A 59,955-nucleotide genomic window follows, 5' to 3' on the forward strand; every position below is an offset into this window, starting at 1 on the left:
TATCACACGCTTCATTGTACAGCCATGCCTTATTTCATCAGCACAATCAGCGTAGGAATCTACAACAGATACTTCCTACTGCTGATGTAACATGACGACATGATTCTACCTGGTGCTGTCTGAACAGACACAGACCAGCTGCTAATCGGTATCTCGACATTAATGCAGCTACATGCCATATTCCAGTGGCCCTGCAAAGCCTGGTACAACGTAATGGTCACTTCCTAACCTGGCTAGCTATTCTCGAAACTTCGTAAGCCCTACGAACTTCTTAAGCCCATTCTTAACACATTGGCTACAATCAAAGTTAAGAATTCTTAGGGGTACGAACGTTTCGTGAATAAGGGCTCTGGTTTTCTATACTTCATGACCCAGTAGCTGCTTGTCATTTGTAACCCAGTAGGTTTGAATTTGTTTTAACCTCGTAGTTTTGTGGCCCTTTGGTCATTTTGCAACCCAGTAGTTTTGTACACCTCAGTTCATTTTGTAACCATAATTCTGTATAACTTAGGTTGTTTTGTAACTATAATAGAAATGACCTGAGCGTAAGAAAGCAATCAGGCTACAAAATGGCATCGCACCCAATACTATACGCATGAAAGCAGAAAATGCTGAGATGTTTTCATCCAATTTCGATTAATATTCTTCTGCCAGGAAGCCATTCCACCAAACAATCTTAGCAGTGTAGCTGTCCTATGCCTTAGCTATATTATCAGAGTTACGATTGCCTTAGTTTTAAGATTGTTTTGTTTAACAGGGTCTGGACGAAAGAACCAATAGGAATTCAGTAACAACAATAACCATGTCTGAAAAACATATATCCGGTATATCTTGACTATGGGGCTTCAGTTGACCAGGGCCTAGATTTTCGAAGCTCTCTTAACGCTAAGATAGTCGTAAGTGCCATACATTAACATTAACTTACGACTCGCTTAGCACTAAGGGAGCTTTGAAAATCTATGCCCTGGTTTTATAGCAAATCTTACACTCTTACAAGATATTTATGGTTACTTTATGTACAGTCATGTAACACAATTCAAGAACAGCACCTTATGCTACAAAATATTCAAATGTATTCATAGTAATATTTGAGTATAATGTTACCATGGTTATATATATATTCTAGAACAATCTACGAAGTATTTGTTGAGCACATATATCATATCAGAGATACTGGTCAGCATTCAGGAATGTATTCACTCTGAAAGAGGCCCCCTCTTAATTGAAAACCGACTGGATCAAAGACAGATGTATCTAACAGTCACTCCTGGATTCCACGGTTGCAGAATAAATCATGGAAATTACCTTTTCATGCAGAATACCTGCAGAGTTTGCCATTTTTCTGCCACGAATTTACTTATTTTGAATGATGAATGAAGATTGACTATCAACCCTAAAACGAAAAGAAGGGGTACATGTCAAAATTATGATTGACTACACAGAAATGAATTGAGATATTTGTTATAACGATATTTACAAAATATTCACGAATAAAGATGATTTATGCATAAGGTAATCGTTTCTTAGGCACCTTACAATAATATTATTTGAATCTGGCATCTTATGTTCACAAAATCAATCTTTTTGGAGACTGAAATTTCATTATTTTGTTCTTGGTTTCAAGTTTTTAACTTCAGCACAATATGGCTGAGATATTGCCGATGTGACGTTAAATATTAACTCACTCACTCAAGTTTTTAACTGCAGAATTGTTTGCAAAATTTTGAAAAATGGGATGCAGAATTTACTGTAATTTGCTGCAGATTTTTTACAAATTTCTCGCAGAATCCAGGAGGTACTGGTCTAAGTTTTGTATCAGTGACAGAAACATAGCACACTTTCCATCATGTTCATTGTTGACCCTTGGGTATTGTGTTTAGTATCTACACATCGACACGCTCCACTTGGATGATGATGATGATGGGGATGATGAATGTACAATACTTGTGAAGCGTCATCAATAACTACAGTCACTACATCTTCCTAACACCAACCACTTCATCAGCACCATTAGGAAAAGATGACATTCTGTCTCTCTCAAAAATCATGGTTCACACAAATATATGGCCTCCAATGCAATGTTTCAGGAAAACAGTCTCAATTTTAAGCATGTCCTCACAAACAGTCTCAATTTTGGGCATATCGTGACATTTCTCTGTGGACTGCCAAGCTTCCTTTTCTTGCAACAGACTGTAGGCTTTGTAATCTTCTTTAAAAACATCTGAGATGAAAGGCATTGGATGCTTGGATAAAGTGCCAAGCACCTGTTCATTATTTGATTTGCTCTGGCGCACTCAAGTTGTAGGTGTATTTTGTGTGCGTTACATGTTACTTCCAACAAATGCTCTGTCACTTCCTCTGGAGGCTGTTGCTGTTAAGAGCCCAAACACATTGGACATTGTAGTAATGACTTATTGAACAACGTGAAATGTAGACCTGATGTTAACACACTTCATGCTGTTCCAGCTGTTGTCATTTGACGAGAGAACACTTTTGATGACATGCCAGAATGAAAGAAGTAATCCTTTATCTCAGAGGACAATATCACTGGAAGCAGAATAAAGGTAAGACATTGTTCATAATGCCCAAACAGCATACCCAGAAGCCATGATGTGACGGAAGTGCAGGTCCTGTATTGTCATCAGTACATTAAACATCAGTGAGAAAGTGTCGAAAAGAGTGAGTGAGTGAGGTGGGTTTTACGTTGCTTTTAGCAATATTCCAGCAATATCACCACAGGGGACACCAGAAATGGGCTTCACACATTGTACCCATGTGGGGAATCAAACCTGGGCCTTCGGCGTGACAAGAGAACACTATTACCACTGGGCTACCCCACCACAAACACAGGGTGTCCAATACTAGGCACAGCTCTGTTGCATAAGGAGTCATTTTTGGGTTGCACATACGAAAATACGGCCATTTGTTTTTGTGACACTTCTTCATTCACAGCAAACATTTTCTAAGACCTGAGAGTAAAGTACCTTGCATATTGTTATTTTGCCGGATCGTACATGGCCACCGATATTAAAACACTGCATGTTTCATCCCATGTATTAGCTTGACGATGTCATTATAGTCCGGCTTCTTATACATTCTTGCTGCTGGAATCTCAGTTCTCATTCAGTAGTCATGATGACACCTTCAAATGCCTCTTCCTGGAGATGTCTCGATCTCCATGACGTTACCTGCCACCAATATTCAATGAACGTCTCTGAGACCCTGTTTCTGATATTATTCGACACCCAAAACATTACTTGTTGCTGTTGCTGACAACCCTTCTGTTTTGTACTACTTCAAAAAGTTAACCTTCACCAGGTTCTTTAACACTGAAAGTGATCCTTGACTTTTATTAGCAGCATTCTTTCGATAACACTTCTATTCTTGCTGTAGTGACCTCAAACAAATGTAATGTCATACATGAAGGCTTCACATTTGTGCCTGGGTACGACATGGTGTTGGGTGACCTTATCCTCTGGTTATTTCAAAGATGCAAATTCAGCCTTCATGGCGGTCCAGCATGAAGACACAATGCACAAAGACACACAGTTCAACAGACACAAGACTTATTGCACCCTCAACAGACACATTATTTCTCCAGACACGAGACACAATGTGGGACCCACCATAGACATATTTCTCAAGACACAAGACACAATGCATGATGAGACCCTCCACAGACACAATTCTCTGGACACAAGACACAATATACAATGAGAACCCTCCAGGAAATGCTGCAAGCCTTGATTTGTGGACATGTTCTGATAGTTCCTCCTCAATATGTAAGAAACTCAGTTCCTCTTCTGTTCATTTCCAAAGAGTCCACAGTAAGCATTGACAAAACAGACCTAGAGTGTTCTTGCATGTCATAGGTGGTAGACGAAGTTGAGGTTGGTGGTGGTGCAGGAAGGGGTGGAGCTTCAGTGGGTATGGTGATGCCCTCAGTCTCCAGGAGGCGGATCTTGATCTCCATGCTCAGCAGTGTTTCCAGGTCCTGATTTGTCTGGCTGCTAGTCATCTGACAAGTACACAAAAATAGATTAGAATGGGAATGCCTGTCCCCACCCCACACTCTATTACATCATCAAGACAGCTATGCCACATCCCCATGCTATAACTGCCCACACCACACGCCTCCTGCCCCACACCACACGCCTCCTGCCCCACCCCACACGCCCCCTGCCCCACACCACACACCTCCCTGCCCCACACCTCCTGCCCCACCCCACACACGCCTCTGCCCCACCCCACATGCCCCACCCCACACTTCTCTGCCCCACCCCCCACATGCCTCCTGCCCCCACCCCACACTCCTCCCTGCCCCACCCCTGCACATGCCTCCCATGCCCCTGCCCCACACCTCCTCCTGCCCAACCCCCACACCTCCTGCCCCACCCCACATGCCTCCCTGCCCCACACCCCTCACGCCTCCTGCCCCCACCCCTCACACCCTCCTGCCCCACCCCACACGCCTCCTGCCCCACTCCCCACACACGCCTCTGCCTCCCCACCCCACATGCTCCTGCCCCACCCCACACGCCCCATCTGCCCCACCCCACCCCACATGCCTCCTGCCCCACACCTCCTGCCCCACACCACACACCCTCTGCTCCCACCCCACACGCCATCTGCTGCCCACCCACCCACATGCCTCCTGCTCCCACCCCACACGCCTCCTGCCCCACCCCACACACCTCCTGCCCCACCCCACACACCTCCTTTCTGCCCCACACCACACGCCATCTGCCCCACTCCCACACGCCTCCTGCCCCACACCCCACACCTCCTGCCCCACCCCCACACGCCTCCTGCCCCCACCCCACACGCCACCTCCTGCCCCACATCACTTCACACCCCCACATGCCTCCTGCCCCACACAACACACCTCCTGCTCCCACACCACACGCCATCTGCACAAGCCCACCCCCACACGCTGTCCTGCCCCACACTGTCCTGCCACACACCCCCTGCCCCACCCCACACGCCTCTGCCCCACCCCACACGCCTCCCACCCCACCTCAAGACGCCTCCTGCCCCACCCCCACACTCTCCTGCCCCACACCTCCTGCCCCCACCACCCCACACGCCTCTGCCCCACCCCACCCCACACGCCCTGCCCCACACTCTCACACCTGCTGCTCCCACCCCACACGCCATCTGCCCTACACACGCCTCCTGCCCCACCCCACACGCCCACCCACCCCACACGCCCTCCTGCCCAACACCTCACACCTCCTGCCCCACCCCACACGCCATCTGTCCCACCCCACCCACGCCTCATGCCCCACCTCCACACACCTCCTGCCCCACCCCACATGCCATCTCCTGCCCCACCCACACGCCTCACCCCACACGCCTCCTGCCCAACCCCACATGCCTCCTGCCCCACAGCACACACCTTCCTGCCCCACCTCCTGCACACACCTCCTGCCCCACACCACACACCTCTGCCCCACACCACACATCTCCATCCAATACCACACGTCCTGCACAAGCTACACCTGTCCTGCCACACGACTCACCTCCTGCCCTAACAAGGCATGTATTCCATCCGTCCACATGTCAAACTCCTTCTCACAACTAGCTACCAACTGTAGGGCGTCAGTTGTGTCTGGCACTATAGCGAATGCAAAACTGCTTATCTGCAATAGAAGAGAACAAAACCTAAAATATGTACTGCAATTTTTATATAATTGAAAATTTTAACTATAAATTGTATATTTATATACTTATCCTATCTCACGACTTGCACCTCTCTCTTCATTCGACCATGAGTGGAAACTAATTAAAACTTTGCTCCAAGGCCTACTCTTGCCCCTCTCCCCGCGTAAAGGCAGTGCAAGGTGTGTCAGTCGTGTGTTTCACTAGTCCATGACAGCACGAGGCATGCTATAGTCTCACCCAATGCTTGATCACCTCCCACATACTCATTCTCATCTTGGAGCCATAAAGGACAAACCGAACTATGTGGTAATCTATGTAGTGGGGAGGTAGGGGAGGGATTTATCGCGGCGGAGATAGATAAGTATATAAATATACAATTTATAGTTAAAATTTTCAAATTTTTAAACTTTATCCTATCTCAATGACTTTTGCCCTTATCCCACGGTAGGAAGGTGGGTCATAGATTACCCAAAAATGCAAGCGATAACAGCCAAGTGTTATGCCCAAACAACCTGTAGGGAAGCAACTGTACAGGGCCAATAACTACTCTAAGTTACTACGCAGGAGGGTTAGTTCTGAACTCCATTGACTTATTAAGCACAATTGCTCCTAGGACCGGAGCTCCTGAAAGCAATGTGGTGTTCAGTCACTACCTCACAAAGTGAAAGGACGAGCTTTAACGAGTGTAATCAGTCGACGCCACTATTTCCAAGGTACCTCAGAATAAAAAGTCTAACGACTAGTATCGGCCAGCCTCCTGCTTCAAACAACCCCCACAGACACCGGGCCCAGGAGGTGGGTGAAAGAGAAATTGAATCGTAAAACTCACACTTTAACGCTCAGTACCACAACATCATCTTGTGACTTCCATTACTTACCACAATAAGATCACATAGATGTGTATAGGCACTTAGGAGCATGAACGCTATGAAGTGTAACACTTCGAAGGACTCACTTCACTGACTTAATTACTCCTGCGGGAGCAGAGGACAGTAAGTGAGGTGGCGATTCTCTGTAGTCTCAAACAAATGAGAAGGAGAAATCTAAACTTGGAAGACGAATCAGAAAAGTTTTCAGATTTATTCAGATTGTACACAAGCAGAAACGACGCGACTTGGGGATCAACTGCACAGGGATCCATATAGCATCGGAGCTATCAAGGAAGTTCATTCATGCATGTTGTGCCGCTGATAACTGCTGGGCAAAGGACGCAGTGGTCCAAACTGATGAAGGCCTTGGAATATCCTGGTCACACCGACATCTCTGGAGGTAATGAGATCTAAAATACCGTGTCAGATCGCCAAAACAACCCTCCATTATGGCAGTTAATCCAGCAGCTGCTGCCGCAACGCCATAGTAGAAGCCAATGCCCTGGGTTTCATGAGGGTTGAACGTCGAGAGGTGGTGGCAAACCGGGTAAAAGTGTGCAGGCTCAGAGTATTGTAGTCAGTGAGCTGACTATGAGAGTGTCAGGCAGAGACTCCCATGGAAGCAGTAGACAAGGGTATAAACAGCTCTCTACGCGAGATCGGGCAGGCGCCTTAAGTGATGCTTTTTATAGTAACGCTACTGGTAACCACTTCGGGAATGACTCACTCTTTGACTGACGCGAATTTGCCCAGGAGCAGGGGACAGTAAGTGAGGAGCGACCCTCCAGCTGCCTCAAAAGCCGCAGACTGCAATGGTCAGTTCAACCCATTGACTTACTAAACACAAGTGCTCCAGGGACCGGGATTCCCGAGCAATGTGGTATGTCTAGTCACTACCTTCATGAAAGTGAAAGGACGCGAGCTTAGCCAGTGTAAACAGTTCCATTTACCATTTATTTCAAGCACTGACGCACCAGTATCAGGCCAGCCCCTGTTTCGACACAACCCCCCACAGACACCGGCCCCGGAGAGTGAAAGGGTAATTGAATCGAAATTCACAAGTCCCAGAAGAATCGGGAGACACAAATCAGAAATAAAAATTCAGAATTTGGGTTCTAGATTGTACCACAAAGCAGAAAACGATCGCGAACTGAGTGATCATCTGCGCCAAAGCGACACATGTCCCGAAAGCCGAATATCAGGCTATAATGACAATGCTGACCCAATTGCTGTGATGAAGGGCCCTTTCTCCTGATGACCACTGCTAGGCCACTTTGATGGAGAAAGTGAGCTCTTAGCTTCTGCAAGATGTGCCAACTAATAGGTGTTGAGTCGGTATGAAGGGGCACCCTAGAGACCTCCAACACAAACATTCCACTTGTTGAGCCACCAACGTAAAGACTGAATGTTTGCTGCGCGGAAGACTTAATCAACTCCCCTGGGGCTGTCATCCCCCCATGTATGGGCACAGAACCATCTGAAGAGGGCAAGCTGCAGCTGGCCCCCTGTCAGTCAGCACTTGTGCCGACGCCAACCACCCTAGTAACTTCTGCCACTGGCTTAAAAAGGTGTGGGTTGGACCAACACTAGTGGTGCTACACAGAATCTGGTCCCACCTCTCCTTGGGCACAAACATCATGACCTGGCGTGCTTGAATATTGTCCCAATAAGAAACAGCCGGTCGGTAAGTTACCCTGATTGTTCGAATTTTAGCAGCCATCCTAATTGGCGAGCAACTTGATGATGAACTGTCTGTGGAGTTGAAGGGACCACTCGATCCCGGCTGGCTTGAACACAGTCAGCTGATATTGTTGTCAATTGTCACGCTTTCACAATGCAGGTAGCTGGTTAACAGAATGGGTATCTGAGTAAAACTCCACGGGCGCGATATGTTCATACAGCAGGATCCTCCATTGGTATCACCGACGCCCCATAAAAGTAAATCGAAGATATTTCATTAGTCTGGATGTATCCGATGAAGGTAGGGCGCCTCACAGGTCGTGAGGGGACTGAATGACTCGACTACAGAAGCCAGTTTTCGCTTTAGCAATAATCCAACAAAATCACGGGCGCGGGGCACCGTGAAATGGGCTTAACACATTGTGCCCATGTGGGACCCGACCGGGTCTTGGCGGACGAAGCAGTCAACGCTTTTAACCACTCAGGCCACCCCACGCCATCGTGATATCGAGGGAAATGAGAGGTCTAACCACTCTTGCCTCTGACAAAAAGATATCTCCTGATATAAGAACGCTCAATAAGTCGAGCAACCACGCTGCAGTTCTGACGGAGTGCTCAATGTAGTATGTTCAGCGCATGGAGATTGTCAGACAATCTACAGGAACATTCACATTATAAAACAAATTACAGGAATTCGAGATCGGTGACCTCAGGAACGCTTTGGCTGAACAAAATAATGGTGCGCCAGGTGGAGTGATATAGGTAGTAGATCGCCGCCTGGTGACAATCCTTGCATAATGCAGTGACCTCTGAACTCGATGCCTTGACCAAAGTGTAAACCGCTCACGGGTGTTTCTGTCCGGCCACCCTCAATAAGCAGTCTCTCTCGACTGGCTGTCAAAAACCCGACACAGTCACTCTTATCGGGAATGGCAGCTGCCTCGTTGTTACTTCAGATTTATATGCCGGACTTGGTATCCGATTCGTGGGGACCAAGAGAATTCTGCAAGGGCACTTCATAGTCACTCTAATCATCATCAAAATTCGCAAATTGAAACAGTAGTCCGCCATTTGCAAAACGTTACACACGAAAGACAAAAATAATGACAACATGGTCTTTGGTTAACCGGGCGAATCGCAACCCATAAATTCGGCTGAGCTATATGCTGGCTATTTGACAAAACATTGCCGGTACCATGCGCGTAAAGAACTTCATCCATTTGTTATCTGTCCAGAAACTTCTGCTTATCATGTAAAACAAAGGAGAATCGAAGATGACGAATGCGCCTGCAACAATTTCGTACCAAGGATACAATAAACACGCTGTTACGAGTAGTCTGTAGTAACAAGACTCATCGGAGCGTCAGAGAGTATTCCTGGCTCGCAAGCTTATCTAGTTATGCCATATCGGTGGTTGCAGAACTGATATCTACACCGGCGGTAAATCAGCTTGAACCTAATCATTCATCAAAAGTGAAGATTGATGGTAGATTAAATCTGAATGAGATGAGCTCCGGTCACGGAGGACTCTTGAGAACTGGGATCGCCAGGCCGCCAAGTGCCGAAATGCGCATATCTCTAGATGACTGGCGCTTACTAACAACACATGTAAATCAAATCGCATGGTGAAGCACATAGCTACTACCTCTGTACATTGATCTTGAACGCCAGGTGAACTGGTTCGACGATAGGGAGCTTCAATCTGGTGAAACGATAATTCAGCCGGCTTGGTAAATCAGTTCAGGGTGGTGAGCCGAAAGTTGACGGATCTGAATCAGTCCGATGTGATCTGAATCGTGACTGATATGGATCGGTTCGGGTAATCCGAACCGTTAAATGATCTCTAGCTGATGGAGAGATCTAGAACGCCAGATGAACCAGTGAGGCGCAGGTGAAATGTTCGGCCGAGGTGAATCGCTTCGCTGTGAATTGAATCGATGATGAACTGTTTCGCGATAAGAAAAACAGTCTTAATATTATGGCAAACTGGAGTCAATGTCGATTCATATTAATGGGCGCGCGGCTAAAACGGTTCGGGTCTGGTGATTCCATTTATGGTATGGCTTAACCGATTCGGGCGTAGTGAACCGGTTCGGCAATTTGATGGTACGGTCTGGTGAAACCATTCGGTATGGCGGGCCGATTGTGTGTGGTGAATCCATTCGGTATGGCTAAACGGTTCGGTCTGGTGAATCCATTCAGATATGTATAACCGATTCGTGTGGGCGACCGTTCTCGCGATTTGACGGCGAGATCGGATGTGTGAGTCAACTGGCAACACAGAGCGCTTTTGATGAGGCGGAAATCCACGAGGAAGACATCTAATGATGCTCGCTATAAATATAATAATCGTCCCCATGGAAACTGGCGGACGACGAGAGCAGTGCTAGCACCGGGTCGCTAAAACGGGGCTTGTCGGGTGATCAACTGTTGAAGTGTAACGAAAGCTCTGTCTGCCAGGCCATCGAGCAAGTATGTCTACATGTCTCTAAAAACGCCCTTAATAAGGGAGCACATTCCCACAACGCCAGTTCCAGGAACATGACGATTGGGAACTGAGGGAAGTAAATATTGTTACAGTGTGCGCGAAAATTACGCTTACTGGAGTCTAGACTGACAAGACGGGATATCCTGATTCACCCAGTGAATGAGACCGACTTCCGAGAATCACTTCTGACGAAAACACACACCTACGGGCTAGGTGAACCGATCGAAATGGCCAACCACCTCGAATTCAGGCGAGACTGAACGCTACTTACGGAATCAAAACGCTGATGGTGTGTCGAACTGAAACCCATGTTGAGGTGAACTGAGTCGGAATGTGAACCCTGCTCGGCTCCTGCAGAACCCTTTGAGTAATGGAATCAGTTCAGTCAGGTGAACCCATTTGATTACGCGAATCAGTTCGGCCAGGTGAACCATTCATTCAAGATGTACTGGTGAGCTTCGCTCGGCCGTAGAGCAAGTTCCGCCTGCAGGAGCCGGTTCGTTAGGTGGAGCCGCCTCGCCAGCCGGTTTTGCCGGTTGTGTCGAGCCGGTTCATGTGAGGCCGGTTCAAGGCGTGAGCCGCCGCTCGAAAGTGAACGACCTAGAACGACTTCTCCCAGCCGTGAAATAGAGAGAGCGCGGCGCGCTCCAACCGCCATCCCCGCCCAACGGTATTAACGTTTGCTTAGAAGTCTCCTCGGCCCGGTGATCGTTTCAAGAAGCAGGACCTACTTACGATAATGTAGATCGGTGTTCCGGCGTGGTGAAGAAATATCGTCAAGTCACACACCCTGGTACCATGATAACTCCAACCGCGTGAGTGAAGCCCTCAAAAGCCTCTAACGCTCTCGTGATAAATAGGAATCCCACGGCTTCCATAAAATCTTGTCGAACGCAGACGTGGCTGCATTGAGAACGGTGAGCAGTGAGGGTGGGGAAGCACCTAAGCATTGTTTTTAGCCGGAGATGGACCAGACCCTGCAAGAATTAGTCTCGAAGCTTCCCACCGCCAAAACGTTCGGGCAATGTGCCATAATCGCTTGTAAAATTCAAACGCTTCTATTAGACAGACCTGGAACACTTCTGACAGCCGTGGTGTCCCAGTCAAGAACACCCATTATTAATCAACACACGGCGTGTGTGGGTCCTGGCGCTGAAAATGTCATTTTATTACAACGGGCGAAACATCCGCTTACTGGCCTGAACAGAGCTTAACCATTGAGCAAATCTCAGAGGAAAATTTTCACGCCCACTCAGTGGAGACCAAGGCTAAGAGAAATGAGCATGAGGTGATCACGCGGTGAGGACTGGCGACGCCCCGTGCCTGTCATGGACTAGTGAGCAATTCCACTGACACAGAAGGCACGCATGTTAACGTGAGAAGATCTTTCATTTTACATTTAAGCCAAAAGCACTGAGCATCATAAAATTTTGAAAAATGTCCATCATAGAAAGCTGGCCAATAAAATTGTTACATGATTTTAGTAATGGGAAAACATAACCTAAGTATTGTGATTATTTTGATATTTTTAATACATTTTAATATTTAAAAAATTTCTTTGCATAATTTTGAATCAAACTTACCCCTTTTCTATCCCTCTTTTCCTTTGGGATTCGCAAACCTTTGCCAAACTGCAACATCTTGATGTCCACAATGGAGACTGAAACAAAACAGCATGACAGCATGGAGAAAAACCTTGAGCCCTTTCCTCAAAGCAATCTTAGTGCTACAAATATTGCTAAGCAATGTTACGAAAGTTATGCCGCAAACACTTCTTTGGTGAACAGGTCCCTGATGAAAGCAACACTGACTGAGTAAAGTTTTTCACCACTTTTAGCAATATTCCAGCAATATCACAGAGGGTAACTACAGAAATTTGCTTCACATGTTACCCTGTGGGGAATTGAACCCAGGTCTTCGGTGTGACGATATAACCACTTGACTACCCCAATGCACAAGTAACCGATACAAGACACAAACCTGAGACTACCATTCTCACAATTCAAATACCAGTACGTTACGCATGTGCAGTCACCTAACCAATCATACAGCTAGTGAAGTGTAGTAATGCATCATCCTGATACCCGTGAAGGTCCGGGTTAGAATGAACCTTCAGTGACCCATGCTTGTCGTACGAGGCGACTAGGGCTGCACGGTATTACCGGTAAACCGCAATAATTAAATTGTAACAATTATGTATCGCGATACGCTTATAACGCACTCAGTATACCGCTAAAGATTTCTTTTTGTTCAATTTTAACCCATTCAACATCGCATTATAAGACTTCCTACTCTTATACCCCCTACATTTTAATGGTGAGGAAAAAGATATATGTGCATATTCAGGTAATATGGGTGGTGGTGGTGGATGGGGATTGGGCGGAAGTCTTTCCAAATGATTGGCAATGGGTCCACTTAAAAATTGTCAAAGAGCAAAGTATGGACGTTTCGAGGAAATCATTAAAATTGAATAAACTAATGAATAAAATCAACAGTTTTCATAAACTTGTCAAACGCATAGCCAAGTTCATATTTCCATCTTTCGCAAGTAATCATGTTATGTAAGTCAAGTGACATCTCGGCTTTCGCCAATTCCTCGATTTTCATGCTCCGACATGATGTTTAATGTGAAACAAATTGCCTAAAGAATATTTGTCACAGGTCGCCACCTAGCATGATACGTCCAATAAATTGCATAATTTACGTATATATGGCGATTTGTTACTTAACACGTTCAGATAGCATTATTGTGCCCAAAACCTTTGTCTAAAAGTTGTCGTTTATGAGGATGGTATCCATTGCTGTAATATGCTTGGCTTACGAGCATGACTTTTACCAATCACGAACCTTATAGCAGACTGTGACGAAAAAGCGTCATTAGAAACCAATCTTTATCCAATATAATCGCTTCTTACAACTGCGAAAATACTCCTGGCAAGGTTACTGTGATATTATTGATGATTAGAGCTTTGGAACAATACCTGCCATCAAATGAATCTTCTAGAGTGTTGTTCATACGGAGCTTTGGGCATTTCACAATGTTGTGTCATGTTAACGGGTGAAAAGCCACGGTTATCGGGAGATAGGCGACCATGCATATTATTTTGCCTCTAGGCAGGAGACCTATTGTAATCGTTCGGATTATTATTATTATTATTATTATTTATTATTCACATTTTTGTACCAAACATAACTCCTAAACCAATGTTCCAATCGCTACAAAAATCACACAGATGCTACACTCCAGGTGTAGATATTTCCCTTTAAAAATCTCTAGGCTCTTGGCCCAATAGCAAGGGGAAATAATTCAAAATTAATTCCAAAATTTCAACGTTTGACAGCAAATATCTCAAGAACTAATTGTTCCAACACTTCCAAATTTCTTGTACAGATGCACAATCGAATTCCCAACAATTTTGCCTGAATGGGTCAAGTCGCTAAAACGTACCGTTTGGCAGTTATTTTTGTTTTCAGTTTTTGGCCATGTTTTTCAGCACTTTTCTGAGTAATTTGCTCCCAAAATGTGCAAATTCTGCACAAAAAGTGCCAGTATGGTAGATGATGTCCTGCTGATTCCAGAACACTAATTGTTTTTTTTAACGTAGACCCAAGAACAACTGAGATACAGCCTTTTAAAGAGGGAACTATTTCTTCCTCGAACTACTTAAAAAGGTACATGACCCCGCAGGACCTCCAGCTGTATTTGGAAGATCCGGCCGCTTCGTCAAACATGTGTTCTGGGTCTCGCTTTGGACGATGATATCTAGCTCTCAGATACACTAGATAGAAAGTAAAGCCAAGGAGATTTCATCGCTAGTTCTAACTATATTTAATATAATAATTTTCTGATTACGTAAAAAATGAAAATATAAAAAGAAATAGGCAAGAGGATATTATGGCATCTTACAAATGGATGAAAAATAGCGAGTTTACGCTCCTTCCTGGTTTATATGGACATTTTAAGTGTGTAAATTTGTATTACTATTAGAAATACATTTATTTAAGTTGAAGTTGTATTATTTGAATAATATGATAAACATACCTTTGGTATTTATCAACAGTTGGATTGTACTTTACCTGATACAGAGTGACTTTTGCCCATCGTGGAGTGTTTTGTTAAATCATTTCTTTATGTGAATGTGTACCAAATGTCATTCATGAAATAGATACTGTTAATAATACTTTATTCAAAGACAAAGGTGCATAAATCATCGCTTTGTTTACAATGTGCACTTCAAGTCACTAGATTGTGACTTCAATTAAATTTTTTCTTGAGTAATAAAGATGTGTACAGTAAATTCTATAACTCTTTAAATTATTTGAAATTCAACATCCTTTTGCAGTTTAAAGAAGTTAGCTTAAATAATATGGGTGGGTCGATGGAGGACATGGTGTAAGCTAGTTTCAGTTGAATTTGTCATCTATGTGAAATGAGAAATCATACATTTATCTGCATGCTAACTTTCCTTTGGACAGCAGTTACAATTAAAGAAAGACTTGTTGAAAGTCCTTTTCATAGTAAAGCCGTGGGGCTATTAATTTTTGGAAAGGACTAGTGACATACACAATCCGCTAGCCCAGAGAGCCAGTTAAAGTTTTTAGTGAGTGTCGATCCCTGCTGTTTTAAAATAAAAATATAAACAGAAGAATGTTCTTGATTTTCCTTTTTTCACTTTGAAAGAAGCTATACAATGCACAATGGTTACTCACATATACTGTGATTATATTTGAAGGTAAAAGAATATTACCAAGTGGACAGATCTCAATAACTGTTCTTTCACAATATATTGCAATACGTATTGCAATACAGAAGAGTGTATCGCAATATATCGCAATACGGAATTTGGGGCAATACACAGCCCTAGAGGCGACTAACAGGAACGGGTGGTCAGGCTCGCTGACTTGGTTGACACATGTCATTAGTTCCCAATTGCGCGGATCGATGCTCATGCTGTTGATCACTAGATTTTCTGGTCCAGACTCGATTATTTACAGACTGCCGCCATATAGGAGGAATATTGCTGAGTGCGGCATAAAACTGAAGTCACTCACTCACTCACTCATCATCCTGATTGGTTCATACCCGAACCGTAGACGGACACCTCCTGATTGAGTAAAACTTTCTATATTTTCAGGAACACACATTTCGGGAGTATATTCTTATTCCTTAACAATTAACCAATCGATGTTAGGAAGACCAAAAATTGTAAAAAATAGCCAACCTTAAACTCAACATTCCCACATCTTGAAGTGAAGGATATTGATACAATTCTTACTGTGGGAACAGGAAAGTTGGTAGTCTTTTACGGATTCTATGTTTGAATATGAGCTGTTACCTTTTATAGGATCGTTCCTTTGTAAAAAATCTGAGTAAAATATATTGTTTGGTAAGCTGTATCCTGACATCTACTTTTGTCAAAACTTACTTTTGTTGGGCAGTTGCTCTATGGGCAGAACAGCATTGTCTTGGCAGTCCCCATAATGAAGCGCTTTATGGTTTGGCGCTAAACGCCAGTACCAGAACCGATCTGAAACAGGGAGAAACACATTGCACTAAACAACATGTTTTCTTATCATGTGTTATATTTTTCTGGGAATAAATCATTTATTCTCATGGTCTTAAATTCAGAGGCATTTTAACACTGCATTCTGGAATTGCATTCAATATAATAATAGAAACAAAGTCTTGAAACTTCTTCATCTAAATAGGTCGTGTTATTAGTGAAATACCTCTACAGTGCCATAAATATGTTTTGGGTATTTTAATGAATTGGGAATTTTTGGTTCCAAGTTGGGTACTTTTAATAACATACGCTGCAGACCAAGCACCAAAATTAACACTCGGAGCAGATCAGAATAATTGGAGGGAAAAGACAATCACCAGGGTTAAAAATTTAAAAAGAAATAATGTTTGATTCCTCAGACATGACTAATCAGCAGTCTAAGTAAACTTAGGCTCAGTATTATTCGTTACACTGCTATACTGAGTCTAACAAAACCTAGTAGAAGGTCGCGTCAGCTAACCTTTTGGATTGACCAAATCGTGAAAGTTAACATTTGCACATACCATTTGAACCTTTACCTCGAAAACACGAATGATTCCGAATGCTATTTTCTGCATGATCGCTTCCGAGTGATACACATGGAAGACGCCATTATTCAAAACAATGAGTAAAACAGTCACTGAAAATAGCGTTTTTGTCAATATTCCAGGATGTCATCTTGCGGAAACATAAGCTAATGTCCATATAACCATGTTACCATGTCATCAGAAACCCATAAGCGAATCTACTGCAGGTCAAATATTTATGTTTTATGCGGATTTTCGTTTGTTGAGAGATCAGTGTCACCGACCAGGGAAAAATAATTCAAAAACCATTTTGTAAGTCCCGTCGAACCCTAAAAAGTAGCCGTTGTCTGATTGGTTAACTCTGTTCGGCAGTCTCGCGTTTGATTGGACAGTCATAGGTCGCTCAAAGTTAGCTGACACGACCTTCTACTAGGGTTTGTTAGCCTCAGTATAGCAGTGTAACGAATAATAAGTTTACTTAGACTGGACAAATAAGTAAATGTTAATCTGTCCCACCTTTCTTCTGGTTGCTCTTGGCGTACTTGGTAAAAATGGCCCCATCTACCATGTGGTTGTACCGTTGCTGCTTAATCAAGTCCATAATCTCAGGCTTGATAATCTCCCTCAACTCTCTGAAAAGGACAACTTTATTATAGAAATATGATTTCTTGATTTAGAAACCCACATAAATATCCTCTTTCAATTCTCAGGGATGCAACCAGATTTATACAAATTTCAGAGAAGGGCCAACACCTTTCTGAACAAGAGTCAATATGTTTTATGATTTTTAACAAGTTTACAAAGAAAGCAATCAGAATATTTGACTTTGACCATAGGCATCTCAGGATATTGCAACGATTAATACTGATTATTTTTTTTGTTCAAGATACAAGTCACAACTCATGATTGAAATAGTAATTACTAAAGTGTAATTTTTGTTTGAATTACACCTTGCACTAGTGCGGCAACTCAACTTTATTTGGATGAAATTTAGTACACTGACTTGCTCAAGTAATGCTCAAAGTAAATATTCTTTTGAAAATGTGGGAAGTCTGCAGACATATTGACGAGGTCTACACGTTCAACTCACAGGATGGGTTCTGACATACAGAGGTCTTCATGTTCAACTCACAGGATGGGTTCTGACAACGAGGTTTACATGTTCAACTCACAGGATGGGTTCTGACAACAACTCACAGGATGAGGGCTTACATGTTCAGGTGGGTTACATGTTCAACTCACAGGATGGGTTCTGACATACAGAGGTCTACACGCTCAACTCACAGGATGGGTTCTGACACATGAGGTTTACAGGATGGGTTCTTGACAACAAGGTCTACACATTCAACTCACAGGATGGGTTCTGACAACGAGGTCTACATGTTCAACTCACAGGATGGGTTCAGACATACAGAGGTCTACATGTTCAACTCACAGGATGGGTTCTGACATACAGAGGTCTACACGATAAACTCACAGGATGGGTTCTGACACATGAGGTTTACACGTTCAACTCACAGGATGGGTTCTGACAACGAGGTTTACACGATCAACTCACAGGATGGGTTCTGACAAACAGGTCTACACGTTCAACTCACAGGATGGGTTCTGACAACGAGGTTTACATGTTCAACTCACAGGATGGGTTCTGACAAAGAGGTTTACATGTTCAACTCACAGGATGGGTTCTGACAACGTTGTCTACATGTTCAACTCACAGGATGGGTTTGGCCTGGGACTCCCACTCCTCCTTACTCTGCCTCTCCAGCTCCCAGATCTTGATGATCTCCGAGTAAGTCAGCTGATTGAGGCGGGTTCGAAGTGAATCAAAATTAGATGGGTGGATCTCCAAAGCTCGCGTTATCTGCTCTTTAACAACACCAAGCACCTGTGGGAGAAAGGTAGATCATTTTCATTACAAGTTTGCTGTTTTTGCCACAGTCAGCAGTCATCCTGAAATATCGTGGCTTGAACATGTTTGAGTCTGGACCACACAAACCAGTGACTGACACTACCAGTGAGTGAGTGAGTGAGTTTGGTTTTATGCCGCTTTTTCAATATTCCAGCAATATCACGGCAGAGGACACCAGAAATGGGCTTTACACATTGTACCCATGTTGGGAATCGAACCCTGGTCTTCAGCGTGACAAGAGCAAACGCTTTTACCACTTGGTTATCCCATTATTCAACTGACACTACGACCACTGGTATATGGCATTGGGTTACAATGAAATGCAATAAAAAGAGTAGACAAAAAGTACAACCAAATCCAAGTTAAATGCCTCTTACAACATGTAATACAGTGTAAAAAGCTTATCTTAGAAATACCAATCAATGATACCGTAAATTTTACAATAAACTGCATATTCGAGCATACTTGTCCTATCTCACACTTGAACAAAATCCATGCAATCCGGGACAAATGATGACACAAAATCAGCCCACACTCCGCTTACTCTTACATAGTACCAGGAGGCCTACTCTAACTGAAATCCTCACTCAGGCTAAAGTAAAGAATGTTGGGTGAGTGAGTCAAGTCTTGGGCCGCACTGAACAATATTCCAGTTATATGGCGGCAGTCTGTAAATAATCGACTCTGGACCAGACAATCCAGTGATCAACAGCATGAGCATCGATCTGCTCAATTGGGAACTGATGACGTGTCAACCAAGTCAGCAAGCCTGACCACCCGATCCCGTTAGTCGCTTCTTACGACAAGCATGGGTTACTGAAGGCACATTCTAACCCGGACCTTCACAGGTTAGGGTCAAGTCTTGAGTAATGACGTCCATACCTTCTGGAAGTCGTCCGACGTGGCTTTCATTTCTCGCCATGTTTTATTCAGCAGTTGTATACACACACAGTAGAACTCCTCAAACGGCTTGTCGTGGCAGAAAAACATGGGGTAAAATGTCTGACCTTCTTCTGTCGCTGGAGGGTAAAAATATATTGATAAAATATTTTGTGTTTGAATAATAGTATTTTCAATTTCATTGAAGTCTTTCTGCATATAACAGTGTACATCTACCTTCATATTTTTTTGTCAAAGTTCAGAAAAAAAATTCAGAACATGAGGTGAAGTGAAATTGGGTTTATCTTCGCACTTCAGAATATTTCGCTCATATGATGACATGCATGTGTGTGTATGTGTGGCTGCTTGTACTAGCCCAGACTGAAGCTGGTTTTATAGTGCTAGCTCACTGAGATACCATGCCGCAGTTAAGACACAATATACTGACTCTGAGCCGACCAGTTCTTGTTTTAATCATTAATGCCGAAGGCCAGGTAGGGACCAACAAGTACCATATTTTAACGTCCAGGGCTCGATTTAAGATATGTTAACCTACTTGCACCAGGTGCAACCTAAGATAAAAACCTAGTTGCACCAGCCAAATTACAGTTGCACTGCTTTTATTGCAATATGTACTGTAAGAAATATGCTATTGAATTGTTTAGAAGTTTTATTCAGAGTTTACCCACTCAAAAATGAGTTGCACCTGGTGCAAGATAGACTAATAACTAGATTGCACTTAGTGATATTGGGCTGCACCAGTACTAGTAACAAATCACTAAATCGAGCCCTGGCGTCTTTTGGTATGATACGTCTGGGGATCAAACCCACAACCTTCTGTTCTCCTGGCGGACGCTCTAATTTCAGAACATGATCATAATATTTCTGGTAGGATATGTTTTACCCCAGCCAAAATTCAAAATCCCACCAATTTAGCATTCTTGGTAATTTAGAAGTAAATTCAATTAGGTATTACTAAAACTATTGAACAGAATTAGCACCAGTTATGGAAATAATATAACATAACACTTACGCTGTTCACCAATTTTGAGAATATCACACAGTATTTCTGTGAGCATGATGCTGGCTCTTACAAATGGACAGTCATGCTCATCTGCACGACTTGAGTTCTCCAGCACCACCTAGGATTTAAAAAGAAGATAGTCAAAGGGAGGTAACTCTAAACAGGCAGTTTATCATCAAATATTCATATCTTCAAGTAAAGTTCAAGTTTGGTCTTTGGGTAATTGTTTCATCATCAACTGCTTACTCACAGTACCAAGACCCTGTTTTCTTTAAAAGAAATAAGCACTTTGTAAAAACCTATAAATGAGCTATAAATAATGTCATGGGACAGTAGCTCACCGCATCACAGCAATGTAAGTTGTCAACAAAGAGAGCTACTGAACAGCTGTCAGCATCAATATTAAAATATTCTCAGAGAACATATGAAAAACTAACAAAAGTTGCACCCCCAATAGTATTGCAGTGGTAAGGGGAGTTCATCACATGTCATATATTACTAACGAGTGAGTGAGTGAGTTTAGTATTATGCCACACTCGGTAATATTCCAGCTATATGGTGGCGGTCTGTAAATAATCAAGTCTGGACCAGACAATCCAGTAATCAACAGCATAAGCAATTGGGATATAATGACACGTGTCAACCAAGTCAGCGAGCCTGACCTGGTATCCCGTTAGTCGCCTCTTACAACAAGCATGGGTTACTGAAGATTAATTCTATGATCCCGTTAGTCGCCTCTTACGACAAGCATGGGTTACTGAAGATCAATTCTATGATCCCGTTAGTCGCCTCTTACAACAAGCATGGGTTACTGAAGATTAATTCTATGATCCCGTTAGTCGCCTCTTACAACAAGCATGGGTTACTGAAGATCAATTCTATGACCCCTTTAATCGCCTCTTACAACAAGCATGGGTTACTGAAGATCAATTCTACGATCCCGTTAGTCGCCTCTTACAAGCATGGGTTACTGAAGATCAATTCTATGATCCCGTTAGTCGCCTCTTACAACAAGCATGGGTTACTGAAGATCAATTCTACGATCCCGTTAGTCGCCTCTTACAAGCATGGGTTACTCAAGATCAATTCTACGATCCCGTTAGTCGCCTCTTACAACAAGCTTGGGTTACTGAAGATCAATTCTATGATCCCGTTAGTCGCCTCTTACAACAAGCATGGCTTACTGAAGATCAATTCTACGATCCCGTTAGTCGCCTCTTACAACAAGCATGGGTTACTGAAGATCAATTCTATGATCCCGTTAGTCGCCTCTTACAACAAGCATGGGTTACTGAAGATCAATTCTACAATCCCGTTAGTCGCCTCTAATAACAAGCATGGGTTACTGAAGATCAATTCTCACCTGGATCTTCACGGGTTATTGCGAGCGAATCCGTGCATAATTGTTTAGTGAGTGAGTGAGTTGGGTATTTAGGGCACTTTTAGCAATATTCCAGCAACATCCTAGTGGTGACACGGGGAGTTTGGCATGACAGTCATGTAATCTTTATGATAAAATTGATATTTTATACTTATCCTGACTCATGCTATATGGGTTATCTCCTTTCTCCTTTCAATACTTAAATGGAAACTTGAATCCCTTTCAGTTCCCTGAAGCAAACATACAATCACTCACCATTGAATTGCCTCCCTTTTCCTGCCACAGTGTACCTACGTGACTCAAGCCATGCTCTCATCACTCTCACCTTCATCGCCCAAGCAGACGGATTGTGGCTTTATATACTTTTGTATTTAGGCCTTTAAACCAAATTATGCCGTGACTCAAGCCATGCTCTCATCACTCTCACCAAATTTCGCCCACACTAAGGCTTGCAGGAAGCCCGTAGTTCTGAGAGTGGGGACGATTGGGAGAGCTTTAATTCAGGATAAGTATAAAATATCCATTTTATCCGAAAAATTACACATTTTTCCTTATCCTGACTCATGCTACATTGCTTATGGAATACGCCGGAATAGGTGATGGGTCAGCCACCTTCGGGATTCACTGCGATTGTTCTGATCACATCAATGTTCGATCATATACCCCTGCGAACTCTTTTTGCAGCTTGAACTGCGTCAGTCTTTCCTGATGATCATAGGGGGACCACCTTCTCTTATGTCCGTAAAAGAAGTAAATCACATAAATTTTGTGGATTTAAGATAAACCAGTACGCCTCGATGTCTAGTTATCTTGAACGACCCATATGTTAAGGTAAGGACTATTACCAAAACTGGAATCGTGACTCAACATGTTAAGGTAAGGACTGTTACCGAAACTGGAATCGTGACTCAACATGTTAAGGTAAGGACTGTTACCGAAACTGGAATCGTGACTCAACATGTTAAGGTAAGGACTGTTACCGAAACTGGAATCGTGACTCAACATGTTAAGGTAAGGACTGTTACCCAAACTGAGCCTAAATCACTCATGCGCAGACTAGACTCTCTGCTGGTGACAATGGGACAGTTGCCTGGCGTCAACGAGTCTGCGTGACAAGGGTGAGGTTATCATCATCTAGCTGGTATCAAGAGTTGTTGTGCTACTACAAGGAGCCCGAACTGATGGATAATAGATACATCTTCCGAAGATAGTGATTGGCGAACACTGTGTCCGAGTTACAAAAGTAGCCTTCCATCATAGTCGATAAAGAGCAATTCCCATGCAGGGCGAGTGTCGAGGCTAGCTCTCCAACTTCATGTGGGTTGGAGGCTCTAGGCGGATCTAACCCTGCTGCTTTGTAGGCTCGTAAGATGACAGCTCTGATCCAAAAAGAGATGGTTGTTCGGCAGACTTCAATAGTTGTGGCGGGTGATAGTGGAACAAAGAGACGCTTAAATTTCCTCCTTCTTGTAACAGTCCGTTTTTAAAGCTCTGACTGGGCATATGGACAAGCCCTCTGTATCTTCTTGTCTGAGGACTGATGACAATGCTGGTACGTGAAATTGACGATCTGGTTGACCAGGAAGTAGAGGTTAGCCATAAAGTCCCATCTTAGTCCGAGGGAGACTGCAGCATGTTCTCTGGTGTCAAATCTAGTTTGTCCAAAGTCAAGCGCATATATTTCTGACATCCTAGCTGCTGTAGCTGTAGCGAGGAGGAATAATGTCTTCCGAGTTAACAGCTCAAAAGTTGTGTCTCTCAATGGTTCATGGTCGTTACTGGTGAGATGTTGCAGCACTATGCGAGTTGTACGAGGTCTGGAAACCAAGTTCTCGCTGGCCAGTAGGGCATGACCAAATCAGTTGCAGGACTCTGGTCTGGGCGATCTTGTGTAGTACCAGAGGTAGTAGTATCGATGGTGGAAATGCATAAGTATTTAGTCCTTCCCATGATATGGCTAGACCGTTGAATGCCTAAGCTTGTGGATCTGGTACTTCTGAGACGAACGTTGCAATTTGATGATATCACAAACAGATCTATGAGAGGATGACCTTGATCTCTTGTTAGTGTTAACAGTTGGAGTGCTTCCGGATGTAACATCCACTTTATTTATTATAGGATATTTATACAGCACACACATCCACGCAACTAGTACATGCTCAAGGCGCTGGTATTTTTTTTCCCCTCAATCATTGGATGTCAATCTCAACGGCACATCATATTATCAATCTCAACTCCCTGGGAATCATACAACTCTTGCAGCCACTAGGCACACCGAGTTAGGGTGATTTACCATCCCACTCTGTGGGAGATGGTTGGACTGGTCTGGCCAATGCATCGGCTAGTATGTTGACTGAGCCGGGAATGTGTCTGGTCTTGATTCACAAGTTGACAGTCTACGAGTTTGTACAGGCGAAAAGTCAGATCTAGAAGAGGTGCTGATCTTGTGGTGCCTTGGAGAATTATATAAATTGCCACTGTTGCGTTGTCCGTCCGATCATGAGGAACTTGTTCCTTAGATACTGAGCCCAATGTTCTACTGCCATGAACTCTAGTTGATTTATGTGTAGTGACTGACTGACTGAGTTTAGTTTTATGCCGCTTTTAGCAATATTCCAGCAATATCACGGTGGGGGACACCAGAAATGGGCTTAACACATTGTGCCCATGTGGGGAATCGAACCCGGGTCTTCGGCGTGACAAGCCAACGCTTTAACCACTAGGCTACCCCACCGCCCCGATTTATGTGTAGTGATTACCGGGTACTCCTCTGCGGCCCATGTCCCTGCTGCGACTTCTTTGTCTAGATGTGCTCCCCATCCTTGTAGTGAGGCTTCTACGTATAGATGTAGATCGTATGCCGGCTCTTGGAAATAAGTTCCTCCGCAGACTTCAGTCTGTTTGTCCACCAAAACAGATGTTTCTTTGAGGGGACATGGTATAGGGATCTTGAGATCCTGACTCAGAGATGCCAACCCTGATTTAGCCCATTTAGTATTTTGGCCAAAAACTGATGCAAAAATTAGTATTAACCTGTCCAAAGAATTTTCATATTTAATACAGAATATATAGATATTCTAAGAATTTGTTATTAACATTGTACTCACCTAAATCAGTAGTAAGTATCCACATATTGCTTGATACTGAATAAAATGTGGTTGAAATTTATTGTGTATTGTACATATGCTATTGATAATTATTTCAATGGGTTTTTAAAAAAATTTGTATATTTTTACTGTTATCGTAGTCGCGTATTTTGTGTTGTTTTTTCATAACCAATACGATAAAATGGTATGAGTTGGCATCTCTGCTGACTGTTAGATAAGATTTGAGGAACCTCTGGAAGGGTCGGAGTTGCAATCTGCCTCCGCTCGTAAGAGCTTGAGCAGAAGTCATCAGTCCTAGCAATTACTGCCAAGATTTGATTGGTAGAGATGGACTTGAGAGCGAGTGGAAGACAGGCTTGAATTTTCTGCTATTGGTCTTCTGAGACTGTTATACAGTTTCCCGCTATGAGGAATCTGATTCCCAGAAATTTGAGGTCCTGCAAGAGGATTCTAATTCCGACTTTATGAGGTTTACAAACCAGCCTAACTGTGTTAGCAGCTGAATCGTGAAGTTCAACCGTTGTCTGAGTAGATCTGCAACTTGATGAGCCTGTATCATCTAGGTAGAAGGCTGCATATCCCTCGTAAATGTAGATCGATATGTCACCATGGCTTGGTTACACATGTAAATAGTCACAGGGCCAAGGAAATTCCAAAGGGGAGCACCCTCCATTTCTTTCTTCTTGTGCGCTTCCCATCCTTGGAGATAGGCATCAGTGATGACAATAGCCTTGTCGAGGATGGCAATATGCAGCGATGATGCACCATTCTTCCCCTTATGTTCCCAAACAATCTGTGTTCGATCAGAGCATGACATCGATGCCTACTCTATTTATAGCAAGACTGGTTCCAATGTAGCGTCGAAGTGAAAAAGTTAAAAAATTAGACATAATTTACGCAGATTGTTTCATCGTTAATATAATATACAGCCTAAATAAACCATTCACGGCATAATTTGGTTTAAAGGACTAAATATAAGAGAATATAAAGCCATAAAAGGGACCCTGAAGTGACAGAGTGATGAGAGTTTGGCTTGAGTCATGTGGGTACCCTGTGGCAGGAAAAGGGAGGCAACTCGACGGTGAGTGATTGTACATTCGCTTCAGGGAACTGAAAGGTATTCAAGTTTCCAAGTGTCAAAAGGACATGGGAGATAAGCAATAAAGCATAAGTCAGGAGAAGGAAAAATAAATGCTTTATCCACTTGGCTATCCCACCCCCCCAAACTGTTTATTAAATTGGGGTCAATAACGGAGACATATGGGTCACCTTGACATAATTTTCTCCATGGTTCCGGGCAAAGTACAGCATCACATCCAGTGCGAGAAGCCCAGGAGGTGTCTTGGTGAAATCTTCCACAGGTGTGCTCTGATTCTGTCAAAAATAACAAAAGTTACGTTTTCAGGGATTCAGTTTGTCTAATGTAGAAGGTATCTGAGGACAAGCAGAGTAACAGGCTTTTAAACTTTTCCCACATTCTCAAAGCCAAAGAAGTATTTTTTATATTTAATTATCAATTAATATGAAAGCAAACGTTCGGAACAAATGTCAATATTTATACTCATTATGATTATGGTTGATATTAGTATCCTTACATAGAATCCCAGCTTCCTGTAGTCCTTGGCTGAGCTTGGTGATTTCCTGACTGTGTTGATGTTGGGATCACCGTCCACATCAAATGCGATTCTCCGCAATTCTTCAATATCCCGCAACACAGTCTGTGAACACATGACATGGTACCAGTTGTATTATAACAGAGGCAAAACAAGATTATGTCAGCAAGGTAAGGGGCCGTTCATAACTTACGGCTAGGAGGGGGTGGGGGGTGGAGGGTTGGTGGGTGATGATGACTTTCATGGAAAAGCATGTACAATGTGAATGGCCACCCTAAAATGTATGTACAAAATATGTGATCCCCCTTGCATGTCATGTACAAAATCAATGACCCCCTCCCCCTTCCCGTAATTTATAATATTTTTTTATTATTTTTGTGTACAAAATTGGTGACCCCCCTACCTCTCCAGAACAAAATGGGTGACCCCCCTTAAAGTCATCAACCCCCCACCCCCGAGCCATAAATTATGAACGGTCCATAAGATGAAATGGGGTCTAACGTTACATTCAACATTCGCAACACTTACATAGAGATAAGCATGCACACATGTGAGTGTGTGTGGGTGTGGGTGTGGCCAGCTTTATAGTGCTAACTCACTGAAATATCATGCCTCAGTTTAAGAGGCAGATGACTCATTAAAAAGACATTCTTGAACGTGATGTGTACAAACATGAAGTGTACAAACATGTGGGTGTTTCAGAGGGACCTGAACACTATTTATTAAACTATACTTCATAACATTGGAAAGTCTATCAACTATAAATAATTTCCATGCACGACATTTTGGAACTCCATTTTCATGAAACTTGACTGAAATCAAAATAGGCATATGCTGATTTTGAAATGGTGTAAACTAAACATACATACTGAACTAAACGTTTGACAGATATCCAATGGTTATGTGGAACTCAACCAGCGTGCGAAATAGCCACTGGCCCGCTAGCCCGTGGCTAGTAAAACTCCAGTCGGGCTGGTAAATCTCCACAGTCACTGGCCTGACTGACAAATGAATTTTCATGAATTCAGACATGTGTTTTCTTTTTGTAATCTTTGGCTTAGTTTCTACATTCTGTAAGCATAACTATCCCGACTGGCTAGCAAAATTTAGAAACTATTTCGCACACTGAACTTAACCATGCTACGGGACTGGTAACTGACTAAGTGGGCACCTAAAGATTCACTTAAAATTTGGGGAGGGAAGGGGGGTTGGGGGGTGCTAGGAGAATATGATAACACCAGTCACTGCAACATATGACCAGAACTTAAAGATGGTAATATTGCTATCTATCTGCTACACACCATTCATCAATTCCTTTTTGAGTCAATCTTTTCCTAACAGGATGTCAAGTCTTCAACAAATGCTCAAACAACCTGTGTCTTCATATATTCTAAGCTTCATTTACTACATGATCTGGCAGGTTTACCTGTACTCAAACAGGGATTGTCTGTTTGCTTGTTGTTTAAAACTGCACTCAGCAATATTCCAGCTATATGACTATGGTCTGTAAATAATCAAGTTTTGACCAGACAATCCAGTGATCATCAGCATGAGTCAACCAAGTCAGCGAGCCTGACCACCCGATCCCATTAGTGGCGTCATAAGACAAGCATGGTTGCTGAAGACCAATTCTAACCTGGATCTTCATTGGTAGAATCAAACAGGGATTGACCTGGGTCTCTATGTTTGACTCCGAGGGATTCTAAGTAACAAATCTAAGGTCCCCAAGGCATGTACATAGGGGTTTAGGCTGGCAGTTTGTTGCAAACCTTAATGAAATGTATCACACGATATCATTTCACTGCACATGCTCAGAACAGGAAGTTGTCTCACCTGGTCATGTGCATTGGCAGGGGTCTTCTTGCGATCTTCATGGAGATTGAGCAACAGGACTTGCAGGACGTACAGTTGATGGGCCATCTCATTCCCCACCTGTTGAGTTCCGCGTATCACATGCTGCAAGTAACACAAAGTCTTTCAAAAGTTTAATTAAGGTTATGGTTAGATCACATGGGTTCAACAGGTGAGACATGCAGCATTGTATCAGTCGCATAAGAGACAATGAAGAGTGAGTTTAGTTTTACGCCACACTCAGCAATATTCCAGATATATGGCGGCAGTCTGTAAATAATCGAGTCTTGACCAGACAATCCAGTGATCAACAGCATGAGCATCGATCTGTGCAATTTGGAACCGATGACATGTGTCAACCAAGTCAGCAAGCCTGACCACCCGTTCCGTTAGTCGCCTCTTACGACAAGCATGGGTTACTGAAGGCCAATATTCTAACCCGGACCTTCACGTGTACAAGAAACAAGAACATGAAAACATGATCTATGGCATCCTTGGAAATAATAGCCTTGACCAGACTATCCAGTGATTGACATCATCCGCATTCATCCATGCATATAGATACAATGACCACTTAATCCCCTTTTTTACGAGTTTTACGCCATGCATAAGTTACTAATGACAACAGAGTTTGTAAATCAGAACAACCAAGTTTCCACATCAGCTGTCTTGAATTTCTGACATAAAAGGACAATATCAATGGATAGATTTATAGTAAAGGTCCGTACATCTAGATCTGAATAGAACTATAATAAAATCCCAACCGTTTTCACAATTATTTCAAAACCAGGTTTTGATTAGGGAACATTATTTTTCTCCCTTTGACTGAGACCACATAAATGACAGCGAGAAGCTCAGTAAGATACCTACACTCAGGATGATGTTTCTCATGCTCTTGGAATGTAATTGATCTGCTATTTTCTGAAAAGGATATAGGGAACATTTATTAGATAACAATATCAAACACCATGTACTTACGAACACGCTAAGTGTCTGCCTCCACATATTTGCATTGATGCTCTAGTACACAGAGTATGACTGACTGACTGACTGAGTTTGGTTTTTACGCCGCTTTTAGCAATATTCCAGCAACATCACAGCGGGGCACACCATAAAATGGGCTTCATACAATGACACATTGTGCCCATGTGGGGATTCGAACCCGGGTCTTCAGCGTGAAGAGCCAACGCTTTAACCATTAGGCTACGCCACCACCCTACACTGAGTATGAATGCACAATGCCATTTAGTAAGTCATCAAATGTAACATATGAGTGAGTGAGTGAGTGAGTATGGTTTTACGCCACTTTTAGCAATATTCCAGCAATATCATGGCGGGGGACACCACAAATGGGCTTCACACATTGTGCCCATGTGGGGAATCGAACCCGGGTCTTCAGCGTGACGAGCGAACGCTTTAACCACTAGGCTACCCCACCGCCCCTGTAACATATGATATATTTGGGATGACACTTTCTCAGTAAAGTACTGTTTTAGTACTTTGGGGGGTTGAGTCCCATTCCGGAATTAACCACATTCTCAGGCCAGCACATAAAGTACCCAACGGACATTACATATACTCTAAAATGTCCAGATAAAATTGTGTAATGCTAATAATTTGAGCAAAGGAAACAAACAATTTTCCTATTCTTTTATGCTTGTATCAGTTTGATGATTCACAGAGGATGTTTGTAGAGATTATAGTATGTAATATGCTGGCCCCTTTTAGGATCACTTGTTTATCCCTTACCCTCCGTTTCTCGGCATCAGCTCTCATGAAAAGTGCATTGATTAAAGCTATGGCATTCTTTTGAATCTCCGGGTTAGCTTGGCTGGAAAAGGTCTGAGTAGTCACTGCCGTTGATCCCCGTCGTTCTTGTGGTCGCCCACTCATAACACTCTCTTGACTAGTGTATCGACTAAAACATATAAGCACATGAAATTTATCTCCCCAACCTGAAGCAACATATGAAATATCTCTTGAACTTTACTTAGACTTGTTGGTTGGGCGTAATGTTAATATTGACAATACTTCCTTTACAATATTTTCACAAAAAAGTAAAACATGATGAAGAAATTCTTGATGCAAATTACTACAAATTAAAGCCAGGAAGCAGACATGTACATGTGAAACAACAAAAGTGATAAGATAACAAAGTGTTTTCACTTCTAAAGATAATTCAAAGAGATAATTTTACAGTCTGAATTTGTTTAATCCAATTGCACTTACATGTAGATGACTGACTGACTGACTGACTGAGTTTGGTTTTACGCCGATTTTAGCAATATTCCAGCAACATCACGGCGGGGGACACCAGAAATGGGCTTCACACAATGTGCCCATGTGGGGATTCGAACCCGGGTTCTTGGCGTGACGAGCCAACGCTTTAACCATTAGGCTACCCCACCGCCCAATAAATATAATACATGCAAAGTCATGGCATTAAGCTACTGACCTCTGCAGGTGAGGAATTATGTTGACAGGGGTAACCACCTGCTCAACCACAGCCTGCTTACCCGTGCTGAAATAGATGACAAGAAGACACTGGTTATATCATTATGACTAACAATAAAGTAACATGATCACATGACCATGATGGCAGGAAGTCAGTGATATCAATCCTCTTCAGGAACAGAGCTAGAGATAATGTGTTGGGTCATAGAGTTAAGTACTCGCTTCTGTTCATCTCAATTGGGTATTCTTATTTTCCTTTGAGTAACCAAACAAATTGTACCCACCTCACTCAAACTCAATTGGGTATTTTGCCATTTTCCATTAATTTTAAAAACATAATCAAGTTTAAATGTTAGTGTTTATTATTCATATTTGATCTGTAATATGAGAAACGATAAGAAAGACTGCAAGTTGCCAGGTTCATGTCCTGCAATAGAACCTTTCAGTTATTTTATCTATCCACCGGTACGCAAGCTAAGATTTGACATTTTTGTGTGTACGCTTATAAGATCACATTTATGGAGTATTAACAAAACTTCAAGCATACTTGTACGCAATAGACTTTATAGGAATTGAGTTTTCACATAAATATTTGCGAATTTACGCAGATACGCAGCTTATCTGTACCTCTGTAATACGCTACTTTTAGCAATATTCCAGCAATATCATGGCAGGGGACACCAGAAATGGGCTTCCCACATTGAGCTCATGTTGGGATCGAACCTGGGTCTTCAGCATGACAAGCGACCATCTTAGCCACTAGGCTACCGCACCGGACAATATTATAGCTACAGAGGCTTCTAAAACTCATTTTAACTTACAGCTAATAGTTTTGAGAATTGACTACAACTCAAAAGAAAATCACTGATCTGATGATCATATTCAGATAATATTTCTTCAAAGTTATTTAGACCATACCAATTACAATGTCATTTTTTTAAATGGACAAGTCAATTTCTCTTTGCAAAACAAACAAAAGTCTAAGTTATGCCTCCCTCAAATTGGAATTGCATGTAAATCATATTGTTTCAGTTGAAACATTCATCTAAACAACGGACATTTTTCTTCCTCAAGCATCTTGGAGTACTAACAAGTGAGTGAGTGAGTTATTATTTAACGTTACATCGGCAATCTTTCAGCCATATCGTATGAGAACATACGTGACATTGAAATGGAAGATATGTATATTATAAAACCTGTCGACAAAGGACAGTAAAACAACTAGAATATCACAATTACAACTAAAACTAGTGTGGAAAGTTAAAACTGATAGCACTATTTGGACAAAACAATATAAAAACAGGCTATAGATTGCCAACAACTGAAGGTAGATCACCATACTAGGGTCCATGGGGACTTACAGTACCTTTGCTACCTGCATGGACCCTAGCTGGATTTACACCACCCTTTCAGCTGTTGGTGGGAGTACTAACAAAGAAAATGAGTGGAGTAAGAAAATACACTACCTGAAATCATGGTGTTTTTGCAGCTATTTATCATGATCATGCCAAGCTGAAACCTTAGTGATAATGTCAAAACAATGTATATTTACAACAAACAAATAAAACATTTCACACATGCGTGTTGCCAAGGTAACTAGACTGACCTGTGAAGGACGACAGACTCCAGGATCTCAAGCGCTGACTGCAGACATTGTTTGTCGAGGGTAGCAGTGCTGGAACAGTTGACGCACTCCGCTACCTGGACACAGATTGTTGCGTTAGAGACATATCCATGCACACTCTGTTTAAGGGACTGTTCATAATTCATGGTAAGGGAGGTCATGATGATTTTTATGGTGAAGCATGTACTAATGTGAATGATCCCCTCCCTGCAGGTCATGCATGTCAATGACCCCTGCATGTCATACAAAATCAATGACCCCATGCAGGTCATGTACAAAATCAATGACCCCCTGCAGGTCATGTACAAAATCAATGACCTCCTGCAGGTCATGTACAAAATCAATGACCCCCTGCATGTCATGTACAAAATCAATGACCCCCTGCATGTCATGTACAAAATCAATGACCCCCTGCATGTCATGTACAAAATGACCCCCCTGCAGGTCATGTACAAAATCAATGACCCCCATGTCATGTACAAAATCAATGACCCCCTCCCCTTCCCATAATTTTTAAGCATAATTCTTTTAATAGTGTGTATGTACAAACGCTTCCCCTCCCCCACCTAGTACATGTGTACAAAATTCATGACACCCCCTGCCTCCCCAGAACAAAATGGGTGACTCCCCTCTTAAAATCATCATCACCCAGTGTTTGCCCTAGGCATAAAAATTTAGGCATCATCATGACTCCCTGGTGTCATGAGAAGGAGTCATAGCCCTTTTTAGTTGGAGTCAACTTTAGATTGGAACTTTTATCAAGCCATCAACTGTGATTGTTTAATAACGACAAAAAACAATGTAAGGCAGGTCAGGTATTTTATCAGCACTAAGTAGTTAACTGGCAAACATTTAGTTTTAGAAGTTTAGATTATCTGAACTAAGGGCCCAGTAGCATTGTGTCAACGATGACGCAAGCTTCTAAATTCACTGCATATTTGAGATAATTTGTGCGTCAAATACACAGTTTTTCTGTATCATGGCAAACACTGATCACCCCCCTAGTCCCTAAAATCTCAAACTATATTTCATTTGAAATTAGAACTTTTCAAAAGAATTCTTTCTTACAGAAATTCTGGGGTATTTAAATCATGTTTTGATATCACATTGTAGCAATAATGATAAACTAAGCATGAAAGCCTACTCCTCTATACTTGTCCTGTTATTTGAGTGAGTGAGTAAATTTCTGCCGCTTTAGGCAATATTCCAAAATATTAAGGTGAGGACATCAGATATGGGCTTCACACATTGTACCCATGTGGCAAATGCTTTAACCACTAGGCTACCCATCCTCGATAATCTCCAGGGTATACGTTCCGCTAAATCTCCATATGACCCTGAATGCATCTACAGTTCAGCCCAATAACTTTATTACCTCCCTTTGCAAAGTCCGCCTTCCCACAGTAGCCACTCAGATAAGCCGTTACAACTAAGATTGTCAGTGTCAACAAAGATCGCGGCCACAAATCGACAGGTCTGAAACCTTAAAAAAAATTATCCAAGAACTCCTCCTTCTTTCTAAGTGAAAGTGAGTTATGATAGAAGCCTTGTGATTGGTATGCCTAACTTCCCAGCGTAGACTCCTGATTGGATAAAGAGCAGCAAAGGGAGGTAATAAAATTATCGGGCCGAGACATAGATGCATCCAGGGTATTAGTGGAGAATTATCCGAATGTATACCCTTGAGATTATCGAGCATGTAGGTTACCCCACTGTCACTGTTATTAGAGAAATATAACTCACATCTACAAAGCCATAACATTAGTTATTACCAAAAGACTATCAACTGGGAAATGTTTACTTCCAGTTTTGCATTTTGACTGAACATCAGCCTCCAAGTAGGTCTACATAATCGCTGAAAATTAGTGGTGGTCCGATTAATTGAAATAATTGAAGATTGATCGCAGTGACTAAACGACCAAGCAATCGACCAAACAATTCTGGAACACTTGTTGCATTAACAATGTCTTTCACACGGTTGGTTTTGTCTGTTACATTTCATGAGCACTACAAGCTCGTCCAAGTCATGATTGAATTTATCTTAAAGACCCCCAAGAAATTTATGTTCCCTAACATACTAGTCATCCTTTAAAGATGAGCAATTTGCAAAAAAATTTAAAAACCCCCAAAGAACTACATGTTTTTTCTTTTTGTTTTTGTGCAAACAAACATAACCAGGAAAATCTGATAAATGATGCTAACCAATTATTTTCGATGACTGATCGGTTGTAATGAACCAATAATCAATTAAGAGATTTTAGCCAATTCCCAACACTACTGAAAATCCCATCAAATCAATCTTGGACACGGCTTGACAAAGATTACCATTAATACCATTCTGGAGTTAAAATCCAGCATGCCTGACAAGATAGTAGAAATTTTATGAAATGTGAGTCTTTCTACCTTGTGTAGTCTTAATCATTTGTTTATTGTACAACACAGAAATTTGTGGAAGATTTTCACATGACGTTTCACCATTGAGTGAGTGAGGTAGTTGGGTTTAATGCTGTTTTAAATAGTGTTCAGTAATATCATTGCGTGTCACCAGAAAATTTTTAAATGATGTTGGTCTTAGGCATGTAACTCTTTAGTAAAATTCCCAAGCAGAGGTATGGTGTTGACAAATCCAAAATAATAATCTTAGGATTTGGGATTCAAACTCATGATCATGGGTTATTCGCATGCCCAAGGGACACCACTCTGCACAGCAAATTGCAGCAACATAGACAACTGGGCCACTATGGCCTAACATTAGTGTTGGGAATCGGAAACCAAATCCACTATCGATTAACGGAGGACTTGTGGTGAACGATTATCAATTATAATCGAAATATATACATTTAATGTAATCAACAAATCTAAGTTTTTTCTGCAGGTATTTTCTAATTGATGTTTTTTATAACTAATACTAACTCTTAAAGTGCAGTAATTTTACTTTCTACATACAAATTATTCTGTTTATTTATACAACAGATATTTATCAGTATATCTCATTTCGTTTACAATAGATGTAAAATTTATTCATAAACAAATTACAGTAATATGTACTGTAGTGAGGAATACGAAACTATGAATACAATGCGCATAGCTTTACGTTTGTTGGTGAATATTCATCAAATTTAATGGTTAGTTTATTCAAGTGTGTTATACTAAAACAACAAAATTTCGATTAATCGAGAAAATGTTTTTAACAATCGATAATTATTTTCAATCCTTCTTTCGAATGATTTTCGATTATTTTCAATCATCGGAACACCATTATTTAACATGCCCTCTGCATTATCTGCACAAAACAAGTATGGAACTGCAAATCAGAATCGAAATCTACAACACCTGTGAGAGCAATTCCTTCTTAACCATTGTTAAATGCCATGCAGCATTGACTCAAACCCATTTCATGTAAGTTCATGACATTATGAAAATAATGACAACCTCAATCATATCAAATTCATCAAAAGTATGAGTAGATATTAATTTTAGCTACACACATATGAATTTATTATGATATCAGTTAAAAAATAAAATGCAAATAAGAAAACTAATTCTGCTCGACAATGTACACTCAGGGATTGATTTAAGATTTATGCTTGCACCAAATGCATGTTGAAATGAAAATCTTGTTGCACCAGACAAAACCACTTACGGTACCATAAACTAAAATTGTCTAGACTGCTGCCAGGGTCTGGTCAAATACATTAATGATGCATTGCTGGAAAATGTAAAAATAACTTGTACATATGATCTTAAAGTACCCACTGTTTGACATCAAAGCAAAGCAAGGATGACAAATTATTTGGGACAGGGATTATGATGAAGTATGGCAAATACTGTTCAGTGTGAGTGAGTTTAGTTTTACGCCACACTCAGCAATATTCCAGCTATATGGCGGCAGTATGTAAATAATCAAATCTGGACCAGACAATCCAGTGATCAACAGCATGAGCATGGATCTGCACAATTGGGAACCGATGACATGTGTCAACCAAGTCAGCGAGCCTGACCACCCGATCCCATTAGTCGCCTCTTACGACAAGCATGGATTACTGAAGATCAATTCTAACCCGACCTCCACGGGTAATACTGTTCAGTGAGGTACTGAGTCTGTTCAAAGACTGATGTAAGGTAAGGATAGGTCAGACACAAATTTGGAATTTTCTCATGCATTTGTTGCATGTGGACATAAATATCATGTTGCATTCTTCAAGAATGGATTGCTCTGGTGAATAGGGGTGGGCGATAATACTAGTTAACCGGTATATTGCAATTCGAACTTCACAATACGATAAATTGTCGCACACTTTTTGCGAACCAGTTCACCCGATACGATCGGTAATTTTCATGATGTAGTCAAAACTACTAATAACATTTGAATTTCCCTTATATTATTATACATTAATATTTTTGAGAATGTTTATTGGTCATATAACTGCATTTGCCTGAATTTTAAACCATAAAAAAAAATATTAAAAAATTGGTACCAGCACTCATAAGGATAATCAAACCAAAATGGCTGACATCGCTGCAGACGCTTTTTCTCGAGTTCCCATATTGCAATATGCCAACACTTATCACAATATATCGCAATATGAAAATTTTGGCAATACCCAACCCTACTGGTGAAAGTTCATAAATTGAGACCTGACACTGAAATAACATTGAAAGCTATTGGATTTCCTGATCTGCTGACATATGGTACGAACGTATCAAGATGGGTAACATATCATATCAAATCTTGTTTTGTCTGTTGCATAAGGCCACAGGTTCTTCAGGGACCAAGTTTTCACCTGGGTGCACATAGCCGAAGAGGAACACATTTTATGGATACATAGCTTCTTTATTACAATAGATGGATATATCATTTGCTTGGTAACAGTGTTAGGGTCTACACCAAAACATAGCATCTATTGTACTAAAGAAGTTTGTTTTGGTTTTTTTTGTTTTTTATATTCAATTTTTTATTTTTTGGTTTGTTTTTTGTTGTTTTTTCTTCTTTTTTGTTTGTTTTTTTATTCATGACATATAATATACATTGCTGGTTATGAAAAAACATATAAACAAAATTATAAACGTACAATCGCAAAGAAGTCGTTGGTAGGCTGCTTTGCTTTTTGTTTAACGCCCCAGCTATATGACAGCAGTCCATAAAAATAATCGAGTCTGCCCAGACAATCCAGTGATCAACAGCATGAGCATCAATCGGGATACAATGACATGTGTCAACCAAGTCAGCGAGCCTGACCACCCGATCATGTTAGTCGCCTTTTACAACAAGCATAAGTTGCTGAAGGCCAAATCTAACCAAGATGTTCACTGATCCTATGATGTGGGAGAGTATAATGACAGGTAAACTCAACATCAATATTTTTACCTTTCGAATGAAATCCGATTCCAAAACATCCCAGGATACAATAGCATGATCCATGAGAGACACAAAAGACTTGAGCGTGTAGGCGAGCGGGTCACCATTGCTGTAAACAAGAAAAGTTGAAAGTGAGCAAGGTTTTACCATGCTTTTAACAATATTCCAGCAATATCACGGAGGGGCATACCAGAAATTGATTATACACAAAATCTACAAGCGAGTCCTTTAATTCCGTGCGTCCGGTAATTCTGCGCAGCTGCAATAGCGTACTTCCGTATTGATGGTAAAATCGTCTGCTACCACAGTTACGCTTGAAATCGGGACAATTCTACAACGGATTGGCTTTTAATCACTAAAGGTAAGTAAATAACAGTAATTGACAGATAAATTGACAGTTTTATGAAAATTCGTTTTCTTCAGACTTTTAAACCTTTTTCTTCATTATTCATAATTGGATTTAATATGAAACATTCTTCCTTACATTGATGAAGTGATTTTTGAAAATAATCTGGCCCTAATACGCTTCCATACTTCGGATCTCCAGCTAAATGTTATACGCATCAGTTGCTGCGCAGAATTACCGGACAGCAAACGATGTCGTCAGAACGCCGGTAAGGTCAACCATATGGCATAATGCAACGTTAGAATCTTATAGTCGTCAATAAAACTTATATTTCTAGGTAAATATGATGCATACCAGCATGTTTAGTCACGTAAACCATAAAAATAAGAGACGTTAGTTGCCGTGTTGCGATCGATGTGCTTAGGTGCGTGGAATTACTGGACGTCATTGTATAAATAATCACTTACTGAAACACCAATGATACATGCACCATAGGCATGTCACATGTATTGTCAACATAAATTCTCTGCTATCAACACAATCAAGGATTTTAGATAATTATTTTAGGAACTACATACAGTAAACAGTGTTGAACTGTTCGTAACCAACACACTTATAAAGAACTGACAGTCATAACAAAATCATTTTTAGTCAAAATGATTATAACAAACTACAGTTAAAAATTACTAAAATTAGCTGTCAATTTGAGTTCACTATCATGATTATAACCATAGGTTACTATCAAGTGTGGCAATCTTGCTTCAGGGATATTAGACAGTACAGAAGAGAGTTCTTTTAAACGTTCTCATGTTGTTTTCAAAATATGGCTATAAATCTAACAATCTGACAGGATGAATGATTTCCAAAGGACACTTACAAATTTCCTGATGTTACAAATTTTATGACCAAGGGGAGACCATTCCTGTTGATGAACTCAATCGCAAATGAAATGTCAGAGGAGAAGATGGAGAGATCACGAAGCGCTGATATTTTATCCTGCTGGCTAGCATTGTCATTCAGTTGACTATAAATGTTTTGAGCCTTTTTTTCCTGGAGAAGATGTCAGAGTAAGAACATTTCCATTTGAAATCTCATTCCGATTTTGATCAGTGATGTAGCTGTGACGATTCTGCTCGGAAAACTGCAGTGCAAAATTTTCGGGGTCAGATAGCTTCCACCTGAAAGAAAAGAATGGAAAGCATGTGTAGAAACATATTTTAACATTAATGAGTGAGAGAACATTCAACACTAGTCTGAACAGTTCCTCAGTTATATCACAATTCATCCGTCTCTCTCTGACAAACACCAGTGGCTTCATGTGTGAGTGAGTGAGTGAGTTTGGTTTTACGCCACATTTAGTAATATTCCAGCAATATCACAGCTGGGGACACCAGAAATGGGCTTCACACATTGTTCACATGTGGGGAATCGAACCTGGGTCTTCAGCGCGACAAGTGAACGCCTAAACCACTCGGCTACCCCCAATGCCCCTTGATGTGCCATGTAGCTGGAATATTGCTGAATGCGGCGAAAAAATAAACTCACTCCAGGGCTCCAGATAAGGGCCGTATCGGTGTATGTACGGATGATAAATATGCACGATACGGTAGGAAATAATTTAGAAAACGTAGCAGATACACACCACGGCAACGGTGTACGGTTAGAATCATTTACAGATGTATTCATCTAAAAAAAAGTATTGTATTTCTTTTTTGATCAGTTAACACAAAAGAGTAGCCATGATTGGTGCATATATAAAACGAAACACAAGATCACATACCCCATTAAATTCCATTCAGTACACGAAATGTACTCTTAAGGTTTTCCAGTACTCCTATATTTAAAAATAAGGAGTACGTACTCCTGATGTTGAAAACTTATCTGGAGCCCTGCTCACTCACTGATGTGTGAGGAAAGCCCACAGTGATGCAAGTCCTGAGTATTTGCTACTTTGATGTAGTGTTGGGAATTGGTTGAAATCTCACAATTGATGATTGGTTCAATACCAACGACCAATCATCAAACAAATTGGTTAGCGTCATTTTTTAGATTTTCCTATTCAGGTTGTAGTTGCAGATAAGTATAAAGAAAAAACATTTGTTGTTGTTTTTTGTTTTATTTAGAAACTACACAAATAACATTTGCAAATTTCACATCCACTGTAAAATGATTCAGTTCCAGTGTAACATAAACATAAACACGTTTTCTTGTCCTAACAACATGCTAGATATGTTCCATCATCAAGTATTTCAAACTCCATTACAGCGAACATAGAGATTTTTTCTGGGTTACATCTTCTTTTATTCTCGAGTACAACGTTTCAGGGCTTGTTCTGGCCCCATCATCAGGTAAAATGCCAATCAAGCATCTATTACAGCGGTTCCAAAATCGTTTGTGTTCGATCATGAGAAAATGTGATCGATTGCTTGGTCATTTGGCAACTGCGATAATCTTTGATTATTTCAATTAATCGGAACACCACTACTTGTTTGTTTGAAACACATTTTATTCACTGAGAAAAGGATTAGGAACAAGTTCTCCGACTTAGAATACCCTCTCCTTATAATACACCACTACTTTGATGACACTAACACACAGGTATTGCTATGACAACTGTAGGAACATAATCAGTGTGATTTTGTGATTCGAACCAATGATCTAAGGTATTTTCAGTGACAACTTATCAAGCAATATTGTTCTTATGTTTAAAAATATATTGAAATGAACTGGGTCTGAACTGTGCAAGAAACTGAAAGCCAACACATGATGAAGATTCATTTGTCTTTCAAAAAGTAAATAAGATACAAGTGCAAATTTACTTACTGTTGACATATATCCTGAATTATAGCAGCTAAGGGACGTTTCTGAAAATAAGGAAGTTTTGTTGTGTTAATCAATGCATGCGGTATGGCAAATACAATAAAGAAACTAAGTCATAACAGGACACACAAAAATAATTTCTGTACATTCTGTTCATAAATGCAAATACACTATAAGATGTATGTTTCTCTTGAGGGTAGTATGGTCTGATGTACGCTTCTTTGTAGCAGTGTCACCCAAGTCAGTAGGCGAGGGATGACACTGTTACAAAAAGGCGTACATCTGACAGTATTACTTGAGGGAGAAGCATACAACGTATTTCTCTTACTGCCATGTTAAATGTACAAAATATCATTTTATTTTATTTTGAAGATCACTACCCACTATATGACATGTAAACAAAATAGCGTCTGTCTCTCGACTGGATTTTTAAAATCAGTGAAACATCTGACAAGCTTAAAACTTCATAAAAAATGGTTCATTATGTTTAAGTTGAGTGTGCAAACGATTCAATGTATAAAATGATTTAAATAAAGCAGTGGAAGTCGGTAATATAAATGTGTACATAGTGAACTCCAAAACAGCAAATTAAATGGTTTTTGAACTCCGGGCACTGCATGCATCATATAATGACGTCATACGATTGTTAGAGATACAGCTTCTCGGTGGAGAGTTTGGCGGTTTCCGTGGCAGCGGAGGCGCGGTGGGCGATCTGGCTAAGGCGTCAGGCTAGTGATCCAGTGAGGTTGAGGTGTCGGGATCGAGCCCACCTGTGACCGTGTGTAAAATCCTTGGAGTCAACTTTGTGTGCAGACTCTTTCAGTGTTGTCACAACCCTGTGCACTTAAAAGAACCCACAAATCCGTTGGTATATGACCAGATGGTGGCCACATGAATACATCCAAACACCTAGTTGCGGGCACAGCAACGTGCAGTGAACTTGGACTAAGTTCTGTGACTATGTGTCCCAGTCCACCAAGCTGTGAATGGGTACCTCATTAGGATGAGCAAGCCACAATAACTCAGTGTGCCTAGTGGCTGCAAGAGTTGAGATTGATAATATGATGTGCCGTTGAGATTGAGATTGACATCCAATGATCGAGGGAAAAAAATACCAGCGCCTTGAGCATGCATTGTTGCCTGGATATGTATGCTATATAAATATCCTATAATGATGATAAAAAAAATAAATAATAATAATAATATTTTTTCCAGTTGTCACCCTCGTAGGAGTGGTGACACGGACACTTGTTCAAGCCTCATTGACCAATGAAATTAAAGTATTTTACATGAAGGTAAGATGAAAAGTCTTGTTTTCATTATAAAGTATTCATAAAAAATTGAAACCCAGCAGTGACTTTTTCAAGTATTCCTTATAGTGACACGAAAAATTTATTTTTTTTAATCAACAAAGTCTTGGCTAATAAAACCAGTCCATTTTTTCACATGTTTAACATGCAAATCTATGAAAAGTGTACTTGAAAACAATGTTTGGGTTTTCAAATACAAATCAACTGCATACAATGATGAAACATCAGAAATATCCTTTTTCTGACAATATTGCAACTAACTATTTAGCGTCCAGTGTGGACCATGCACACAGATGGTTGATGAATGTAAAAATAATCATGATAATAACAAACAAGGACACTACACTGTACAATTCTCATATAATAACCTGGGCTTCAGAAAAAAGTGTCATGAGTCCTACTTGTTTCCCTCCAAATTATAATTGAGATGAATGACAACAAGGCATTGATTGGTTCATGAAGGTCAACTAAAGGAAGTTTGTGGCAGAAGTTAGCCAGCAGGTGGCTATGTTGAAATATATACATGCTTTACAAGCCTGCACTGATGCATATATAATTTAAACAGATCAACTGGAACCATGAATAACTGGTTCTAGCACATATGACATACAGTTCCATATAATACACTTAACCAGACAAGAATGTCATTAAAACAACTTGAAAACGCTTGCACCTTAAGAAACCACCAACACACTTTGATTACCACCCAGTTTTGTTCGTAAAATGACGACACGCTGACAAAATATAGAGCTTTCTCAACTAACGGTAATTTATTAACTTGTAACTAGTAATTTTCTTTTCAAAACCAGGGTCATAACTAAACCAAAGTCCTGTAAACCAACGTGACAGGTCGATTGACGTCTGCGCCAAAATGTCAATAATGGCAAAAGTGACAGATCGTAAATATGGAACGAAGACTCTGTAAGGAATGAAAGATTATTGAATGTTTACCTGGTCAAGTTCAAGGAACAATGCCTGCTGTCCTTGCATTGTAACAGCCACCTTTTTAATATTCTCCAAGTGACTTTTGGACGTTCGGGCAGGGGGCAGAGTTCTAGTTCCTGGTTGGTCCGACATTGTCGCTGGGTTCGCTTGCTAATTCCGCTCTGCTTGTGACAATTCGTCAATCTTTGCACAATATGTGCTAATATTCCACGGCTTAATATATTCAAACGGCAAATAAAATAAAAAGTTATCCAGATTTCACATACAGTAGTACGAAATGGTGAATTTTCGTCATGCTTAGGCGATATGTGTCACCACCAGACTCCATTAACCAAGCCTCTTCCGGGAAGTGGTTCTAAAAACCACCGCAGGGTGGCGTTGGTCATAGAGGTCGCACTCGCTATAACAGACAGGTGCGTGTTGTATTTCAATCAAGAATTGCATCGTTTGAATTATGTCAAATACGCACAACAAGGTTGTCATACCTCTGATTTAGTCCGCAGCCTTACTTCTAAATATCAATAATTGCGTTTTGATTTCAGAACACATCAATCCAAACACGTAGGATCGTGCCATGTGATAAAGTTGACATTATCAATGTCGAATGTAGCCAAAGAGTTATGGTAGATTGAAAGCCACTTGTGTTCGTTAAGAGAGACCATGGTCTCTGGTTATATACTACACACGTACTTTTTATGTTCCTAGGTAGAATAAGCCTCCATTCCCAGTCACATTTTTCCACCTAAATTTAGATTCAATGAATATGATGCATTTTTAACTTTTTGAAGACCATGTTGACTAAGAACATGTGACAGATCTTTATGTGCACCCAAGGTTGGCAATGTACACAGCATTAGTGTAAGGCAGTTTTCATGTTGTATTTGTTTGCCATTTGTGTCAAATGCCATAAATTTTGTTGCGTGTGCAGCATTTAGTTATTGCAGGGATAATCTACAGCATCTTCTCTTCTCCCTGGTTATTGTGACCAATAAAGTACCAGCAGTGCCATTGCCATTTTCTAGTGTCTGTGCTGGCAAAAACCACAGTAGCCTAACTGGCCTCCAATATTATTCTTATGTGGCATTAACATATTTATTTATCTATTTATTCTGTGTGCAACGTTTTCTTTCAATTTTTCTTCACCCAAAGTGACCTAGTACAGATGCTCAGATATTTTCTTCATAAGTTCAAATAATCAGCAATGGTCTGATTGATATTTGCAGTGCACTGTTTTGATTTTCTGTAGCAATACCTATAATTTTTTGTCACTGACAGGTGAGACTGGCAGACAATGATTCTGCTTCGAGCCTTCTGGTATGTGAGGGTGTGCAGCCCTCAGGTTCAGACATACAGACTTTTCTCAGGTCTTCAGGTACTAGTAATCTGTTTATTTTTGTATCAATGTAGGAATGCCAGAATAAATGGGGATTCTAGGGAATCCTAAGTTCCCTGTTGTTATAGGATATTTATACAGCGCACATATCCAAGCAACTAGTACATGCTCAAGACGCCATTTTGTGGAATTTACTAATTTAATATTTGATGTAGGAACGTCTCCTCCATTTTAAAGCTATGGTTGGATTGGATCTTGAGGATTTTCACAACAATATGGAGTCCCTGGTTAATTAGTTGTTAGCTGTAAGTGTAAACTGGGCAGATTATGTCCCCATTACCCAAATCTTTGTTGCCTTGATCGGAAATCATTGGAGAATAGGTTCAAGGTGCTTGCGAATCATGTGTGGAATCCAGGATTTAGTTGGGTTTAGGGTACCGCTGCCGTTACTCTTGTATTAGGTGGATTCAAATTGTTATTCATGATCAAACTTAAAGGCACAATGTCACACCACATTTCTCAAAAAAATACTAACTATCAGCCCTCAGGGAAGCTACCATATAATTTATTCCAAAAAGAATTACATATTTAGATTACAATATTAAATTAAATAATTCGAATGAATTAATGCAAAGTTGCATTAAAGTTATGTCCATTAGAGCACTCTTTACAAATATCCTATAACACAACTTGTGATTGAAACCAGTTTGGCAAACACCGACAACACTGCGTGCGACAGATTTCGATGTACAGAGCAATGGTTTGTATTCCATATATGGCAAGTGCTATCTGTTTGAAAGCTGTTCACCTCGAAGTTTCAATTATCATTTCCAGGCAAGTTGGATGGGATAATAAGTCTTTTATTGCATCAATAGAAAGCCAAAGTGAGTGCATATGCCCCTAATATATAAAATATAGGCCAAAATACTGTCGTAAATGTGTGACATTGTGCCTTTCAGAGTGTTTTTACTTGAATTTGTGTGTTATTTATCAAAGCAAGATATGAAAACAGGAAGCCAGACAGAATATAGTCCCAGCACTGTTATATGAATACACAGTGCCATTTAGAAAGGGAGCAAATGCTATATTTAGGATTACACTTCCTCAGTATAGTACAGATTATATTGCCAAATATAACATACATTTCATTTGAATAACTTCTATATTCATTTTGATGGTGTTATGGTAATTGGTCATTGTTGTGATAAATTAAGTGTCGACATTGTCAAAATGTGTCAAAGGATATATTTTGTTATTGTTTCACGGAATATAATGAATAATACAACAACTGCTGACTCGACTCATATCCCAATATGTGTAGTTATAACCTAGTGTTCGTGATACGTATCATATTCACCTCATAGTGGATTCCTTGCAGCCTGACTAGTGAATACAGTATGTATTTACACTAACTGTGAACATTGCTTGCTGATAGAGATTCTTTGTTTTTTGAGCAGCAGTGGGGTAGCCTAGTGGTTAAAGCGTCTGCTCGTCACGCCAAAGACCCGGGTTCTATTCTCCACATGTGTGAAGCATATTGCTGGTGCCTCCTGCCATGATATTGCTGGAATATTGCTAAAAGCTGCGTAAAACTAAACTCACTCACTCCTTGTTTTTGTTACAGGTTAGAAGTGAAACAACAGCAAATAGACTGTGGAAGCCAAGTGTCAACAAAGTATTTGTGAGGTGGAAACTCCTGACCTCCAAGAAATCTCGGACATTTCGCCCACAGTATGGCAAGGACCAAGTCAGTGAAGAGTTTCAGTTGATTTACGAAAACAACATGAACAAAATCGTATTCTGGAGCCAGCTGTTCATCTACGCAATGACAATTCCAACTGTTATTGGAGCTGCGGCAATTGTTGTGACGAATTCCGCCGACATCCCATCCAATCTCTCCATTTCACATCCTGCTGCTACAGCAATGGGCTATTTCGTGTTCGGGAGCACACTCATATTGTTCATAAATGCTGTTAGCAGAAGAAGTATTAGAAGAATCTATTTAGAACCATTCACAGATCGATATGTAGCCATTGTACAGAACTGGTTAATGATACCAAGCAGGCTACACTTTCAGTTGAAGGATACAAAGCCAAGGAGACCAACCTACCTGACAGCAATGGGTGGGAATATAGCCATTAAGAAACGACCATTCTTTGTGGTCGGAACTGATTTTAAGCTTCCTGTATACTACAATCAGCTCATGGCGTATGACCTTGAGAAGCCATTGGAAAAGGCGAGTGATTTTGATTTGTTGAAAGTTGCAAAGCAAAACCGTAAAAAGAAAGAGAAGTTCCGTTCATAGGGATGATGGATGATGGTGTGCATAAGTGTTCTTCTTGATTAAAGACTTTTATGAATGAATGTTTGTCTTGTTCGTTGATATGCTTAGATTACAAGTCAGGTTGAGAATAGGTTCTTATAATGCCTTTTCTGTTGTCGAAATTGAGTTGATTACACTGTTTGGCATACTATTAACCACTGGATCTATAAATGGAGATATTAGACCTTTACACATTTGGTGGAAAACCACAAGTGTTAGTAAAGTGCTGATGTTCATCAATCTTTACAAATCAGGCCTTGATTTCTTGAAACAAACTCTAGTTTTTACTGTAATTTCAAACTGAGTTTGACAATTTGAAACAGCTGATATTTTTAACTCAGCTGCTTTCTTAAAATAAAAAAGCCCAAACAACTTAAGTAATCTATCCACCAAACTCAAATTGTCTACTATGTTTGAGTTTAATATCCATTTCAGTTCATTCTGGGAAATGCATTTTCCTGCTCTTTCTCAAATTTGAGTAAAAACTGTAACTTACCGTCAAAACTTAACATCAAAACTCAGACTTAGGATTGTTTCAAGAAATCAGGGCCAGGTATCTGTGGTACCAATTTTTTTAAAGGGCTGCCACTCTGTCCAATAAATTGCATAGCCTTACACATTTTACCACCTATGTCCCTTGGCCTGACAGACATCAGATGACAGCCTGTGGCATGAAGAGGAAAATATGTCACCTTCCAAAATGGCTTTTGACGTCCTACATTCAGCCAATTATTTGTGTAGCAATGTTTCATTAAGACACACTGCCTTATAGAAAGTGGAAGCCACTTGGCTGAGTGGGTTAGATTGCTGACTTGTGAGTACTGGAATCTGTACTTCACTGAGAAAGTGTAATCCCAACTATAGTCCGTTTGGCTCAAAAGCGGACCGATGAATTGCAATCTAACTCAAAAACTAATAAACATAAAATACTCAATGAAACACTGATCATAATCAAAACGTCAGACCAACTCTGTGAGTTTTTTGCAGAATTTATGTCCTAAAACTGAAAAAGTTGTTTAACAAACTATCATTAAAATATTGACACAATTTACTATTTGTTACGAGGGAGGAGTGCAGAGAAAGGGACAGCCAGGTGTGCGAGAAAGGATGGAGACGGCACAGCACAGGTTAATGAATCAATATAGTATGACCAGAATTTATTGCGAATTTTAGGAATATGTTTAATTGGATTTCTAGTATAAACATCCTTGACCAGCTATCAAGTGATTGCTTTCATTCAAGAGAGACAACTCCATTAATCCTTTTTCATTAGTTTGTGAAGAGTTATCCTCCTTTGTTTACTTGCTAGCAGACGACATTTTCAGTGATCCTCAGTATGGATGATTTAGAGAAGAGGAAGTTGATTTAAGAGTATTATAACAAGGACATCAGATCAGCTAAAGTGATTTCAATAGAACAGGCATCCCTTTGTCCACTGTTTATCATTTTTTGAAAAATATAACATATGGATATGTCATTGAGCACCAGGTAGGCCCAGAAAATTGACTGTCGGTGACAGGAGGCGGCTTGGTATTCTTGTTTCTAAAAACAAACAAAGGACTTGAGCAAACGTAAGGCTGGATTTGATTGATAGAGGAACTGTGGCTGTCTGTAAGGAGACAATTAGAACTGAGCTGCATGCAATGGGTTGGCAGAAAAGTCGAGGAATTCCATCATCGATCATTAAATTTGGACAAAAGGAGCGAAGGTTGAACTGGTGCTTACAGCATAGAAATTTTAACTGGGACAATGTGATTTTCTCAGATGAAAGTTCTATGTGGCTGTTTCCTAATACACTGAAATTCTGGACCAAACAAACTGAAAAACCTTTTTTTCAGCGTCCTAAGTACAGTTCGAAATTTAACGTGTGGGGTGGCATATCTGTGTTAGGGGCAACATCCCTCTGTGTATTGAAGGGAATATGAACAGTGAGCCGGTACACAGATATTCTCGAGGGACATTTACTTCCATCTGCTCATGTGTTCTATGGAAATTTTTGGATTTTCCAGTAGGACGACGACCAAAACATCGCTCAAAGCATTCACAGGCCAGGTTTCGACCCAAAATATGACATTATTAGATTGGCCAAGCTATAGCCCTGACCTAAATCCAATAGAAACTGTTTGGGGACTTATGAAGGAAAGTGTCAATAAGAAAAATCTGACAAATCTGACAAATATTGCTGAAATGAAAGAAGAGGTGGTCCTTGATATTGGGACAGCAATAACCACAATCTTACTTTCTAACTTCTTTTGTGATCACATGCTTCTCTAGCGTGCTTTTGCCTACACAAAAATATTCTTTGAGTGGCATTTTAGAAGTTGGGAAACAATATAGAACAAACTTTATGGATAACAACTATTATTGGCTTTGATACAGATTCTTGTACCGTTGTCAAGCTAATGGAACATGAAGAAGGGGAAGTATATATATGCTGGATGTAACAATGTAACAAAGAAAACAACATAATTAACATAATTGGCTAGGCAAAAAGCTGATGTAGCCAGAGAGTAGACAAGGGACAGGCGTTGAAGTCAATGATGTACAAATAATAATGAGATGTTTATACAGCAGAGTTTATACAGTAGATTGTTACATCCAGCATATATATACTTCCCCCTTCTTCATGTTCCATTATGCTTGACAACGGTACAAGAATCTGTATCGAAACGTCGCACTCACGACTAAAAAGAAGTTGTTATCCATAAAGTTTGTTCTATATTGTACAAAATATATTGTAAAATGATTTGCCTGGTGTGGTGTGTATGGAATCTAACCTCAGTGGTGGCGGTTAGTCCTGGAACATCCATCACAGTTTGAGAACAGAAGTTATAGGACAGATGCTGTAGTGCTCATAATGTACATGTATATAAGAACCTTGGATTTGTCATGAAGTATGCAAGAACATTTCGAATTGTAAGTTACATTACCAACTCAGAGTTGTTTATTTTGGTTGTTTGTTTTTGGTTGTTTTTTTGTCTTACGCCACACTCAGCAATAATTCAGATACCTGACAGTGTTCTGTAAATAACTGTGACAATTCGACCACATAATCCGGTAATCGACATCATAAACATCAATCTACACAATGGGTATACCAGGAATTTAACCCCCAGTCACCTCACTTACAGCCAGGTTCCCAGGGTATGCTGTGCTGGCTCTTCACACCTTGAAGCTTTGGGCAACGGGTCCCAGAAGGCCAGCTGTTGATGGTAACACTTGTCAGACAGCGGCAAGTGTGGGCAACGGGTCCCAGAAGGCCAGCTGTTGATGGTAACACTTGTCAGACAGCGGCAAGTGTGGGCAACGGGTCCCAGAAGGCCAGCTGTTGATGGTAACACTTGTCAGACAGCGGCAAGTGTGGGCAACGGGTCCCAGAAGGCCAGCTGTTGATGGTAACACTTGTCAGACAGCGGCAAGTGTGGGCAACGGGTCCCAGAAGGCCAGCTGTTGATGGTAACACTTGTCAGACAGCGGCAAGTGTGGGCAACGGGTCCCAGAAGGCCAGCTGTTGATGGTAACACTTGTCAGACAGCGGCAAGTGTGAACCAACGGGTCCCAGAAGGCCAGCTGTTGATGGTAACACTTGTCAGACAGCGGCAAGTGTGGGCAACGGGTCCCAGAAGGCCAGCTGTTGATGGTAACACTTGTCAGACAGCGGCAAGTGTGGTATCCTGATGTACCAAGTTTAGTTTGATTCCTTTCTGCAGAGCCCTTACTGCCATGTAGAGGCCTTCAATGAAGCGAGTCTAGATTGCCTTCTATCGCAAATCTCACTGGGACGTTTTCAGTTTAAATGGAGTACTTTGTTGCCATAAAAAATATACATGTTCAGAAACTAACCCACCGTCTATACCAAGTCCTGTTTGTCTATTTTTAGACCGGGGCGGTGGGGTAGCCTAGTGGTTAAAGCGTTCACTCGTCACGCCAAAGGCCCGGGTTCAATTCCCCACGTGGGTACAATTTGTGAAGCCCATGTCTGGTGTCCCCCGCCGTGATATTGCTGGAATATTGCTAAAATCGGTGTAAAACCATACTCAGTCAGTCAGTATTTCTAGACCTGTGAGGGATAGCCTAATGGTTAAAGCTGGCTGGTCTCGCCCGACGACCGGGTTCGAATCCCCACACGGGCACAATTTATGAAGTCCATTTCTGGTGTCACCCGCCGTGATATTGCTGGAATATTGCTAAAATCAGTGTAAAACCATACTCAGTCAGTCAGTATTTCTAGACCTGTGAGGGATAGCCTAATGGTTAAAGCGTTGGCCGTGGCCCGGCGACCCGGGTTCCAATCCCCACACGGGCACAATTTGTGAAGTCCATTTCTGGTGTCACCCAGTGTGATATTGCTGGAATATTGCTAAAATCGGTGTAAAACCATACTCAGTCAGTCAGTATTTCTAGACCTGTAGAAATTCTTAGTGTCATTTACTGCAGCTTCAAGGGGAATCTCAAATGTTGACCTTAAGCTGCTTTGTAAGGGCTATATAGTTCAACCAGAGACCATATAATAGATGGTCTCTGGTTCAACAGAACTATATAATAGATGGTCTCTGGTTCAACAGAACTATATAATAGATGGTCTCTGGTTCAAAAGAACTATATAATAGATGGTCTCTGGTTCAAAGAACTATATAATAGATGGTCTCTGGTTCAAAAGAACTATATAATAGATGGTCTCTGGTTCAACAGAACTATATAATAGATGGTCTCGGTTCAACAGAACTATATAATAGATGGTCTCCGGTTCAAAAAGAACTATATAATAGATGGTCTCCGGTTTCAACAGAACTATATAATAGATGGTCTCTGGTTCAAAAGAACTATATAATAGATGGTCTCGGTTCAACAGAACTATATAATAGACGGTCTCGGTTCAACAGAACTATATAATAGATGGTCTCCGGTTCAACAGAACTATATAATAGATGGTCTCCCGGTTCAACAGAACTATATAATAGATGGTCTCGGTTCAACAGAACTATATAATAGATGGTCTCGGTTCAACAGAACTATATAATAGATGGTCTCGGTTCAACAGAACTATATAATAGATGGTCTCTGGTTCAACAGAACTACATGTATATAATAGATGGTCTCCGGTTCAACAGAACTATATAATAGATGGTCTCTGGTTCAACAGAACTATATAATAGATGGTCTCCGGTTCAACAGAACTATATAATAGATGGTCTGGTTCAACAGAACTATATAATAGATGGTCTCTGGTTCAAAAGAACTATATAAATAGATGGTCTCTGGTTCAACAGAACTATATAATAGATGGTCTCTGGTTCAACAGAACTATATAATAGATGGTCTCTGGTTCAACAGAACTATATAATAGATGGTCTCTGGTTCAACAGAACTATATAATAGATGGTCTCTGGTTCAACAGAACTATATAATAGATGGTCTCTGGTTCAACAGAACTATATAATAGATGGTCTCTGGTTCAACAGAACTATATAATAGATGGTCTCTGGTTCAACAGAACTATATAATAGATGGTCTCTGGTTCAACAGAGCTATATCAGGCCTACAAATATTGGATATGTGGAACTACCAGTTTATTAAAGCTCCAAAGGGACAATGGGGATGCTGGTTTGGCCAGCTGAAATTGATCCCGTTCACCGGTCTGTCTCTGACCCGCATTAAAGCACATATACCATGGGCAACATCCGTTTGTATGAAGAATGATGACAATTTTTATGGATATACAACTTTCTTTATTCTGTGAAAGGCAACATTTCGACATAGATTCTAATGTCGTCAAGCAAGTGATACATGAGAAACAAATTGAGAGAAAATATACATGAGTTGTTATTACAATAAATTGGGGATGAGTTGTTTACACAATAAATGAAATTGATGTACAGCGCTTGTATAGGAGATTGAGTAAGTTGATTGGAAGCCAGTTACGTGACATATAAGGATTGAATTATAGCTATACAAATGATAGGAAGCCAGGTGAATGTTTATACAATAGATGAGGTTGATAAACATAGCTTGTATGACATGTTCCGTAAGTTGTTTGAAACAGATAATGTTCAAAAGACATATAATTATGAATTATTGATGATTACGTTATCAAGCGATGGTAGGCATTAGGAATGTAGTATCCTTCATCTCTGTTGAGGGCAGGCCTATCTAGCTTCTTCTTCTTCCAAATTTGGTAGTCTGACTTGTTCCTTGCTATGTGGTTTGGGTGGGCTCATTCTCTTCCCACACAGTGTGGGAAGAGAATGGGGTGGGCTTTGATGTGATCGGGAATGGCTGATCCTAACTGAAGCCTCAGGTGTTTCTTGACCCTGAGGGTGAGTGGTCTTGGCGTTTCTCCAACACAGGACTCACGGCAGTCACCTTCTATGGTAAACCACACCTGAGGGGTCTTGCCTTTGGGACGACCTAGGTCTTCCTGCAAGAGGTTCTGGATGCTGTTGCCCCGTTATGACGTCTATGTCAGCTTGCTGGTAGTTGATTCTATGTAGGGAAGACTGGTGGTGAAGAGGGTTGTTTGTTGTCGGGGCGGCTTGGTCGTTGGGTAGAGGGAGTTGATGGTCTGGTTGACGAAGGGGCAGGGTGTTCATAGTATTTAGTGAAAACATATCTGAGGTGGTCCAGCATAAAAATTGTCATCAATCTACATCGCCTCAACTTCTAAAATGCCCATCAAAGATGTGTGAAGCCCATCTCTTGTGTCTCACCCTGTGTTGTTGCAATATTGCTAAAAGCTGTGAAAATCTAACTCATTCACTCAGATGCTACGAGAGAGGTGACAGCGAAGTGTTTATCAATGCGCACGACTGACACAAGTGGTCGTTCTGACACTCGAAGCATCTGAATGCAAGGTCTCATTTTTACTGAAATGAGTTTCGTCTTATTTTCAGGTCACAAACAATAGGTATTTAGGTATACCTGGCTAAATGACATGTAATGCATTATTTAACACAGTAGGGCTAGGTATGCCTTAGCAGGTTGCAACACAGTTTATAGACATGAGCTTCTCTGCCCAAGGAAAGAAAGCCAGTTGGAATACACAACAGTTTTTTTAAGTCGCGCCGTCTTGCCAAAACTGCCGCAGCTTGGACGGGTCCAAATTTTGAAATTTCTACCAGGGTACCCCACCCACTATTGCCCTACCCTACCCGGATACCCCTTATGTTAATTCCTGACATCAAATTTGCAAGAAATGGCAATATATTCTTCGACTCGGAGGCCCGGAGGATAAAATTTCGAGTTTTCAATATCTTAACCATGTCTTATATTCAAAGGATGTGACTGTAAATTATGTCTAACTCTTCAAAGACAATACAACCTTTTAATCATGAAAGAATATAGTATTACATTGTTTAATGAAGTAGTCACATGAACATAACAGGTCCGGGTAGTGAGACGGGTACCCGGGTCCAACTCATTACCCACCCGTCCCGGGTATCCGGGTTACCCGTCCAAGCCCTAGTAGAATTTATATTTTGTTTGTTGTTTAACTTTAACGCCGCACTCAACAATGTCCCTGCTACATGGCGGCTGTCTGTAGATATTCCCGAGCCTTTACCAGACAATCCGGCGGTCAACGTCATGACATGAGCATCAATCTACGCAATTGGGATACGATGACGTGTCAGCCAAGTCAGCGAGCCTGACCACCCGATCCCGTTAGTCGCCTCTCACAACAAGCATGGGCGGCTGAAGACCAATTCTAACCTGGATCTCTATATACAAAATGTTCTGGAAATGATATGCTCCAAAACATTGTTATTGAAATGAAACAGTATACTTTCGACTTACGGCATCGCATAACACGGCACTATGGTGAAAGTGGGTGAAGCACGTCCAATTTTCAAACATTTTGTATTTTGTAAGTGTGATCAGGTCCACGGCTCAGGATGATTTTTTGCACCACATAATTGTACCTCACCTTTTCCAAGGGGCGATGGGATAGCCTAGTGGTTATTTAAATCGTTCGCTCGTCACGTCCAAGTTCCCAATGGGTCCAATGTGTGAAGCCCATTTCTGGCGTCCCCGTGATATTGCTGGAATATTGCTAAAAGCGGCGTAAAACCCAACTCACTCCGTCACCTTTTCTAAGAAAATATCCTTGAGTTTATATCTCGGTTCTGTTGACATACCAGTATATCATTAACACCTCTAAAACCATCCGTTTTGACACCTGTTTACTTTTACCTATTTGTTTTGTATTGCTAAATTTAATAAAAACCAATAAATACGTCAAAACCATATTAAGAAGAAATATCTACTTAAAGGGAGTCGTCTGTACCATTTCATAGGCAGATCCAGGGGGATAAAAATCATAATATATGATGCCAAAAAGTAGAGGGTAGTTAGACTGGTCAAGATATACATTATGAACCATATGTATCGGTATATGGAAATCATGTTACTGTCTGCCGAGGAGTAGCTGATCAGATCTAATAGTCAGTGACATGGGCGGATCCAGGAATTTTCCGTGTGTGTGTGTGTGTGTGTGTGTGTGTGTGTGTGTGTGTGTGTGTGTGTGTGTGTGTGTGTGCGTGCGTGCGGTGTTCGTGAACTCCCCCGCCAATGCAAAACTATAACTTCAATGTGGTCTAGTCATTTTCAAAAGGGGGGGATCGAACCCCGTGTAAAGAATATATGTTGCTCCACACGTCCCCATAACGGCCATGCTGTATGACATTCGACGTTCCAAACTCGATACCTCTCGTTGATGACGAGAGTGAACCTCAATTTGTCAGACAAAACGGCATTTGCGATTTTTCCCTCCGACAATAACGCCTCTGATTAAAATGACGTTATGGAAGGACACGTGGACGTAGTGCATCTGCCATCTGTGCAGATTGATAGTGTTTCAGCGAATAATCAAAGTTGGTTTCTATGTCGAGTTAGGGCGGCGGGGTAGCCCAAAGGTCAAAGCGTTCGCTCGTCACGCCGAAGACCGAGGTTCGTGCCCCACATGGGTACAATGTGTGAATCCCATTTGTGGTGTCCCCTGTCGCGATATTGCTGAAATATTGCTAAAAGCGGCGTTAATCTAAACTTACTCACTCTTCACGTTTTACAGTGTGTCACTGGCTGGTCGGAAGATGTTTGGAACATTTAACTGTCTGTCTGATAGGCGTTTTACGGTCTGTCTGATCAGTGTCTTACAGTGCGTAACTGGCTGCAGGTCAAAAGATGTTTGGAACGTCTTACTGTTTGTCTGATCGGCGTCTCACAGTGTGTAACTGGCTGGTCGAAAGTACTGAGTCAAAAAAGAAACTTCACATTCTTTCTTCAGGGCACTATAAAAGAACAAGAGATGCTAAGATGGTTATATTGTTATATTTCTCAGTTCAATATCGTATGGCCGCCCCGCGCATTCACCACTGCCAAACACTGTCTCCTCATCGACTGCCTGATGCTTGTGAACACGTGGTTGGGGATTCTGCGCCATTGCTCTTGCAAGGCAGCGCCAAGTTCCTGCAAATTCTGAGGTTGGTTCCTAAGACCACGAAGCCTTCTCCCAAGTGCATCCCAAACGTGCTCTGTTGGATTAAGGTCAGGGGACCTCGATGGCCAGTCCATGACGTTGATTCCAGCGCTTTGAAGGAAATTTCGTGTCAACATCGCGGTATGCAGCCGAGCATTATCATGCTGGAACTGTAGACCTGGGCCATGAGCCGCCATGAAAGGAACGAGTTCAGGGGTGAGCACCTGGTCGCGGTAAGCAGCAGCTGTGAGGTTTCCACGGATGAACAGAAGTCGGGAACGGTTGTTCCCACAGAAAGCACCCCACACCATGCAACTTCCGCCCCCGAATCTGTCGACTTCTTGTACACAACATTGGGCATAGCGTTCACGACGTCGTCTCCAGACTCTATGCCTGCCGTCCGCGAATCTGAGGGTAAACCTGGATTCATCGCTAAAGACGACTCGATTCCAGTCTCTCTGGGTCCATCGGAGGTGACGTTGGGCCCACAGCAGACGTTGACGTTGATGAAACGGCGTCAATATTGGCCCACGATATGGACGTCGAGAATGGAGATTGGCAGCCCGCAACCGATTTCGAATGCTCTGTGAGGACAGTCGACCTCTAAACATCCCAGCCCTGGTTCGTGTAGCCGGCAGAAATCTGTCACGTAGGTGACAGGACGATTTGACAGTCTTCTGCTCGTGACGTCACACGGGGACGACCCGACCTTGGGCGATCAGAAGTGGTGCCAGTTTGTTGTAGACGACCTCGCAAGTCATACACAGTACGACGGCTGCATCCCATTGCTCTTGCGACGTCAATAACTGATCTTCCCGCTTGCAACATGCCAACGGCACGTTCACGTTGCACATTTGACAATCGTGGCATTTCAAGTACCGTTAGAACTGTGGTTTAAAAGTGTTTTTTCAATTCTTCAGGCCAATGCAAACACGTGCATATGAAGAAAACTTCGATGTGAAGATCACGTGATCGACTGCACGTGCAAAACCTGATTTGGCACTAACGTCATTTGCACGACGAATGGATGGTTTGAGTGGGTTTTGCCAACGTTTTTCTAGAGTCGAAAGATAGGGATCCCATTTCGGATACATAGATGTATCATCAGAGACAAATTATTCATTATTTTTCAAATTACATTTTGTGAAGTTTCTTTTTTGACTCAGTATATTTGGAACGTTTCACTGTCTTTCTGATCGACGTCTTACAGTGTGTCACTGGTTGGTCGAAAGTTATTACAACGTCTTACTGTCTGTCTGATCGGCGTCTTACAGTGTGTCACTGGCTGGTCAAAAGTATTTGGAACGTTTCACTGTCTTTCTGATCGGCGTCTTACAGTGTGTCACTGGTTGGTGGAAAGTTATTACAGCGTTTTACTGTCTGTCTGATCGGCGTCTTACAGTGTGTCACTGGTTGGTCGAAAGTTATAACAACGTCTTACTGTCTGTCTGATCGGCGTCTTACAGTGTGTCACTGGCTGGTCGAAAGTTATTCCAACGTCTTACTGTCTGTCTCATCGGCGTCTTACAGTGTGTAACTGGCTGGTCAAAAGTTATTACAACGTCTTACTGTCTGTCTGATCGGTGTCTTACAGTGTGTAACTGGTTGGTGGAAAGTATTTGGAACGTTTCACTGTCTTTCTGATCGGCGTCTTACAGTGTGTCACTGGTTGGTCGAGAGGTGATTGTAACGTCTTACTGTCTGTGTGATCGGCGTCTCGAAGTGTTTAACTGGTTGGTCGAGAAAGGTGATTACAACGTCTTACTGTCTGTCTGATCGGCGTCTTACAGTGTGTAACTGGTTGGTGGAAAGTTATTACAGCGTCTTACTGTCTGTCTGATCGGCGTCTTACAGTGTGTCACTGGTTGGTCGAAAGTTATTACAACGTCTTACTGTCTGTCTGATCGGTGTCTTACAGTGTGTAACTGGTTGGTGGAAAGTATTTGGAACGTTTCACTGTCTTTCTGATCGGCGTCTTACAGTGTGTCACTGGTTGGTCGAAAGTTATTACAAACGTTTTACTGTCTTTCTGATCGGCGTCTTACAGTGTGTCACTGGTTGGTCGAGAGGTGATTGTAACGTTTTACTGTCTGTCTGATCGGCGTCTTACAGTGTGTCACTGGTTGGTCGAAAGTTACTACAACATCTTACTGTCTGTCTGATCGGCGTCTTACAGTGTGTCACTTGGTGGAAAGGTGATTGCAATGTATGACAAAGTATGACCATGCGCTTGTCTGAATTATATCAGACGAATACCACATCATGACTTTGTTTTCTATCATTTATGTATATCTCATGCATACCTGAAGACATCAGTGTTTGTGCATCCATATCTGCAGCTGCTGCACTGTCGACATCAATACGTGTACTGTCTGTCAGCTCTAGTATCTCGGACAAGTCAGTTCCACATAGCCCGTGAGTCCATTTGCTGATTTCCTTTAATTTTAGGATTGAATATACATGTATAACCCGTACCCGTGAGGCTCGCTGAATCGGTTGACACGTCATCGTATCCCATTTGCGTCGATCACTGGATTGTCTGGCCAGACTCGATTATTTACTGACAACAGACAAAGAAACAAACTATGGAGTGTACATGTTTTCTTATAGATAAACATATCGATATTATGTGTTTTTCTAGTGCACACGTCCCCATGATCTGTATGAAGATCTTGTAATCAACCGCTAATCATTTTGTTTCCCTTAATCACGTAAGCAATAGACCGCCTCCGTGGTGTAGTGGTTAGAGCGTCCGCCCGGAGAGCGGAAGGCCGAGGGTTCGATCCCCGACCGCGTCATATCAAAAGACGTTAAAATATGGCACTTGTTGGTCCCTGCCTGGCGCTCGGCATCAATGGGTACACGGACTGGTCGGCTCGGAGTCAGTATAATGTGTCTGAGTAGGGTATTCATGCTTCACTGCCGCATGGTATCTCAGTGGGCTAGCACGAAAAAAACAGCTTCAGTCTGGGCTAGTACATGCAGCCATACACACGCATGCACGTCGTCATATGAGCGAAATATTCTCAAGCACGACGTTAAACCCAATTTCACCTGACCTCACCTCACGTAAGCAATAAGTAAGCAAGAGAGAAGTGCACAGGTAGTCGACCTATTTTACTGAATTATAGACATGAAAATATCCAAAGATCAACTTTGAGTGCATGAAAACTTTCACATAGCCATGGTGGCGATTCCACCCATGGCCAAACTGCCGGATAAATAAGTCACCATTCAGTATGATCTTGCAATATTAATTGTGGAGAACAATAGTCGCTCATCGGAAATTTTTTTTATACAATCTACATTTTCATAGCATATTCTTTTACTGAACCAATTGCCCCGTATAAATTCTTCCCACTGCTCATAGATAGTGTGTCGAATCTGTTCACTAAAATAACGATAACTCCTGCCGATCGATTTCACGGGCT

General features: G+C 41.4%; 2 protein-coding genes across 3 annotated transcripts; one reads left to right on the forward strand and one right to left on the reverse strand.

The window, feature by feature from the left end:
• Nucleotides 1-1,689: 1,689 nt before the first annotated feature.
• On the reverse strand, nt 1,690-43,727 carry LOC124283478 (engulfment and cell motility protein 1-like). Its single transcript, XM_046719542.1, is given in 21 exon segments — nt 1,690-3,895; nt 3,898-4,018; nt 5,523-5,642; nt 12,285-12,361; nt 16,128-16,229; nt 17,288-17,403; nt 18,490-18,659; nt 19,566-19,702; nt 20,596-20,704; nt 26,344-26,448; nt 26,670-26,792; nt 28,521-28,643; nt 29,409-29,459; nt 30,288-30,456; nt 30,994-31,059; nt 32,599-32,693; nt 37,985-38,084; nt 39,199-39,368; nt 39,370-39,499; nt 41,145-41,185; nt 43,403-43,727. Coding segments are annotated over 21 exon segments (2,280 nt in total). The 5' UTR covers nt 43,529-43,727; the 3' UTR covers nt 1,690-3,866.
• Nucleotides 43,728-43,738: 11 nt separating this feature from the next.
• Nucleotides 43,739-47,093, forward strand: LOC124283479. Of its 2 annotated transcripts, none has more exons than XM_046719543.1 (3): nt 43,739-43,809; nt 44,672-44,768; nt 46,354-47,093. In XM_046719543.1, exons 2-3 carry the CDS (start codon nt 44,688-44,690, stop codon nt 47,032-47,034), a joined length of 762 nt encoding a protein of 253 aa, XP_046575499.1. In that variant the 5' UTR covers nt 43,739-43,809; nt 44,672-44,687; the 3' UTR covers nt 47,035-47,093. The 2 variants fall into 2 exon arrangements, with proteins under 2 accessions (XP_046575499.1, XP_046575500.1); XM_046719544.1 differs by having other exon boundaries at nt 43,787-43,871.
• The last annotated feature ends 12,862 nt before the right edge of the window (nt 47,094-59,955 follow it).

The sequence above is a fragment of the Haliotis rubra genome, unplaced genomic scaffold (genome assembly GCF_003918875.1).
Source record: "Haliotis rubra isolate DU_JTF1 unplaced genomic scaffold, ASM391887v1 Scf317, whole genome shotgun sequence".
Taxonomy (NCBI): Eukaryota; Metazoa; Mollusca; class Gastropoda; order Lepetellida; family Haliotidae; genus Haliotis; species Haliotis rubra.

Excerpts from the sequence above, each read along its gene's own strand:
- LOC124283479 (XM_046719543.1), top strand. The coding sequence starts at position 44,688 with ATGATTCTGCTTCGAGCCTTCTGGTATGTGAGGGTGTGCAGCCCTCAG. Across the intron at positions 44,769-46,353 it reads GACTTTTCTCAGGTCTTCAG|GTTAGAAGTGAAACAACAGC; the intron begins GTACTAGTAATC and ends TTTTTGTTACAG.